The sequence below is a fragment of the Rana temporaria genome, chromosome 6 (assembly GCF_905171775.1).
Source record: "Rana temporaria chromosome 6, aRanTem1.1, whole genome shotgun sequence".
NCBI lineage: Eukaryota > Metazoa > Chordata > Amphibia > Anura > Ranidae > Rana > Rana temporaria.
This window is the reverse complement of record NC_053494.1, coordinates 224,353,900-224,425,988: the sequence shown is the minus strand read 5'-3', so window position 1 is coordinate 224,425,988 and position 72,089 is coordinate 224,353,900. Positions and strand designations below refer to the sequence as shown.

The 72,089-nt window shown below is 50.8% G+C and overlaps 3 protein-coding genes across 16 annotated transcripts in view; all 3 read right to left on the bottom strand.

Annotated features, from left to right (window-relative positions):
* Positions 1 to 5,010, bottom strand: part of GPR39 (G protein-coupled receptor 39) — a 140,595-nt gene extending 135,585 nt beyond the window's left edge. Inside the window, exon 1 of the mRNA XM_040358377.1 lies at positions 4,007 to 5,010. Coding sequence (XP_040214311.1) covers positions 4,007 to 4,856 — 850 coding nt within the window. The 5' untranslated portion in view covers positions 4,857 to 5,010. The remainder of the gene's footprint in view (positions 1 to 4,006) is intronic.
* A 26,823-nt stretch (positions 5,011 to 31,833) lies between these two features.
* LOC120944324 lies at positions 31,834 to 33,727 on the bottom strand. 14 transcript variants are annotated; one of them, XM_040358370.1, is made up of 4 exons: positions 33,348 to 33,716; positions 32,996 to 33,259; positions 32,653 to 32,944; positions 31,834 to 32,614 (listed from the first exon to the last, which is right to left on the bottom strand). In XM_040358370.1, the coding sequence occupies exons 1-4, from the start codon at positions 33,427 to 33,429 to the stop codon at positions 32,245 to 32,247; spliced, it is 1,008 nt and encodes a 335-aa protein (XP_040214304.1). In that variant the 5' UTR covers positions 33,430 to 33,716; the 3' UTR covers positions 31,834 to 32,244. The 14 variants fall into 14 exon arrangements, with proteins under 14 accessions (XP_040214304.1, XP_040214309.1, XP_040214307.1 ...); XM_040358375.1 differs by having other exon boundaries at positions 32,653 to 32,905; positions 33,032 to 33,259; XM_040358373.1 differs by having other exon boundaries at positions 31,834 to 32,501; positions 32,653 to 32,905; positions 33,032 to 33,726.
* A 1,201-nt stretch (positions 33,728 to 34,928) lies between these two features.
* On the bottom strand, positions 34,929 to 64,301 carry SLC35F5 (solute carrier family 35 member F5; the record flags this gene model as incomplete). Its single annotated transcript, XM_040358361.1, is given in 6 exon segments — positions 34,929 to 35,474; positions 35,547 to 35,640; positions 40,382 to 40,536; positions 46,278 to 46,368; positions 62,634 to 62,793; positions 64,197 to 64,301. Coding segments are annotated over 5 exon segments (599 nt in total), but the record flags the coding sequence as incomplete, so codon positions are not given.
* Between the last annotated feature and the right edge of the window lie 7,788 nt (positions 64,302 to 72,089).

The window sequence follows — 72,089 nt, the reverse complement described above, 5'->3', positions numbered from 1 at the left end:
TTGGAGGATTGGAGGTTGGGATTGGAGGTTGTGATCGGAGGATTTGAGGTTGTGATCGGAGGATTGGAGGTTGTGATCGGAGGATCGGAGGTTGTGATCGGAGGATTGGAGGTTGTGATCGGAGGATTTGAGGTTGTGATCGGAGGATTGAAGATTACGATCGGAGGATAGGAGGTTGTGATCGGAGGTTGTGATTGGAGGATTGGAGGTTGTGATCGGAGGATTGGAGGTTGTGATCGGAGGATCGGAGGTTGGGATCGGAGGTTGTGATCGGAGGATTTGAGGTTGTGATCGGAGGATTGAAGATTACGATCGGAGGATAGGAGGTTGTGATCGGAGGATTGAAGATTACGATCGGAGGATAGGAGGTTGTGATCGGAGGATCGGAGGTTGTGATTGGAGGATTGGAGGTTGTGATCGGAGGATTTGAGGTTGTGATCGGAGGATCGGAGGATCGGAGGTTGGGATCGGAGGATTGGAGGTTGTGATCGGAGGATTTGAGGTTGTGATCGGAGGATTGGAGGTTGTGATCGGAGGATCGGAGGTTGGGATCGGAGGTTGTGATCGGAGGATTGGAGGTTGTGATCGGAGGATTTGAGGTTGTGATCGGAGGATTGAAGATTACGATCGGAGGATAGGAGGTTGTGATCGGAGGATCGGAGGTTGTGATTGGAGGATTGGAGGTTGTGATCGGAGGATTTGAGGTTGTGATCGGAGGATTGGAGGTTGTGATCGGAGGATCGGAGGTTGGGATCGGAGGTTGTGATCGGAGGATTGGAGGTTGTGATCGGAGGATTTGAGGTTGTGATCGGAGGATTGAAGATTACGATCGGAGGATAGGAGGTTGTGATCGGAGGATTGAAGATTACGATCGGAGGATAGGAGGTTGTGATCGGAGGATCGGAGGTTGTGATTGGAGGATTGGAGGTTGTGATCGGAGGATTTGAGGTTGTGATCGGAGGATCGGAGGTTGGGATCGGAGGATCGGAGGTTGGGATCGGAGGTTGTGATCGGAGGATTGGAGGTTGTGATCGGAGGATTTGAGGTTGTGATCGGAGGATTGAAGATTACGATCGGAGGATAGGAGGTTGTGATCGGAGGATCGGAGGTTGTGATTGGAGGATTGGAGGTTGTGATCGGAGGATTTGAGGTTGTGATCGGAGGATTGGAGGTTGTGATCGGAGGATCGGAGGTTGGGATCGGAGGTTGTGATCGGAGGATTGGAGGTTGTGATCGGAGGATCGGAGGTTGTGATCGGAGGATTGAAGATTACGATCGGAGGATAGGAGGTTGTGATCGGAGGATCGGAGGTTGTGATTGGAGGATTGGAGGTTGTGATCGGAGGATTTGAGGTTGTGATCGGAGGATTGGAGGTTGTGATCGGAGGATCGGAGGTTGGGATCGGAGGTTGTGATCGGAGGATTGGAGGTTGTGATCGGAGGATTTGAGGTTGTGATCGGAGGATCGGAGGTTGGGATCGGAGGTTGTGATCGGAGGATTGGAGGTTGTGATCGGAGGATTTGAGGTTGTGATCGGAGGATTGAAGATTACGATCGGAGGATCGGAGGTTGTGATCGGAGGATCGGAGGTTGTGATCGGAGGATTGGAGGTTGTGATCGGAGGATCGGAGGTTGTGATCGGAGGATTGGAGGTTGTGATCGGAGGATCGGAGGTTGGGATCGGAGGTTGTGATCGGAGGATTGGAGGTTGTGATCGGAGGATTTGAGGTTGTGATCGGAGGATTGAAGATTACGATCGGAGGATAGGAGGTTGTGATCGGAGGATTGGAGGTTGTGATCGGAGGATTGGAGGTTGTGATCGGAGGATTGGAGGTTGTGATCGGAGGATTGGAGGTTGTGATCGGAGGATCGGAGGTTGGGATCGGAGGTTGTGATCGGAGGATTGGAGGTTGTGATCGGAGGATTGGAGGTTGTGATCGGAGGATCGGAGGATAGGAGGTTGTGATCGGAGGATCGGAGGTTGTGATTGGAGGATTGGAGGTTGTGATCGGAGGATTTGAGGTTGTGATCGGAGGATTGGAGGTTGTGATCGGAGGATCGGAGGTTGGGATCGGAGGTTGTGATCGGAGGATTTGAGGTTGTGATCGGAGGATTGAAGATTACGATCGGAGGATAGGAGGTTGTGATCGGAGGATCGGAGGTTGTGATTGGAGGATTGGAGGTTGTGATCGGAGGATTTGAGGTTGTGATCGGAGGATTGGAGGTTGTGATCGGAGGTTGGGATCGGAGGTTGTGATCGGAGGATTGGAGGTTGTGATCGGAGGATTTGAGGTTGTGATCGGAGGATTGAAGATTACGATCGGAGGATAGGAGGTTGTGATCGGAGGATCGGAGGTTGTGATTGGAGGATTGGAGGTTGTGATCGGAGGATTGGAGGTTGTGATCGGAGGATTGGAGGTTGTGATCGGAGGATCGGAGGTTGGGATCGGAGGTTGTGATCGGAGGATTGGAGGTTGTGATCGGAGGATTTGAGGTTGTGATCGGAGGATTGAAGATTACGATCGGAGGATAGGAGGTTGTGATCGGAGGATCGGAGGTTGTGATTGGAGGATTGGAGGTTGTGATCGGAGGATTTGAGGTTGTGATCGGAGGATTGGAGGTTGTGATCGGAGGATCGGAGGTTGGGATCGGAGGTTGTGATCGGAGGATTTGAGGTTGTGATCGGAGGATTGAAGATTACGATCGGAGGATAGGAGGTTGTGATCGGAGGATCGGAGGTTGTGATTGGAGGATTGGAGGTTGTGATCGGAGGATTTGAGGTTGTGATCGGAGGATTGGAGGTTGTGATCGGAGGATCGGAGGTTGGGATCGGAGGTTGTGATCGGAGGATTGGAGGTTGTGATCGGAGGATTGAAGATTACGATCGGAGGATAGGAGGTTGTGATCGGAGGATCGGAGGTCGGTTACATGGATCGATTGCTCAGTTCCCACAATCTCGGGGTTTCCAATCACATGGTGTTCATTAGAAGTATTTATTACACAAGGAAGGGTCCAGAAACCTCGGACAGCTTGGAGAGCAGCGTGTTATACATTCTCATACATTCATAATATCTGTTCTACCGAGTCCAATAGCTTCTGAGCAATTTATAGACTTTCTAAGGGGAGGCGTTGTGATTGGCTACATTCAGAAGACAAATGGTCATTTAGCTTCTACACGTCACTTCCGGATCCTCGGGGAAGAAATGGCCGACAATGTGATTCGCATGGAGAGAATATGATTGGCTCACATCCTGCGAATCAATTTCTAGTCTATTGAAGAAAGTATATTGCTACACGATTGTCACATACTAACAGAGACAACCAATATACATAGACACATATACACACACAGCACAATCAGAAACACACGCCTCGATAATAAATGCCTATTCCATTTACCGATCACACAGACATCATATTCCCCTCCCCCCAGAAGCAGTGCCCCTCCCCCCCAGAAGCAGTGCCCCTCCCCCCGGATGCAGTGCCCCTCCTCCCGGAAGCAGTGCCCCCCCCTGGAAGCAGTGCCCCTCCCCCGGATGCAGTGCCCCTCCCCCCGGATGCAGTGCCCCTCCCCCCGGAAGCAGTGCCCCCCCCTGGAAGCAGTGCCCCTCCCCCGGATGCAGTGCCCCTCCCCCCGGAAGCATTGCCCCTCCCCCAGAAGCAGTGCCCCCCCCCTGGAAGCAGTGCCCCTCCCCCGGATGCAGTGCCCCTCCCCCCGGAAGCATTGCCCCTCCCCCGGAAGCAGTGCCCCCCCCTGGAAGCAGTGCCCCTCCCCCGGATGCAGTGCCCCTCCCCCCAGAAGCATTGCCCCTCCCCCGGAAGCAGTGCCCCTCCCCCGGAAGCAGTGCCCCCCTCCCCCCGGAAGCAGTGCCCCTCCCCCGGAAGCAGTGTCCCTCCCCCTGGAAGCAGTGCCCCTCCCCCCGGAAGCAGTGCCCCTCCCCCCGGAAGCAGTGCCCCTCCCCCCGGAAGCAGTGCCCCTCCCCCGGTCACCATGACACAAGACTCACCCAGGAAGACGATGGTCTGCTTGCGGGCGGATCCGGCCTCCGGCGAGGCGTTGCTTTTGGTCATCTGATTGGTCCCGGCGGTCCCGGGTGGGCCCTTCACGGTGACGGTCCCTTTCTTGGTCGCTATGAGAATCGCCATCATCTTGCGACACATAAAAGCCACGCCCCCGAGGACCACGATGTAGACAGCGAAGGCGCTGAAGATGCTGGCCTGGAACGCCGCCCACTTGGAGTGAAGGTTGGTGCAAAGCGTGCGATTGGCATTCAGAGACGCGGCGGAGACGTTACATCGGGAGCGCCGGCCCGACACCGGCCTCAGCGGGTATTCTGCGCCCATGGCAAAGATCAGCGGCAACGCCACGCCCACCGCGGTCAGCCAAGCCGCGCCGATCATCAGCTTGACGGCGCGGGTGCCGGAGAAGCGCTTGAAGCGGAAGGGGTGGCAGATGGCCACGTACCTCTCGAAGCTCAGCGTGGCCACGTGGAAGATTGTCGCAAAGCTGCACGCCTCAAACAGGAAGCAATAAACCTTACAGGTGACGTTCCCGGCGGAAGAAAACGGGAACCAGATCACCGAATAAAGTTCCACCGGCATTCCCAGCAGGAGGACCAGCAGATCGGAACACGCCAGGCTGATCATGTGATCGGTGACACCCTTCTGGAGGTAGCCCTTGTCCCTCAGAACCTTGGAGGTCTGGATGGTGACGCTGTTCCCAACGATCCCGGCCAATAGAATCATTCCGTACAAAACGGTCAGAGAGATCTTCACAGTCAGCTGCACCTCGAAATCCTGAACATGCGAGTGATCGATGAGATCGGCACAGTGATCGGCAGCCATGGTATCGGTCATAGGGGGCCCCAGAGACTAGAAGAGGAGGATTGTGACCCACGACGGGGGAAGGGTGCCGTGTAGGGGGCCCCAGAGACTAGAAGAGGAGGATTGTGACCCACGAGTGAGCCCGAGCTGCGCCCTCCTGGACTATGGCAGCGGGCGTTGTCACCGGTTAATCATTTACCAGGCAGATCCATGTGTGGGAGGCACGAGATCGACATCCAGATATTCTGTGAATGGAAAATCTCCCAGCACTCGAGTCACGAAATCTCACCTCAACCCGGGTGGGGGGGCAAATCTCACCTCAACCCGGGTGGGGGGGCAAATCTCACCTCAACCCGGGGGGGGCAAATCTCACCTCAACCCGGGGGGGCAAATCTCACCTCAACCCGGGGGGGGGGGGCGGCAAATCTCACCTCAACCCGGGGGGGGGGGGGGGGCAAATCTCACCTCAACCCGGGGCGGCAAATCTCACCTCAACCCGGGGGGGGGCAAATCTCACCTCAACCCGGGGGGGCAAATCTCACCTCAACCCGGGGGGGGGGGGGGCGGCAAATCTCACCTCAACCCGGGGGGGGGGGCGGCAAATCTCACCTCAACCCCGGGGGGGGGGGCAGCAAATCTCACCTCAACCCGGGGGGGCGGCAAATCTCATCCAATGGAGATCTTTCCGAGGAACTCGCAGGTTTCCCTCCAAAACGACCAAATTCTCCGATCCGCGCTCGTCATAAAACATCTCGCCCATAAAAGCCGCGCCGTCCGACGTCACGCATTTCCAGCGCGCCGAGGATTCAATTGAATTACTGGAATTGTCCAATAATTCTTCCTCTATGTGACCCTCGGAAGGATCCACAGGGCGGCCATCTTGCTTTCCTATCTCCAGCATGCCTTGGGGACGCATCCCTCGCCGAGAACACCGATCCCCGCTTCTCTTATGACGCCGTCCATCCCAACCGGTGACATTTTAATCACCAGCCTGCCGTGTCCCCCCCCCCCCCCCCCCACCGCAGAGCCCACCATGGCGTCCATCATCTCAGTGTTAGCCCTGCAGCTCTCCAACCACCACGCCACCTTCTCTGACCGTCAGCCATAATAGACCAATCATAAAACTGCATTACAGACTTCGGCTCCACGGGGCCCTCGGGGTGATCGGCACTCGGCGACACAGCGCAAATCTTTGTATCGGGAAGACGAGAGCGCCGGGCCTGTGCCAAGGACGGGACAAAAAAACAATATACACCTTTCCGTACAATTACTGATATACCCCCCCGCAATACACACCCCAAAATATACACCTTTCTGTACTCTGCATACAATTACTGATATACCCGGAATATACACCCCGCAATATCCCCCCCCCCCAATATACACCCCGGAATATACACCCAATACCATATCAGTACTGGGGAGGATTTGGGGGACAGCTCTGTATTGGGGGAGATTTAGGGGTACATCTTTGTACTAGGGATGATTTGGGGGTGAGCTTTGTACAGGGGGGGGGGGGGCGATTTGGGGGAGAGCTTTGTACAGGGGGGGGGGGGTATTTTGGGGGAGAGCTCTGTGTTGCAGGAGATTTGGGGGGCTTTTTACTGGGGGAGATTTGGGGAGAGAGCTCTATTAGGGGAGAGCTCTTTATTGAGGGAGAGCTCTGTACTGGGAGAGATTTGAGGGAGAGTTCTGTACTGGGAGAGATTTGGGGGAGAGCTCTGTACTGGGAGAGATTTGGGGAATAGCTCTGTACTGGGAGAGATTTGGGGGAATAGCTCTGTACTGGTGGAGATTTGAGGGAGAGCTCTGTACTGGGAAAGATTTGAGGGAGAGTTCTGTACTGGGAGAGATTTGAGGGAGAGCTCTGTACTGGGAGAGATTTGAGGAATAGCTCTGTACTGGGAGAGATTTGAGGGAGAGCTCTGTACTGGTGGAGATTTGGGGGAGAGTTCTGTACTGGGGGAGATTTGGGGGAGAGCTCTGAACTGGGAGAGATTTGGGGGAGAGCTCTGTACTGGGAGAGATTTGGGGGAGAGCTCTGTACTGGGAGAGATTTGGGGGAGAGCTCTGTACTGGGAGAGATTTGGGGGATAGCTCTGTACTGGGAGAGATTTGGGGGAGAGTTCTGTACTGGGAGAGATTTGGGGGAGAGTTCTGTACTGGGGGAGATTTGGGGGAGAGCTCTGTACTGGGAGAGATTTGGGGGAGAGCTCTGTACTGGGAGAGATTTGAGGGAGAGCTCTGTACTGGGAGAGATTTGAGGGAGAGTTCTGTACTGGGAGAGATTTGGGGGAGAGCTCTGTACTGGGAGAGATTTGAGGGAGAGCTCTGTACTGGGAGAGATTTGGGGGAGAGCTCTGTACTGGGAGAGATTTGGGGGAGAGCTCTGTACTGGGGGAGATTTGGTGGAGAGCTCTGTACTGGGAGAGATTTGATGGAGAGCTCTGTACTGGGAAAGATTTGAGGGAGAGCTCTGTACTGGGAGAGATTTGGGGGAGAGCTCTGTACTGGGAAAGATTTGAGGGAGAGCTCTGTACTGGGAGAGATTTGGGGGAGAGCTCTGTACTGGGGGAGATTTGGGGGAGAGTTCTGTACTGGGGGAGATTTGAGGGAGAGCTCTGTACTGGGAGAGATTTGGGGGAGAGCTCTGAACTGGGAGAGATTTGGGGGAGAGCTCTGTACTGGGAGAGATTTGAGGGAGAGCTCTGTACTGGGAGAGATTTGGGGGAGAGCTCTGTACTGGGAGAGATTTGAGGGAGAGCTCTGTACTGGGAGAGATTTGAGGGAGAGCTCTGTACTGGGAGAGATTTGGGGGAGAGTTCTGTACTGGGGGAGATTTGGGGGAGAGCTCTGTACTGGGAGAGATTTGGGGGAGAGCTCTGTACTGGGGGAGATTTGAGGGAGAGCTCTGTACTGGGAGAGATTTGAGGGAGAGTTCTGTACTGGGAGAGATTTGGGGGAGAGCTCTGTACTGGGAGAGATTTGGGGGAGAGCTCTGTACTGGGAGAGATTTGAGGGAGAGCTCTGTACTGGGAGAGATTTGAGGGAGAGTTCTGTACTGGGAGAGATTTGGGGGAGAGCTCTGTACTGGGAGAGATTTGGGGGAGAGCTCTGTACTGGGAGAGATTTGGGGGAGAGCTCTGTACTGGGAGAGATTTGGGGGAGAGCTCTGTACTGGGGGAGATTTGGTGGAGAGCTCTGTACTGGGAGAGATTTGATGGAGAGCTCTGTACTGGGAAAGATTTGAGGGAGAGCTCTGTACTGGGGGAGATTGGATGGAGAGCTCTGTACTGGGAAAGATTTGAGGGAGAGCTCTGTACTGGGAGAGATTTGGGGGGGAGCTCTGTACTGGGAGAGATTTGGGGAGAGCTCTGTACTGGGGGAGATTTGGGGGAGAGTTCTGTACTGGGGGAGATTTGAGGGAGAGCTCTGTACTGGGAGAGATTTGGGGGAGAGTTCTGTACTGGGGGAGATTTGAGGGAGAGCTCTGTACTGGGAGAGATTTGGGGGGGAGCTCTGTACTGGGAGAGATTTGGGGGAGAGCTCTGTACTGGGGGAGATTTGGGGGAGAGTTCTGTACTGGGAGAGATTTGGGGGAGAGCTCTGTACTGGGAGAGATTTGGGGGAGAGCTCTGTACTGGGAGAGATTTGGGGGAGAGCTCTGTACTGTGGGAACATTTCTTCCAAGACCTGGCCGCAGACATACAAGACTGGGTACGAGATCGCCGTCCCGCTAACTTAAACGAGGCGGCTCGGCTAGCAGATGAGTACGCGGAGACAAGGAAAGTAAGCCAGGGTACTATGCGGCTGGCTCAGAAGGTAGAACCGCGTACTCCAACCGTCACCCCACGCCCAGAGTTTCGGGCTCCAGTCCCACCACGTCCTCAGGGGCCTAGCAACTACCCCCGGGATTCGCCTAGGGTGACGTGCCATCACTGCAGCGACACGGGACATATTGCTCGTTATTGCCCTTTGAGAGCTACAAATAACAACTGGAGACGCACAACACCCAACACAGAGGTCACTCCATCACGTCCCTCTGCGGCCCACTGCCTGGAGACCGAGGGGGGCCCTGAGGAATGTCTGGGAATTTGGTATGAGGCAGACCCAATACAAGCGGCCTCTCCGGATAACCGTCAGCATCACCGTCAGGAGGTACGAGTGAATGGACAAGTAGCACAAGGCTTAAGAGATTCCGGGACTACTATCACTCTGATTCAAAAACATCTGGTAAAGCCAGAGAACGTGTCCACTCGCACAGTTGCCGTCCGGGTCGCAGGGGGTGCTGTATTTCGCGTACCCACCACCCGGGTGCACTTAGACTGGGGAGCCGGGTCAGGAAAGACCACAGTTGGTATCATGGACAACCTACCTGCTGAGGTTGTGCTGGGCAACGACATTGGCTCTCTGACTTCGGCTTATTTACCTACACCTGCTGCTGCTTGTGCCGTGACCACCCGCGTTGCTGGAATCAACCCGCTTGCTGCTGAGAACCGGGTAAGAGATCCGGCACAATATCACAGTCTAAAATGGGAATGTGACAAGTTGGCCAGTGAGAAATCAGAGATGCAACGACACTATGTCATGTATTATGAGATGTCCCGTGGCTTGAACATTGAAATGCACAAACAGGCGGAAATTGTCCAAAGATTAAATGGGATTTGCATCCAGGTGGTGCCGTATCTGTCCCAAGAGCATCAGCAACAGGTTTTGGGAGCCATTGAGAGAGCAAAGCAAGTGACTGTTCCAGAATTGAATTCTATTCTTCACCTTCACCATCAGCTACCGACCTGGTAAGCCAATGGGAAGGCCGACGGACTGTCCAGGCAAACTGAATTTTTACCCTAACAGCAGACCGGACATCCCCAAGTTGACCCGAAAAGGATCAATCCGGGTCTGCCGGAGTGTTCCACAAAAGGGGAGCAGTGTAACGGATTATGGACTATTCTGCCGGGACATTTATAATCATCATGCAGTGAGGCATACCAAGGGTTAATTGTAGAGTGACTTTTGGGCACAGATTGAGCCAGGAGATGGGGTGGCAAGTGAATCATAATCCATGTTTGCAGGATGTCTGGAGATGTCACAAGTTGTTGGCTATTCAATGTGGGGACACATTCTTGTGAAAGGTGATAATTGCATCTACTCCTAGAGATTTCATTGTCCCTTGTGTAAAGGTGTTATGTATGCTAAATACTGTGTATGTGTGGAATGTACTTATCGGAGACAGAACGTCTGTTGGCTAGAGATCATTGTGTTTGAGTCTGGTAATGAAGGAATGTTTAGTAATTAGCTCAAAGAATGTGATTGAAGCCCCCCCACGGTGTGATGTGTGGGTGGGGACAGTTTGATTGTTCATGTGCCTTGAAGACTGTATAAAAATCTTGTGGATGGGATATACCGGCTGTACCTGCATATCGCAACTTGCCAGGGAAAAGGACGTCTCCAACGGCTGATACCCCCTCACTACTGGGGTAGCCGTTACAGCATTGTTAGGATAATGTGATCAGGTTCTATCTGATCTTCTGTGATATATATTCTGTATGAATTTTCAATAAAGGGAGTTCTAGTTTGCATCTAAGCTAGTGTCACCTAGTTTTGGGTGCAATATTAAGCTATAATACCCGGTTTCTGGGTCCACACTGGAGGAAGCTGTATCTTGAAGGAAGCACCCAAGCTGGATGGTTCCGTTACTCCCCCCCCCCCCTCTGTGGAGCCAAAACTCGATTTTCTGAACCCAGGAGCCACTTTTATGGACCAGCCAAACTCCTCAGCTTGTGCCTCCTTGCTGCCTGCTGAACCTGAGTCTATGGCCGGGTCCCTCCAGACCTCCCAGGATTCGGGGTGTCTATATTCTGGAGGGACCCTCACACTTCTGACCATATGGCATGGACCCCTCTGCCCAACCAACACTGTCAGTGGGCCAGATCTGTTGGTCATCTGCAGTGCGAGTCTTGCAACCCCTTCTGATGTATAGTACTGCAGCCCTGTGATACTGCACTTGTCTCTTTGATGTCCCATATTGCTGTTCTGGGTTTCTGCCGATTGACCTTCGCTGGATTGCTGCTTTCCCCTTGTTTCTGGATCACCGTTCTGACCCTGGACTTAATCTTTGCTTTGCCATACTGTCCTTGGTCATGTGCTGGATGGCTGCCGCTAGAGTTCTCTGTACAGCACTGCGGTATGTGTTAGAGCCATGAGTGAGAGAAAAGTTTTTGTTCTCATTCATATTCTCTGAAAAACGGCCAAGAAATCATAAATTCTGCCCCGGGGTATGTAAACTTATGAGCACACCTGTATAAGAGTGCATGCAGGGCGCTGGGGCCAGAAGGGAGATGAAATGATTGGATCTGTAAGACGTGTACCAGGCTCCGCCCCCGTCCGTCGCGACACTCACAGGGAACGGAGCCCGGTACACATCAGGCGGAGGACACAGCGGGGGACATCAAAGGATCCTGCAATGCAATCCCGAGTGTGGCTCGGGGGTTACCGCTAACGATACCGAAGTTTAACCCTGACCTGAAATCACACATGTATGTCGCCAGATATCTCCCTACCCACCCATAACATGGTACGATCCGATTCCGACACCGCGACTCCCTACCCACCCATAACATGGTACGATCCGATTCCGACACCATGACTCCCTACCCACCCATAACATGGTACGATCCGATTCCGACACCGCGACTCCCTACTCACCCATAACACAGTACGATCCGATTCCGACACCACGACTCCCTACTCACCCATAACACAGTACGATCCGATTCCGACACCACGACTCCCTACCCACCCATAACATGGTACGATCCGATTCCGACACCACGACTCCCTACCCACCCATAACATGGTACGATCCGATTCCGACACCGCGACTCCCTACCCACCCATAACATGGTACGATCCGATTCCGACACCGCGACTCCCTACCCACCCATAACATGGTACGATCCGATTCCGACACCGCGACTCCCTACCCACCCATAACATGGTACGATCCAATTCCGACACCATGACTCCCTACTCACCCATAACATGGTACGATCCGATTCCGACACCGCGACTCCCTACCCACCCATAACATGGTACGATCCGATTCTGACACCACGACTCCCTACCCACCCATAACATGGTACAATCCGATTCCGACACCGCGACTCCCTACCCACCCATAACATAGTACAATCTGATTCTGACACCACGACTCCCTACCCACCCATAACATGGTACAATCCGATTCCGACATCATGACTCCCTACCCACCCATTACATGGTACGATCTGATTCCGACACCACGACTCCCTACCCACCCATAACATGGTATGATCTGATTCCGACACCACGACTCCCTACTCACCCATAACATAGTACAATCTGATTCTGACACCACGACTCCCTACTCACCCATAACATGGTACAATCCGATTCCGACACCATGACTCCCTACTCACCCATAACATGGTACAATCTGATTCCGACACCACGACTCCCTACCCACCTATAACATGGTACAATCCGATTCCGACACCATGACTCCCTACTCACCCATAACATGGTACAATCTGATTCCGACACCACGACTCCCTACCCACCCATAACATGGTACAATCTGATTCCGACACCACGACTCCCTACCCACCCATAACATGGTACGATCTGATTCTGACACCACAACTCCCTACTCACCCATAACATGGTACAATCCGATTCCGACACCATGACTCCCTACCCACCCATAACATGGTACGATCCGATTCTGACACCACGACTCCCTACTGTGGTGGAAATTTGAAGATGGATTTAATATGTGTGAAGGACTTTTTGCCTATATGCTTCAGTTTAATTCTCCCTGCCAGTTTAATGTCTGTGTGTGTTAGAGGTAAAAGGTGATTTCATGTGTGACTCATTCCTCTGTGTAACAGACTGTTGAAATGTTAATGTCCCTTCCCCAGCCAGCTCCCTATTTTAAAGGGTAATTGATCTATTGTGTGTGTGAAGAAGACCTTAAGAAATGTGTCTACAGGGTCGGCTCCGAAGTGTCTGCCTATAATCTGTATGGGAGCCCCCACTGTGTGAGGGGGGGCGGAGATTGTCATTGTAACCGTTTTGTAACTACATATAAGCTGTGTGTTGTACCATTAAAGTCTCTCTTCCAGCAGTAAGCTCTGACTCATGTGTGGCTTATTATGGCGATTCCAGGATGGGAAGTTCTTTTATGGGAAGAAGGGAATGCTTGACGGGGATATCATTCTACTACCGTCACAACTGGTTGGCAGCAGCGGGATTTTCCCTTCTACTCTCCTTTACACCCGGATTCCAAGCAGACACTGGAAGAACTACTGGAAGTTCGTGGAAGGATTGCTAGCAACAAAACCAAGTGGGTCATCATAGCAGAATTAATGGAGCTAGACCAGGAGGACGGGATTGCAGCAACGCCAGCAGTACAAGAGATGGAGACACCAGTGATTCAGGAAGAGGAATCACCAGCCAACAAGCTAATGAGAGAGAAGCTAGCTTGGTTCGGTCCAAACCCAACGGCGGATGTGGTGCTGAAAGTGATGGACCTGTTAGCGGAGGAGGCCAAACAAATAAGAGACGCAGAACTACAGAAGGCTAAACAAATAAGATGCAGAACTACAGTTAAAACTAGCAGCAGTCCGACAAGCAACCGCACATTCTCCAAACAGTGAGTACAGCACAGCAGACACAAGGAAGATTCCGTTTAGCGCTTTTAAAGCTTTTGATGAAAAGGACTGTGAAATTGATAACTACCTGGCAGATTTTGAGCGACAATGTAACCTGCACCAAATAGCTAGAAGAGAGTGGGTCGCAACAGGGGCGTACCTAGAACATTTGGCACCCGGGGCGGATCCAATATCTGGCACCCCCCACGGTAAAATGTAAAAACACCCCACTGTGCCCCCTGCATCCTTCAATATCTCTTTGTCACTACTGTGTACCCCCTCTCCACAACTGCACCACGGGACCCCTTTACATTTCACAGCACTCTGGACCCCTTTACATTACACTGCACTTCTGGACCCCTTTACATTACACATCACCCTGCACTTCTGGACCCCTTTACATTACACAGCACCCTGCATCTCTGGACCCCTTACATTACACAGCACCCTGCATCTCTGGACCCCTTTACATTACACAGCACCCTGCATCTCTGGACCCCTTTACATTACACAGCACCCTGCATCTCTGGACCCCTTTACATTACACAGCACCCTGCACCTCTGGACCCCTTTACATTACACAGCACCCTGCATCTCTGGACCCCTTTACATTACACAGCACCCTGCATCTCTGGACCCCTTACATTACACAGCACCCTGCATCTCTGGACCCCTTACATTACACAGCACCCTGCATCTCTGGACCCCTTACATTACACACCACCCTGCACCTCTGGATCCCTTTAGATTACACAGCACCCTGCATCTCTGGACCCCTTACATTACACAGCACCCTACACCTCTGGACCCCTTTACATTACACTGCACTTCTGGACCCCTTTACATTACACAGCACCCTGCATCTCTGGACCCCTTTACAATACACAGCACCCCACATCGCTGGACCCCTTTACAATACACAGCACCCTGCACCTCTGTACCCCTTTATATTACACAGCACCCTGCATCTCTGTACCCCTTTATATTACACAGCACCCTGCATCACTGGACCCCTTTACATTACACAGCACCCTGCATCTCTGGACCCCTTTACATTACACAGCACCCTGCACCACTGGTCCCCTTTACATTACACAGCACCCTGCATCACTGGACCTCTTACATTACACAGCACCCTGCACCTCTGTACCCCTTTACATTACACAGCACCCTGCACCTCTGGACCCCTTTACATTACACAGCACCCTGCATCTCTGGACCCCTTTATATTACACAGCATCCTGCACCTCTGGACCCCTTACATTACACAGCACCCTGCATCTCTGGACCCCTTTACATTACACAGCACCCTCCACCTCTGGCCCCTTTACATTACACAGCACCCTGCACCTCTGGACCCCTTTACATTACACAGCCCCCTGCACCACTGGACCCCTTTACATTACACAGCACCCTGCATCTCTGGCCCCTTTACATTACACAGCACCCTGCATCTCTGGACCCCTTTACATTACACTGCACCCCTTTACATTAGACTGCACCTCTGGACAGTGCAGACGCCTCCCAACAATACAGACCCCCCTACAGAACCCCCTTACAATACAGACCCACCCCTACAATACAGACCCCCCTACAGAACCCCCTTACAATACAGACCCACCCCTACAGTTCAGACCCCCCTACAATACAGAACCCCCCTACAATACAGAACATCCCCACAATACAGAACCCCCCCCTCATATACAGAACCACCCCTCATATACAGAACCACCCCCTATACAGAGAACACCCCCCCACAATACAGAACTCCCCCAGAATACAGAATCCCCCCTCATATACAGAACCACCCCCTACAATACAGAACACCCCTCCACAATACAGAACCCCCTTAGAATACAGAACCCCCCTATACAGATACCACCCCCTACAATACAGAACCCCCCAGAATACAGAACCCCCCCTATACAGATACCACCCCCTACAATACAGAACACCCCCCCACAATACAGAACCCCCCAGAATACAGAACCCCTCTCATATACAGAAACCACCCCCTACAATACAGAACACCCCCCACAATACAGAACCCCCCCAGAATACAGAATCCCCCCTCATATACAGAACCCCCCCCCCCCCAGAATAAAGAACCCCCTATACAGATACCACCCCCCTACAATACATAACACACACCCCCACAATACAGAACCCCCCTATACAGATACCACCCCCCTACAATACAGAACTCCCCCCACAATACAGAACCCCCCAGAATACAGAATACCCCCTATACAGATACCACCCCCTACAATACAGAACACCCCCCCCCCCCACAATACAGAACCCCCCCAGAATACAAAACCCCCCTCATATACAGATACCACCCCCTACAATACAGAACATCCCCCCCCCCACAATACAGAACCCCCCTCATATACAGAACATCCCCCCCCCATTACAATAGTGCACACACCCCCCTTGCCTTCAGACCCATAATGCCGTCAGACAGATGATTATCAGCGCGCCGCGTGTTACACTACACACACAGGCAGCACAGCACAGGGGGAGGCGGCTGCAGCTTCACGCTCCTAGGCTGTGTGACTGTCAGTGTCAGACAGTCACACAGCCGTATCTATCAGAGCCGCGGGCGCTGCGCTGCCACAGAGAAGGGGATAATTGCGGTCCCGGGTATGGGTACGGGCGGCTCGCACAAGTCACACACCCCCCCCCCCGAAAAGCCTTACCTAGACTGCCGCTAGCGCTGCCTCCCTGTTACCACGCTATCATCATGCCGCACGCTACAGTCCTCTTCATTCGCAGAGGGGGGGTGGGGGGTGTCGGCATGACACCCCTCCAGGGTGTGGCACCCGGTGCGGCCCGCCCCCTCCGCCCCATGCTTAGTACGCCTCTGGGTCGCAATATTGTCAGGCAAACTGTCAGGCAAAGCTTTTGAAGTTTTATTTTGGTGTGCTATTAAACCTTTGATGGTATCACACTATTTGCACTTCTTTTTTTTTTCTTTCAGTAAACATTTTATTGAAAGTTTTCATCAATACAGCAATATCCAAAACATAAACATGTCATTCATGTTTCAAATGAAATCTTATCAGGAACTTATGGTATTTAAGTAATCGTAACAGTAAATTATATCATTTACGTTAAATCAATGACAATGGTATCTTATATATGGGTCAAGTCCTAATAACAAGAGTTCAGTTTGTGAGTATTGAAACCCACATTGACAGGTGAGTATGAAACACCGTAGCTCCGAGCTGAGCCTTCGTGACAGGAGCCCACCTCTGCCCTACCCACCCCTTAACGGGGACAATCTGTGGGCAGCGCAGGGCGGGGATAAAAAAAAAAAAAAAAGGGGGGGTGAAGGAGGTACCTAGCTAGTACATCTATGGGAGGATGCACTCTCTAATGTCATGTTCAAATTTTCCTAAGTACCAGATGATACTTGTGTAGGGGGGTTTCTATATTGTGTCCAGCAAGACCATGTTTGTCTGTACTTCTCGTGTGTGTCTTTAGTTTGGTGGATAAGGCGTTCCATCTCCTCTATTTTGTCAGCCCGTACATGCCAGTCTTCAATTGTCGGGATGGTTTTAGACTTCCAGTATAAAGGAATGCATTGAGTGGCTGCATTTATAAGGTGGAATGTTAGTGATTTCCGGTATTGTTGTCTTGGGATGGGTGTGTGATGAAGCAGAAATTGCGCTGGGGTAAGGCTTATAAATAATGTAGTTATTTGCACAATGTGTTCATGTACCTCTTTCCAAAATTGGACTAGTGAAGGACAGTCCCACCAGATGTGCAGAAACGAACCTTCCGCCCCATCACACCTCCAACAAGACGCGGTCACCGTCGGGAAAATTTTGTGGAGTTTTTCTGGTGTTCTGTACCACCTAGTACAAAGCTTATATCGATTCTCTTGTGCTGAGACATTGATAGATCCTTTGTGTGTGTGATCCCAGATATTGTCCCAGTCCTCGTCAGATAAGGACATTAAGAGATCTTTGTCCCAAGCTGAGCGAGTATTTGAGGAAGGAGCTGACTCCGGCATCAATAGTGAGTGTAAAGTGGAGATCAAATGGCGCCTTGGTTCTCCCCCGGTGCATATTTGTTCTAAGGGCGTGAGACCTCTGCACCATTTCCGGTGTGTCTGGGTTGGGCCTAGAAAGTGTTTGATTTGAAGATATTTGAATACGGACATGTTCACTTGAGGGAGTGAAATAGTTAGATCTGGGTAAGCTATTAATTCACCATTATGAAAAAATTGCTGAGCTCGAATGGCCTGGGATTTGGGGTCTATCACAGGATGTTTGTAAGATAAATTCGGAAGAAAATCTGGGTTGTGAGATAAAGGTGTCAACGGACCCGGTGAGGGGGTTAATTTTAGGGAACGACATATCACCTTAAAGTTTTGGAGTGTAGGACCTATTAAAGGGTGGTTCAGACAGTCTGTGGGAATCGAGCGCTGTTCAATCCATGGCAGATGGGTAATCGGGAAGGAAAGGAAAGCGTTTTCCAAAGCAATCCAATCCTTGTTGTCTCTGTGAAGATGCCAATCTACAAGTCTAGTGAGTAGACAAGCTTTGTGGTATAGGGCTAGGTCCGGTATCCCCAGACCCCCCCTATGTTTTGGTTGAATCAATTTAGACCAGCTCAATCTCGGTGCTTGGCCTGCCCAAAGGAAAGTTCTGCAATGTTTTTCGAAGGTTGTAAAGAAGGTTTGAGGGATCATGATCGGAACCGCCTGAAGAAGGTATAGAACCCTCGGGAGGATATTCATTTTGAGAATTGCTGATCTGCCAAACCATGAAAATCTACCCTTGTTCCAATCTGATAGGTCTGATTTGATGGTTGAAAGATTTGGTAGAAAATTTAGTGCAAATAACTTACTTAGATCTTTAGGGATCTTAATGCCCAAATATGTAATGTAATCAGATTCCCATTTGAAGGGGAAATTTTGTTTACATAAGTCAACTACAGGGGTAGGCAGGGAGATGTTCAGAGCTAGCGATTTGTCAAAATTAATTTGCAGATTGGATAGAGTGTTGAAAAGTTTAAAATCAATCAAAAGATTAGGGATTGTGGTTATCGGATCCGAAAGGAACAGCAAGACATCATCTGCGTAAGCTGCTGTCTTGTATTGCTTTCCCCGGATCTCGACACCCTTGATGGCATCATTTGCCCGAAGTTTTCTGAGAAAGGGTTCCATCGTGAGAATGAAAATAAGGGGAGATAAAGGGCAGCCCTGACGGGTTCCATTAGAAATGGAGAAGGCGTCCGATAGGTGGCCATTGACCCTAACCCGGGCAGTGGGGCCAGAGTACAGTAATTGGATCATTTGGATAAGCCGTGGAGGCAAGCCCATTTTGTCTAAGACCGCCAGCATGAAATCCCAGGCCACTCTATCGAACGCCTTCTCAGCATCCAGTGATAAAAAGAAACCATTTGTTTTTTTTGAGGAGGACAGCCAGTAGTGTATGTTGAGAGCTTTGATGGTATTGTCCCTGGCCTCTCTGCCGGGGACAAACCCTACTTGATCGGTTGTGATAAGTTTGGGGAGTAGTGGAAGAATACGGTTGGAAAGTATTTTGGCATACAATTTGACGTCAACGTTTAGTAACGAAATCGGTCTATAGTTGGAGACAAGTGTGGCATCTTTACCTGGCTTGGGAATCAGGGCTATATGGGCCTCTAAGAAATCTTTGGCGCGAGAAGGGGAATCCGGGAGGGTGTTAAAGGAAGACAGGAAATTGGGGATTAATATATCCGAAAAGGCCTTATAGTAGCTAGCTGGCAGACCATCTGGACCGGGACTTTTCCCCGGTTTAAGTTGGGATAATGCTAGAGTGACTTCTTCAGTGGTGATTGGGGAGCCCAGGTCCGCAACTTCATCAGGGACTGAATATGAAGGGCAGAATTCCGACAGGAACTCCACTATCAGGGACTTCCTGTCAGGCCCTGCGATCGGTTGACGTGAATTCTGTATGTTGTATAAGCCCGATAAATATTTTACAAAATGGTCAGCAATTCCATTGTTCGTAACAATAGATTCCCCGGAGGTGTCAGTGACCTTATTAATGGTGTATGATGCTCTTTTTTTTTGCAAAGCCGCTGCCAATAGTTTGCCTGATTTGTTCCCATATTCATAGAAAAGTTTGCTGGTAAGCGTATGTCTGCGGGCAAGCCTTTTCTTAATTTCCCCCAGGAGCTCTTCACGGGCTTTAACTAAGTCGTCGTGTGTTTGGGTAGCCAACGTTCGCTTGTGTATAAGTTCCAGGGTTTTGACCTTATTTGATAATTCTAGAATACGAGCTTTTCGCAACTTGGCTCGTCTGGCCATAATTGAAATGAAATGTCCTCGCACCACGCATTTATGAGCGGCCCAGACCAATGGAGCGGAGGTGTCTTCTGATTTGTTTTCAGAGAAATAGTTTGAGAGCACTTTAGATATATCAGTGGTGTTATTGTTGTCCAATAAAATGGAGTCATCCAGTCTCCAAATGTACGATCTGGGGCGGCTAACGGGTATCGAGAGCAGAATCGTAATCGGGTGATGGTCTGACAGCAACATTGGGTCAATCGTGGCATTAACTAGGGAGGTAAGGTCATTTTGTGTGAGAAAGAAGTGGTCTATTCTTGAGTATTTTTTGTGGAGTGGTGAGAAATACGTAAAATCTTTCACATTAGGGTGAAGGGTTCTCCAAGTGTCGTGTAAGGTCAAGGTGGAAAGTGTGGTTTTGATAGCTTTCAGCGCACTAAATTTTAAACAGGTGGAGCCATTGGATGTGTCAAGATCTGGTTGTAAGGGCACATTAAAATCCCCGCCTAAAATAAGGGTACCCCTTTGGAAAGACGTTAGTTGATAGAGGGTTGATCGGAAGAATGTTACTTGTTTCGTATTGGGAGCGTATATATTGGCTATCGTGTACATCACATTATGTATGGTACCTCGTAGGAATATATATCTTCCCAAAGGGTCTATCTGTGTTTCTAAGACTTGAAAAGGACAATGTCGAGAAAACAAAACCGATACTCCTTTAGACTTCGCTTCGCTATTAGGGGCATGAAATACTAGCGGAAAGTTCTTGTCAGTTAATTTGGGAATTACATCTGTTCGAAAATGCGTCTCTTGGATTAGGGCTATGTGCACTTTTTCTCTTTGTAGCGAGAAGAGTAGGCGTGAAAGTTTCTCGGGAGTATTCAGACCCCTAATGTTTAAGGAGTATAGTTTGATGTGACTTAGAGGTCCCCCCTTCTGTGAATTGGGTGAGGGAGATGATACCGGAGTCATGTCTATAAGGTATTAATCTGAAAAGTGAGAAAAGGGGATTAGGATGTGGGGGGCCGGGAAGTAAATAATATAAGTTTCGTAAAAGGTTGACGAAATAAGGGGCAATATTATTAGAATGGGCCAACAGGCCTGTAATTTCTAGTTACCGATTAAGTGGTGGGGATATTCCACTCACTTTCTATTTACAGAGGGTAATCGGAAAAGTACGGTGGATACCAGACCCCTAGGACCTTAAAAGAGTCCCAGAAGCACCAGAGCACCACCGTAATGGGGTTGACCAGGACCAGCAAAGGCAAGTGAAATATTATTAATTACTCTATAGCTATAAATCCAAAACTACGTTACTTTAACAAGCCAAAAAATATAACCAATTCAGCCATGTCACCCCAGAAATGATTCAGGCTGAGAGGAGACAGGGTGCCTATTAGAGATGCACCAGATGCCAATTATGCCGGTTGAGGTAAAATAAGTATGACCGACTGGTTAAATTAGAATGGTAAGCAATCTTTCAGTGTGAATCTTACATTTCTATTAATTCAAAAAATGTACTACTTCTTACTTTGTAATAAAGCAGATTAAAGGAGAAACTAATCAACTAATTAAACAGATACTATAAATTCACTAATAAAACAATTATTAGTGTTCTCATTTTCTGGGCCTTAACCAATAATGCTTGGTGACTTCCCATAAGGGGAGGGTATTGGTGGCAAGGGTGTACTACCCAAAAAAAAAAAAAAAAAAAAAAAACTCTGTCAGGACCTTTTACCTGCTACCTTAATTAATCATGGATGTCGAAGTCCCTTCAGAGTTCTATAAGGTAGAGGTGTGAACAGAGAGTCTACTATATTCTTGTGTTACACCTGTGAGAACATAGTTGTATTAGGTAGTAGAAATGGGGGAAAAGACTTGTAATCATACTACCCCAAGTATGGAGGTCATCAAGGAGTTATCAAGTAGCCTCGGAATCCAGAAGCCGCAATCAGGGGTATCAGTCTCTGTGTTCATCAAGAGCTAAATCGTGTGGATAAATCAAGGTTGGTCAGGGGGAGTTGGTTAGCCCTGTATCTGGGGCAAGCTGGAGGGGCAGTGTTCTTTGGTCGAGTAGCCTTCTTTGGTGCCTGTAAAGCAATCTCTGAGGTCTGCAGGTTTCTATTGTCGACCACAGGGGGAAGCTTCTTAGGTCATGCATAAAAACACCAATCAGCAATGGAACTTGTTTAGATGATCAAGTAGCCATTTTCTTGACGAACATGGAACAAAGAAGAAACATAGTGCTTCAAACAGAATGTGATGAAACTTTCAAGGATTGATAGGTACATGAACCTATGTCTGGCCATTCACTCGATGTGATCTCTTCTAGCCCTTCTGGCTACCGGTGGGATCATTTGGTCTTGCTCCCTTCCTGCTCCGGGGGAGTTCTGGGGGAGTCTTGAGTTGGAGGGGGATCTTGTCCTGCGAAACCTGGTAGCTTGTGTTTCCATAGGTGTTTAGGGTGGTTTCCCTCTCCTCCCGACCGAACGGCGATAAGGTGCATACCAGTCAGGCACTGAGATTGGGGGCAAGCCAAGTGTATCGCAAAATCTAGGTAGGTCTTCTGGTACTCTCAAAGAGGCATTGCGACCTTGGTTGGTGGCTGACAGACAGAAGGGGAATTTCCATTTATACCTAATATCTCTGGACCGTAGGGCTTCCAATAAAGGTTTAAGATCGCGCCTGTGTTGCAGAGTGATTCCTGACAAATCTTGGTATAATTGGACCGAGGTTTCCCCGCAGTACAATCTCTGTCCCCTGGCTTTGTTCAAAATTTCTTCTTTTAATTTGAAGTCTGACATACAACATATTATATCCCTTGGGGGATCTGTATCTCTACCTTTTGGGCGCAGAGCACGGTGTATTCTCTCAAAGTCAATAAAGGTATGTGGGGGTTTACCTACAATGGAGTTGAATAGGGTTGTAACTTCTCTTTGGATCTGGTCACCCTCAATTATTTCAGGCACTCCTCTCACACGAAGGTTCCGGCGTCTTCCTCTGTTATCTAAATCTTCCAGCTGTCGATTAACTTCCCTCAGCTGGAGGGTATGATCATCTATCTTTCTGGTAGATTTTTGGAGAATAACTTCGTGTTCATCCGTTATCTGTTCAGTGGCTGACACCCTGTCAGAGAGGGAGCGCAGGTCTATACGAAGTTCTGCTATCGCGGCAGCTAGAGTGTCTTTGATATCTGCAGCCACTGCTCTTAAGTCCAGTATATTAATCTGTGGCAAACCGGCACTCCCAGTATCTTCCATACCTCTTAGTGTCTGAGGGGAAATTTCTGGTTCAGGAGCTGTCAACACTATGTCTATAGGTGCTTGCGGGGGTGCTGAAAGTGGGCTATGAGATGAGCCCCGGTGGGTAGATGCCCTGTTCCCTCGGGGATTGCGAGGCGGAGCAGTAGTATTATTCCCTGCTATTCCGGTGTTTTCTCTGGGGGACCGGGAGCGGGAGGTCGAGGAGTGGCGGGAAGAGGTTCCCATACTACCCGGTACCTGAACTAGACTTCTTAGGCAGTTTATGTGCTCTTGTTATATAGAGAATGTGTTGCGTACTTGGGGAGTCTGGTGGAGTAGAAAAAAGGGGGGCAAGAGGTTGCCTCTGAGGGGATCAATATGTCCGCCGACACGGGATATGGGCCGTATTTGCTGCCTTCCTTGCAGATTTTGCAGGGCACAGTATGCCACAGGGGTCTCTCCAGACTACACTGTCCACAATTCAGGAGGTGGTGGGATATTGAGGAGAGAGGGGGGTTATCATTGACCTCTAGGGGCTGCCACAGTGAGGACCAAGATGGCCGCCGATACTTCAGATGGATGAGGTTCGAGTCCTGTCAGGCAACAAATAGGAGGTGCGGGGTGCCTTAGTGGTGTCAACGGGCTGTCTACTCTCTGTTTAAGTAGGTAGAGAGAAGTTCAAGAGCGGGGGAGGTCATAAAACACCGCCAGGAGCCGTCACTGGGGGGACCAAGATGGCCGCCGACACTGGGTGGAGGCCGGATTCGCGGCTCTTCAGGTGAGTTTTGCGGGGTATGAAGTACCTCAGCGGTGTCACCGCGCTGCTTAGTCTCCGGTCCGGCGGGCGGTGGGGTGTTAAGGAGCAGGGGGAGTCCCGTATAGCCACCGAAAGATTTCCCCGGGAGAACCAAGATGGCCGCGACTAGGCCGAAGCCGCGGTCTTTCCTAGTGAGCTTCCCCCGGCTTCAGGACATGTACTCGCGGCGGTCTCGGGCGGCGCTTTTTTTTTTTTAAAACTTGCTTCTCCACAGGCAGGGATGGTCTCTGTAGCTAGTGGGAAGTGTTGTGGTCAAAAACGAGGCGTTTGTCTGTCACAAAAGCTGTTGTGCTTATCTGAGGTGACAGGAGCTAAAGCTTTAGTCGTCCATCTTCCCTGCTGGTCCGGCCACGCCCCCTATTTGCACTTCTTTTGTCTCTCTCTGACATATATGTGGAACTGATTGGATGTCATATTTGGATTACATCTTTATTGACGGGAACAACTACATCTGATAAGGTTTTTTGTGCCAAAACACGAGAGTGTGAGGCATACCTATCCGGTGAGTGTCCATTTGATGGGGGAGGAGTCACTGAGCACTGTCGGGTGTGGTGGAAGTTTTTGGAAAAATTTGAAGATCGCAGGATCCTTATACACATGAACTTTGCTTTGTTTGGCCACGTTCTAAATTATTTTTAAAGACTGTCTCTTGCACTTTCAGTGCGTTCACTTCACGTTTAAGTCAATCACAAGTGTTTATTATTACAGTCACAGTTTAGTGTTTATTTCTTAAACTGGATATATTTTGTTTATTATCACTGTATATCATTACATATGGGTTGTAGTAATGTATTTTATATAGTCAAATATGCACAGTTATTTGATAGCGCTGTTTTAATTTGTTGACACTCCTTAGAGAGTTTCATCATCTTACATTCTTTTTGTTCACTTATTATCTTCTAAACAGCAGCTAGGCATCATCCACTCCTCCATAGGCGCAACAGTGGGCGACTTTTTAGGGCGCATTCTATAGATCACCCATTGTTACTAAAAGCTTCTGATGCTTTCCGGACCGTGCCAGATCAGGATATCCATAGCTACGCCAGGGTTAAAGAAGCGCTCCTGGCTCGTTATGCAGTAACCCCAGAGTCCCACCGACAGAATTTCAGGGACTCACGCAAAACCACGAAAGACTCTTACGCGGAATGGGCATGCCAGTTATCCCTGTCGGCCTCTAACTGGGTTAACAGCAGCCAGGCCACCACCGCAGAGGACATTTTGCAACTAATGCTCCTGGAGCAATTTTACAATCACATCCAGACGGATGTCAAAGATTGGGTGAGAGATCGCAGGCCCATGACTCTACCAGAGGCCGCGAAGTTGGCGGATGAATATGCGGATACTCGCAAGACAAACCAGGTCACACCACAGGTACAACCTCCACGACCAACGGCGCCCTCACACCCACCAGCCGCTAGATACCAACCTCCTAACAGACCGGTGACATCTAGCCCTCGCTATCCACGCCAGGAGGACAACGAACAACGCTGCTTCCGGTGCAAACAGCTGGGTCACTTCAAGCAGAATTGCCCCATGAACGACAACACCAGGTCAAATTGGTCTCAACCTGGGTACCGCCCACCAGCAGCAGCCCATTGTGTAGACTCGGCTTGGGATCCCCAGGAGCTGGGTCAGGAAGAACCATTGGGCACCCCTTACGAAGCCCTCATGGTACAATCTGCTATTACGGACAACAGGGAACACCATTGTCAGCTGGTCATGGGTGACAGCCATGAGCCGGAGGGGCCCTGGAGGGAGCTGGGCAGAAAGAGGCACCATGAGGTGCAACAAAACCAAGCGGGTCATCATAGCAGAATTAATGGACCTAGACCAGGAGAACTTGGTTGCAGCAATGCCAGCGGTACAAGAGATGGAGACACCAGTGATTCAGGAGGAGGAATCGCCAGCCAACAAAGTAATGAGAGAGAAGCTAGCATGGTTCGGTCCAAACCCAACGGCGGATGTGGTGCTGAAAGTGATGGACCTGTTAGCGGAGGAGGCTAAACAAATAAGAGACGCAGAACTACAGGAGGCTAAACAAATAAGAGACGCAGAACTACAGTTAAAACTGGCAGCAGTCCAACAAGCAGCCGCACATTCTCCAAACAGTGAGTACAGCACAGCAGACGCAAGGAAGATTCCGTTTAGCGCTTTTAAAGCTTTTGATGAAAAGGACTGTGAGATTGATAACTACCTGGCAGATTTTGAGAGACAATGTAACCTGCACCGAATAGCTAGAGGAGAGTGGGTTGCAATATTGTCAGGCAAACTGTCAGGCAAAGCTTCTGATGCTTTCCGGACCGTGCCAGATCAGGATATTCATAGCTACGCCAGGGTTAAAGAAGTGCTCCTGGCTCGTTATGCAGTAACCCCAGAGTCCCACCGACAGAAGTTCAGGGACTCACGCAAAACCACAAAAGACTCTTACGCGGAATGGGCATGCCAGTTATCCCTGTCGGCCTCTAATTGAGTTAACAGCAGCCAGGCCACCACCACAGAGGACATTTTGCAACTAATGCTCCTGGAGCAATTTTACAATCACATCCAGACGGATGTCAAAGACTGGGTGAGAGATCGCAGGCCCATGACTCTACCAGAGGCCGCGAAGTTGGCGGATGAATATGCGGATACTTGCAAGACAAACCAGGTCACACCACAGGTACAACCTCCACGACCAACGGCGCCCTCACACCCACCAACCGCTAGATACCAACCTCCTAACAGACCGGTGACATCTAGCCCTCGCTATCCACGCCAGGAGGACAACGAACAACGCTGCTTCCGGTGCAAACAGCTGGGTCACTTCAAGCAGAATTGCCCCATGAATGACAACACCAGGTCAAATTGGTCTCAACCTGGGTACCGCCCACCAGCAGCAGCCCATTGTGTAGACTCGGCTTGGGATCCCCAGGAGCTGGGTCAGGAAGAACCATTGGGCACCCCTTACGAAGCCCTCATGGTACAATCTGTTATTACAGACAACAGGGAACACCATTGTCAGCTGGTCATGGGCGACAGCCATGAGCCGGAGGGGCCCTGGAGGGAGCTGGGCAGAAAGAGGCACCGCCGGCTACCCTCCAAGAAGAAGAGGTCCTGGAAGCCGTATAACAAGCTGACCTTGGAGGAGAAGAAGCGACTGGAGAGGGAGTCGCAGCGGCGTCCCAGATGCGGGCCGAGATGTTCGCCAAGGGCCCACCGGTGGCCCCTTACACCACCACCCAGTTCCTGATGATGAAGGACCACGTGGAGAGCCTGCAGGACATGAGCAAGCAGGAGCTGATCCGTGAGTACATGGAGCTGGAGGAGTGCATAAGCCGCATGGAGGAGGAGAACAACCACCTGAGGTCACAGCAGGCCGACCCCCCAGGCTCCATGAACTGGAGATGGAGCTGGAAAAGCTCAAAGAGGAGAACTGGCGGCTGCGGAGGGAACAGAGGGTGGCTGACCCTATGGGGCACTGATCCCCCCCCCCCCCGGACTCTGAGCACCAGTGCTACAGCATTTCAACAAATATCCATTTTTCTTTTTATGAATCTCCTGTGATTGTCACTTCAGAGCCATAACCTGCCCCCTCCCATAGCGGGACACCTAGACGGCGGCGCACAGACCCATTCGCCGTTTTCACACTGACTTCTGGTGACTCTGCAGATCGCACAAAGACTTGGGGACTGACCGGCGTGTGATCTGACGACCCGGTGGCATACCTGAGTCGGAAGCTGTTGCCAAGGGAGGTCAGTTACGCCACCATTGAAAAAGAGTGTTTGGCCTTGGTATGGGCACTCAAAAAGCTCACACCTTACCTTTATGGCCGGGCTTTCACTCTCATCCCCGATCACTACCCCTTGGTGTGGCTTAACCGGGTTTCAGGGGACAACGCCCGTTTGCTACGCTGGAGCTTGGCCTTACAGCCCTATGACTTTACGATTCATTATCGCCCAGGCAAGCAAAACGGGAATGCCGATGGATTGTCACACCAAACGGAGTTAACCTCGGACTAAAAGCTCTGAACCCGTCAACCCTACTGGACCAGGAAAGGTCCAACCGAGTTGCCGGAGCAGGGAGAAAAAGGGGGGCCATTGTGAAGGACTTTTTGCCTATATGCTTCAGTTTAATTCTCCCTGCTAGTAATGCTGTGTGTGTTAGAGGTAAAAGGTGATTTCATGTGTGACTCATATCTCTGTGTAACAGACTGTTAAAATGTTAATGTCCCTTCCCCAGCCAGCTCCCTATTTTAAAGGGTAATTGATCTATTGTGTGTGTGAAGAAGACCTTAAGAAATGTGCCTACAGGGTCGGCTCCGAAGTGTCTGCCTATAATCTGTATGGGAGCCCCCACTGTGTGAGCGGGGGCGGATATTGTCATTGTAACTACATATAAGCTAGGTGTTGTACCATTAAAGTCTCTTGTTCCAGCACTAAGCTTGGCTCATGTGTGGATTATTATGGCGATTCCAGGATGGGATGTTCTTTTATGGGAAGAAGGGAATGCTTGACGGGGATATCATTCTACTATCGTCACAATATGTATTGTCATAATGGCACCCAGTCTTAGTACTGCCACAACCCGCTCTAAATAGAGCTGGCTGGGGCAGTCTGAGGCTGGTTGAATCTCGACTGGTAGTAGAAAATATCTTGAGGTTGGAATGTGATGTTTGCGGCGTGGGCGTATGTCCGCTAACGAGGGGCCCTCTGTGCATTTAGCACAGACGATCGTTGAGGAGGGGATGCGCTCACTCCGCAAGCACACGAGTGGTTATGGACAGATGTGCGCTCTTATCTGGGTCTTGTCTGATCAGCAGGGCTTGCGATTCGTGGCGTACGCCTGTAGATAGCTTCCATTCCACCTTAATAAGGGTATAATCTGGATATGCATTATTCTATGGAATTCAGGATTCTATCAGCGATTAATATGAGAGCTTATGGACGTTTCTGGAGTCGGGGGGGGGGGGCACTCCCTGCCCGGACACGCCCACAAGACTTTAGCCAGCATTGTGTGTATTTCTATTCATTGTATTGTATTGTGGTGTTGTATTATTTTGTTATTGTTATATTACTGTATTGAATCCCTGTTGGAGGGGTTTCCATATATGGGCATCTGCTGGGTGGAGCTGACACCCTGTGAGCTCACTTCCTATGGAGGCGGTCACATGTTGTGACATCACTTCCTACTGAGTCTTTAATAAAACTGCCTGTGAGGGCGTCGGCAAACCAGTGATGACTGGGACGGTGACTTGAGAACAAGCTGGTGTGAGGTCTCTTGACTTGTATGAATGGGCAGAGAATGAATGGTGAGTAAATTTATTTAGCTTAAATATGGATTATTTCATTAAGACGGATAAGCCCAGTTTTGCCATGTCACTACCCACCCATAACACAGTACAATCCGATTCCGACACCACGACTCCCTACTCACCCATAACATGGTATGATCTGATTCCGACACCACGACTCCCTACTCACCCATAACATGGTACGATCTGATTCCGACACCACGACTCCCTACTCACCCATAACATGGTACGATCCGATTCTGACACCACGACTCCCTACTCACCCATAACATGGTACAATCCGATTCCGACACCACGACTCCCTACTCACCCATAACATGGTACGATCTGATTCCGACACCACGACTCCCTACTCACCCATAACATGGTACGATCTGATTCCGACACCACGACTCCCTACTCACCCATAACATGGTATGATCTGATTCTGACACCACGACTCCCTACCCACCCATTACATGGTACGATCTGATTCCGACACCACGACTCCCTACCCACCCATAACACAGTACAATCCGATTCCGACACCACGACTCCCTACCCACCCATAACACAGTACAATCCGATTCCGACACCACGACTCCCTACCCACCCATAACACAGTACAATCCGATTCCGACACCACGACTCCCTACCCACCCATAACACAGTACAATCCGATTCCGACACCACGACTCCCTACCCACCCATAACATGGTACAATCCGATTCCGACACCACGACTCCCTACCCACCCATAACACAGTACAATCCGATTCCGACACCATGACTCCCTACCCACCCATAACACAGTACAATCCGATTCCGACACCATGACTCCCTACCCACCAATAACACAGTACAATCCGATTCCGACACCACGACTCCCTACCCACCCATAACACAGTACAATCCGATTCCGACACCACGACTCCCTACTCACCCATAACATGGTACAATCTGATTCCGACACCACGACTCCCTACTCACCCATAACACAGTACAATCCGATTCCAACACCACGACTCCCTACCCACCCATAACATGGTACAATCTGATTCCGACACCACGACTCCCTACCCACCCATAACATGGTACGATCCGATTCCGACACCACGACTCCCTACCCACCCATAACATGGTACAATCTGATTCCGACACCACGACTCCCTACCCACCCATAACATGGTACGATCTGATTCCGACACCACGACTCCCTACTCACCCATAACACAGTACAATCCGATTCCGACACCACGACTCCCTACCCACCCATAACATGGTACGATCTGATTCCGACACCACGACTCCCTACTCACCCATAACATGGTACGATCCGATTCCGACACCACGACTCCCTACTCACCCATAACATGGTACGATCTGATTCCGACACCACGACTCCCTACTCACCCATAACATGGTACAATCTGATTCCGACACCACGACTCCCTACCCACCCATAACATGGTACAATCCGATTCCGACACCACAACTCCCTACTCACCCATAACACAGTACAATCCGATTCCGACACCATGACTCCCTACTCACCCATAACACAGTACAATCCGATTCCGACACCACGACTCCCTACCCACCCATAACATGGTATGATCTGATTCCGACACCACGACTCCCTACCCACCCATAACATGGTACAATCCGATTCCGACACCACAACTCCCTACTCACCCATAACACAGTACAATCCGATTCCGACACCATGACTCCCTACTCACCCATAACATGGTACAATCTGATTCCGACACCACAACTCCCTACCCACCCATAACATGGTACAATCTGATTCCGACACCACGACTCCCTACTCACCCATAACACAGTACAATCCGATTCCAACACCACGACTCCCTACCCACCCATAACATGGTACAATCTGATTCCGACACCACGACTCCCTACCCACCCATAACATGGTACGATCCGATTCCGACACCACGACTCCCTACCCACCCATAACATGGTACAATCTGATTCCGACACCACGACTCCCTACCCACCCATAACATGGTACGATCTGATTCCGACACCACGACTCCCTACTCACCCATAACACAGTACAATCCGATTCCGACACCACGACTCCCTACCCACCCATAACATGGTACGATCTGATTCCGACACCACGACTCCCTACTCACCCATAACATGGTACGATCCGATTCCGACACCACGACTCCCTACTCACCCATAACATGGTACGATCTGATTCCGACACCACGACTCCCTACTCACCCATAACATGGTACAATCTGATTCCGACACCACGACTCCCTACCCACCCATAACATGGTACAATCCGATTCCGACACCACAACTCCCTACTCACCCATAACACAGTACAATCCGATTCCGACACCATGACTCCCTACTCACCCATAACACAGTACAATCCGATTCCGACACCACGACTCCCTACCCACCCATAACATGGTATGATCTGATTCCGACACCACGACTCCCTACCCACCCATAACATGGTACAATCCGATTCCGACACCACAACTCCCTACTCACCCATAACATGGTACAATCTGATTCCGACACCACGACTCACGCCCCAGAAGAGGAGACAGACTCCACCCATAACACAGATGGTGTGTACCCCCAGGACGGAGACCTCTCCCTCTGCCCATGGCACTCCACAGGAACCGACTCACACATGAATGAGGAGGCCTCGTAATCTTCACAAACCATCAGATTTATTTGATACAACAAATTTTTACATAAAACACAAAATCATCCTGAGATTAGAAGGCACCTGGCCAGTGCTGAGAGTCATCCGAGACGCAATGCTGTCCGGAAGGTTTGTAGTGTTTGTAGGTCCATATTAAGCAGCCAGAAACATCCTTCAGGTGTGGGCGGAGCCGAGCGCGGTCACCGGTCAGCTTGTCCAATACAAGTGTTCAGAACTCCCGTCATCGGTACAGAGAATGAAGTCGATCCCGCCAGAGAAGGCCACACAGACTTTGCATTGGGAATAATGGGATCTTGTAACTGTAAAATCCATAGAAATTCTGAGACTATTGGGTTATACTGCCATCTGCAGGAGGACACAGGGAAACAACGGACCAGCCCACTTTAACTCCTCCTACTCCCAGCATGCCATAGGTTTGTGGAAAAGCAGGACCATGATCATAGACACAGAGGTGGGACTTGTGAAGTACAAGAGATGGATCCGATCCAGGAAATCAATGAGTGTCGGGATGCCCAGGCCCCCCATAAACAACAGAGATGGGGGTTGTCTGAAGGACCTTTCACCCCAGGATGGCATAAGAGGCCCGACCATTCCAACTGAAGACCAGGGTGGTGGCTTTCCAAATGTCAGAAGCCGAAGAGCCCCCAAATGTGAGAAGCCGAAGAGCCCCCAAATGTGAGAAGCCGAAGCCTGATGCCAAAGAGCCCCCAAATGTGAGAAGCCGAAGAGCCCCCAAATGTGAGAAGCCAAAGAGCCCCCAAATGTGAGAAGCTGAAGCCCGATGCCAAAGAGCCCCCAAATGTGAGAAGCCGAAGAGCCCCCAAATGTGAGAAGCCGAAGCCCGATGCCAAAGAGCCCCCAAAACGTGAGAAGCCAAAGAGCCCCCAAATGTGAGAAGCCGAAGAGCCCCCAAATGTAAGAAGCCGAAGCCCGATGCCAAAGAGCCCCCAAATGTGAGAAGCCGAAGCCCGATGCCAAAGAGCCCCCAAATGTGAGAAGCCGAAGAGCCCCCAAATGTGAGAAGCCGAAGCCCGATGCCAAAGAGCCCCCAAATGTGAGAAGCCGAAGAGCCCCCAAATGTGAGAAGCCGAAGTCCGATGCCAAAGAGCCCCCAAATGTGGGAAGCTGAAGCCCGATGCCAAAGAGCCCCCAAATGTGAGAAGCCGAAGAGCCCCCAAATGTGAGAAGCCGAAGCCCGATGCCAAAGAGCCCCCAAATGTGGGAAGCTGAAGCCCGATGCCAAAGAGCCCCCAAATGTGAGAAGCTGTAGCCCGATGCCAAAGAGCCCCCAAATGTGAGAAGCCGAACCCCGATGCCAAAGAGCCCCCAAATGTGAGAAGCTGTAGCCCGATGCCAAAGAGCCCCCAAATGTGAGAAGCCGAAGCCCGATGCCAAAGAGCCCCCAAATGTGAGAAGCCGAAGAGCCCCCAAATGTGAGAAGCCGAAGCCCGATGCCAAAGAGCCCCCAAATGTGAGAAGCCGAAGAGCCCCCAAATGTGAGAAGCCGAAGCCCGATGCCAAAGAGCCCCCAAATGTGGGAAGCTGAAGCCCGATGCCAAAGAGCCCCCACAGAGTCATCGGCGTGCGCCTTGACAGGAAAGGCGAGCTGCGAGGGGCTCATACCAGGCGCGCTGCGAGTGGGAGGGGCTCATACCGGGCACGCTGCGAGCGGGAGGGGGGGGATGTACTGAGCTAGTCCACAATTTTTTTGTTTGCAAAATTTCCTGTTGGTGGCAGTATAACCCAAGTCTCTGAATTGCTGTGTCCCTTAATGAAGGAAATTGTCTGCAGTGGCCTCGTTATTTCCCAGAGGAGACGATCTTTATTCCCTTATTAGTGCGGCCCCCTCCCCCCTCCTGACATGATTCTTATTAGTGCGGCCCCCTCCCCCCCTCCTGACATGATTCTTATTAGTGCGGCCCCCTCCCCCCCTCCTGACATGATTCTTATTAGTGCGGCCCCCTCCCCCTCCCCCCAAAAGGATTCTTATTAGTGCGGCCCCCTCCCCCCCTCCTAAAAGGATTCTTATTAGTGCGGCCCCCTCCCCCCATTATTCTTATTAGTGCGGCCCCCTCCCCCCATTATTCTTATTAGTGCGGCCCCCTCCCCCCTCCTGACATGATTCTTATTAGTGCGGCCCCCTCCTGACATGATTCTTATTAGTGCGGCCCCCCCCCCCCCTCCTGACATGATTCTTATTAGTGCGGCCCCCTCCCCCCCCCTCCTGACATGATTCTTATTAGTGCGGCCCCCTCCCCCCCTCCTGACATGATTCTTATTAGTGCGGCCCCCTCCCCCCCTCCTGACATGATTCTTATTAGTGCGGCCCCCTCCCCCCCTCCTGACATGATTCTTATTAGTGCGGCCCCCTCCCCCCCTCCTGACATGATTCTTATTAGTGCGGCCCCCTCCCCCCCTCCTGACATGATTCTTATTAGTGCGGCCCCCCCCCCCCCTCCTGACATGATTCTTATTAGTGCGGCCCCCTCCCCCCCTCCTGACATGATTCTTATTAGTGCGGCCCCCTCCCCCCCCCCCCAAAAGGATTCTTATTAGTGCGGCCCCCTCCCCCCCTCCTAAAAGGATTCTTATTAGTGCGGCCCCCTCCCCCCATTATTCTTATTAGTGCGGCCCCCTCCCCCCTCCTGACATGATTCTTATTAGTGCGGCCCCCTCCCCCCCTCCTGACATGATTCTTATTAGTGCGGCCCCCTCCCCCCCTCCTGACATGATTCTTATTAGTGCGGCCCCCTCCCCCCCTCCTGACATGATTATTAGTGCGGCCCCCTCCCCCTCCCCCCAAAAGAATTCTTATTAGTGCGGCCCCCCCCCCCCCTCCTAAAAGGATTCTTATTAGTGCGGCCCCCTCCCCCCATTATTCTTATTAGTGCGGCCCCCCCCCCCCTCCTGACATGATTCTTATTAGTGCGGCCCCCTCCCCCCCTCCTGACATGATTCCTATTAGTGCGGCCCCCTCCCCCCCTCCTGACATGATTCCTATTAGTGCGGCCCCCTCCCCCCATTATTCTTATTAGCGCGGCCTTCATCCCGCCGTCCTGACAACACAGGAATAATACACGGGCCCAGAATTGCTTTATGGTGATTGAAACGCGTCAGGTGAAGATTGTTTAGTGCAAATGAGTCGGTCTCTCTGGAACGATGCGGCGGAGAGGTGACTGCCGGCCAAACCGCCAACAAGATCGGAATTTGATTAGCAGTTCCACATTAACCGTTTGCAGCGAGAAAACGCCGAGGAGGGAAATTCTTCCTCCCAATTATGTCCGACCAATCACAGAGCAGCATGGCGAGGGGGAGGGGCTGCGAGCAGGAAACTTCTCCACACTGCCCACGCCTCCAATCAGAGCGGTGGCATGATGCACGGACAATCATGATTGGTCAGAACACAGGAGGCGGGACATTCTGGCTCAGTACGGAGGAGGTCCGATTCGGACAGATTTCGGTAGATCCTCCTCCAAAGTGGGCGTGGTCAGCTCGATACTCCGGCATACAGCGGGATGTGATGTGTCTCCGGATTCCCAGGTTCAGCGATGGGCTCATTAAGGCAGGTGGAGGGTGGGGGGTGCAGGAACGTCCCCCGAAGATTGTCACTCCGCCAGGAAAAGCTACAGGAAAGCAGAGACATCATCATATCACCATGACAACACTAAGCCACGCCTCCAGCTGACAACACTCACCTTCCTCTATGAGGAGCCGCCGCCGGGGTCATCCTCGGGGCCAATGGGGTGCAGCGGGATGAGACTCTGAGTCTGTTCCGGGTCTTCCGATGTCCTGAGATACAAAACACCCATCAAGCCACGGGAAGAGGCGCCACCGGGCTGATACACCTACCTACCCCCCCACACCGACCTACCTACCCCCCACACCCACCTACCCGCTCTGAGTCTGTTCCGGGTCTTCCGATGTCCTGAGATACAAAACACCCATCAAGCCACGGGAAGAGGCGCCACCGGGCTGATACACCTACCTACCCCCCCACACCGACCTACCTACCCCCCACACCCACCTACCCGCTCTGAGTCTGTTCCGGGTCTTCCGATGTCCTGAGATACAAAACACCCATCAAGCCACGGGAAGAGGCGCCACCGGGCTGATACACCTACCTACCCCCCCACACCGACCTACCTACCCCCCCCCCCACACCTACCTACCCCCCCCCCCACACCTACCTACCCGCTCTGAGTCTGTTCCGGGTCTTCCGATGTCCTGAGATACAAAACACCCATCAAGCCACGGGAAGAGGCGCCACCGGGCTGATACACCTACCTACCCCCCCCACACCGACCTACCTACCCCCCCCACACCCACACCCACCTACCCCCCCCACACACACACACCCACCTACCCGCTCTGAGTCTGTTCCGGGTCTTCCGATGTCCTGAGATACAAAACACCCATCAAGCCACGGGAAGAGGCGCCACCGGGCTGATACACCTACCTACCCCACACCGACCTACCTACCCCCACACCCACCTACCCGCTCTGAGTCTGTTCCGGGTCTTCCGATGTCCTGAGATACAAAACACCCATCAAGCCACGGGAAGAGGCGCCACCGGGCTGATACACCTACCTACCCCCCCACACCGACCTACCTACCCCCCACACCCACACCCACCTACCCGCTCTGAGTCTGTTCCGGGTCTTCCGATGTCCTGAGATACAAAACACCCATCAAGCCACGGGAAGAGGCGCCACCGGGCTGATACACCTACCTCCCCCCCCACACCGACCTACCTACCCCCACACCCACCTACCCGCTCTGAGTCTGTTCCGGGTCTTCCGATGTCCTGAGATACAAAACACCCATCAAGCCACGGGAAGAGGCGCCACCGGGCTGATACACCTACCTACCCCCCCACACCCACCTACCCGCTCTGAGTCTGTTCCGGGTCTTCCGATGTCCTGAGATACAAAACACCCATCAAGCCACGGGAAGAGGCGCCACCGGGCTGATACACCTACCTACCCCCCCACACCGACCTACCTACCCCCCCCCCACACCTACCTACCCCCCCCCACACCTACCTACCTGCTCTGAGTCTGTTCCGGGTCTTCCGATGTCCTGAGATACAAAACACCCATCAAGCCACGGGAAGAGGCGCCACCGGGCTGATACACCTACCTACCCCCCCCCACACCCACCTACCTACCCCCCCCCCCCCCACCTACCCGCTCTGAGTCTGTTCCGGGTCTTCCGATGTCCTGAGATACAAAACACCCATCAAGCCACAGGAAGAGGCGCCACCGGGCTGATACACCTACCTACCCCCCACCGACCTACCTACCCCCCCCCCACACCTACCTACCCCCCCCCCCCACACCTACCTACCCCCCCCCCCACACACACCTACCATCCTCCCCTCCACACACACCTACTCCACACACACACACACCTACCTACCCGCTCTGAGTCTGTTCCGGGTCTTCCGATGTCCTGAGATACAAAACACCCATCAAGCCACAGGAAGAGGCGCCACCGGGCTGATACACCTACCTACCCCCCCACACCGACCTACCTACCCCCACACCCACCTACCCGCTCTGAGTCTGTTCCGGGTCTTCCGATGTCCTGAGATACAAAACACCCATCAAGCCACGGGAAGAGGCGCCACCGGGCTGATACACCTACCTCCCCCCCACACCGACCTACCTACCCCCCCCACACCCACACCCACCTACCCGCTCTAAGTCTGTTCCGGGTCTTCCGATGTCCTGAGATACAAAACACCCATCAAGCCACGGGAAGAGGCGCCACCGGGCTGATACACCTACCTACCCCCCCACACCGACCTACCTACCCCCCCCACACCCACACCCACCTACCCCCCCACACACACACACCCACCTACCCGCTCTGAGTCTGTTCCGGGTCTTCCGATGTCCTGAGATACAAAACACCCATCAAGCCACGGGAAGAGGCGCCACCGGGCTGATACACCTACCTACCCCCCCACACCGACCTACCTACCCCCACACCCACCTACCCGCTCTGAGTCTGTTCCGGGTCTTCCGATGTCCTGAGATACAAAACACCCATCAAGCCACGGGAAGAGGCGCCACCGGGCTGATACACCTACCTACCCCCCCACACCGACCTACCTACCCCCCCACACCCACACCCACCTACCCGCTCTAAGTCTGTTCCGGGTCTTCCGATGTCCTGAGATACAAAACACCCATCAAGCCACGGGAAGAGGCGCCACCGGTCTGATACACCTACCTACCCCCCCACACCGACCTACCTACCCCCCCCACACCCACCTACCCCCCCCACACACACACACCCACCTACCCGCTCTGAGTCTGTTCCGGGTCTTCCGATGTCCTGAGATACAAAACACCCATCAAGCCACGGGAAGAGGCGCCACCGGTCTGATACACCTACCTACCCCCCCACACCGACCTACCTACCCCCCACACCCACCTACCCGCTCTGAGTCTGTTCCGGGTCTTCCGATGTCCTGAGATACAAAACACCCATCAAGCCACGGGAAGAGGCGCCACCGGGCTGATACACCTACCTCCCCCCCCACACCGACCTACCTACCCCCCCCCCACACCTACCTACCCCCCCCCCACACCTACCTACCTGCTCTGAGTCTGTTCCGGGTCTTCCGATGTCCTGAGATACAAAACACCCATCAAGCCACGGGAAGAGGCGCCACCGGGCTGATACACCTACCTACCCCCCCACACCGACCTACCTACCCCCCACACCCACCTACCCGCTCTGAGTCTGTTCCGGGTCTTCCGATGTCCTGAGATACAAAACACCCATCAAGCCACGGGAAGAGGCGCCACCGGGCTGATACACCTCCCTCCCCCCCCACACCGACCTACCTACCCCCCCCCACACCTACCTACCCCCCCCCCCACACCTACCTACCTGCTCTGAGTCTGTTCCGGGTCTTCCGATGTCCTGAGATACAAAACACCCATCAAGCCACGGGAAGAGGCGCCACCGGGCTGATACACCTACCTACCCCCCCCCCACACCCACCTACCTACCCCCCCCCCCCACCTACCCGCTCTGAGTCTGTTCCGGGTCTTCCGATGTCCTGAGATACAAAACACCCATCAAGCCAGGGGAAGAGGCGCCACCGGGCTGATACACCTACCTACCCCCCACCGACCTACCTACCCCCCCCCCACACCTACCTACCCCCCCCCCCACACCTACCTACCCCCCCCCCCCCACACACACCTACCATCCTCCCCTCCACACACACCTACTCCACACACACACACACCTACCTACCCGCTCTGAGTCTGTTCCGGGTCTTCCGATGTCCTGAGATACAAAACACCCATCAAGCCACAGGAAGAGGCGCCACCGGGCTGATACACCTACCTACCCCCCCCCACACCGACCTACCTACCCCCACACCCACCTACCCGCTCTGAGTCTGTTCCGGGTCTTCCGATGTCCTGAGATACAAAACACCCATCAAGCCAGGGGAAGAGGCGCCACCGGGCTGATACACCTACCTACCCCCCACCGACCTACCTACCCCCCCCCCACACCTACCTACCCCCCCCCCCCCACACCTACCTACCCCCCCCCCCCACACACACCTACCATCCTCCCCTCCACACACACCTACTCCACACACACACACACCTACCTACCCGCTCTGAGTCTGTTCCGGGTCTTCCGATGTCCTGAGATACAAAACACCCATCAAGCCACGGGAAGAGGCGCCACCGGGCTGATACACCTACCTACCCCACACACACACACACCTACCACCCCCCCTCCACACACACCTACCCCCCCCCCCCCACACCCACCTACCCGCTCTGAGTCTGTTCCGGGTCTTCCGATGTCCTGAGATACAAAACACCCATCAAGCCACAGGAAGAGGCGCCACCGGGCTGATACACCTACCTACCCCCCACACACACACCCACCTACCACCCCCCCTCCACACACACCTCCCCCCCCCCCCACACACACACCCACCTACCCGCTCTGAGTCTGTTCCGGGTCTTCCGATGTCCTGAGATACAAAACACTCATCAAGCCACAGGAAGAGGCGCCACCGGGCTGATACACCTACCTATCCCACACACACACACCCACCTACCACCCCCCCTCCACACACACCCCCCCCCCCCCCACACACACACCCACCTACCCGCTCTGAGTCTGTTCCGGGTCTTCCGATGTCCTGAGATACAAAACACTCATCAAGCCACAGGAAGAGGCGCCACCGGGCTGATACACCTACCTATCCCACACACACACCTACCCCCCCCCCCACACACCCACCCCCCCACACACACACACACACCCACCCCCCCCCCACACACACACACACCTACCCCCCCACACACACACCTACCCCCCCACACACCTACCCCCCCCCCCACACACCTACCCCCCCACACACACACACACACCTACCCCCCCACACACACACACCTACCCCCCCCCACACACACACACACACACACACCTACCCCCACACACACACACACCTACCCCCCCCACACACACACACACACCTACCTTGCTGGCCGATGCTTCCGGCATACAAAGGCGAAGATCCTCCGCAAGCCGACCATGACTGGATCCCAGTTGTTATAATGGCAGAGCAACGTCACAATAAAGAAGGAGATGAAGATGGGGAAAGCACCGGCAAAGAACACCCACGAGAAGCTCACCTGCAACAAGACAGACCACGGCTGAAATACCCCGACCAGGGCTGAAATACCCCAACCAGGGCCCGACCACGGCTGAAATACCCCAACCAGGGCCCGACCACGGCTGAAATACCCCAACCAGGGCTGAAATACCCCAACCAGGGCCCCGACCACGGCTGAAATACCCCAACCAGGGCCCCGACCACGGCTGAAATACCCCAACCAGGGCCCCGACCACGGCTGAAATACCCCAACCAGGGCCCCGACCACGGCTGAAATACCCCAACCAGGGCCCCGACCACGGCTGAAATACCCCAACCAGGGCCCCGACCACGGCTGAAATACCCCAACCAGGGCCCCGACCACGGCTGAAATACCCCAACCAGGGCCCCGACCACGGCTGAAATACCCCAACCAGGGCCCCGACCACGGCTGAAATACCCCAACCAGGGCCCCGACCACGGCTGAAATACCCCAACCAGGGCCCCGACCACGGCTGAAATACCCCAACCAGGGCCCCGACCACGGCTGAAATACCCCAACCAGGGCCCCGACCACGGCTGAAATACCCCAGTCAGGGCCCGACCACGGCTGAAATACCCCAACCAGGGCCAAACATTTCAGGGGGTGTAAACTTTTTATCAGGGCCATTTGGGTGATTTATGTTATCATTTAAAAAGGATCCAAAAAAACGGCTTCATGTGGGAAGGCCGTCCACAAGGTTTAGGGGTGTGTCTATGGGAAGGTCGTCCACAAGGTTTAGGGGTGTGTCTATGGGAAGGTCGTCCACAAGGTTTAGGGGTGTGTCTATGGGAAGTCGTCCACAAGCTTTAGGGGTGTGTCTATGGGAAGGCCGTCCACAAGGTTTAGGGGTGTGTCTATGGGAAGGTCGTCCACAAGCTTTAGGGGTGTGTCTATGGGAAGGTCGTCCACAAGGTTTAGGGGTGTGTCTATGGGAAGGTCGTCCACAAGGTTTAGGGGTGTGTCTATGGGAAGGCTGTCCACAAGGTTTAGGGGTGTGTCTATGGGAAGGCTGTCCACAAGCTTTAGGGGTGTGTCTATGGGAAGGTCGTCCACAAGCTTTAGGGGTGTGTCTATGGGAAGGTCGTCCACAAGGTTTAGGGGTGTGTCTATGGGAAGGTCGTCCACAAGCTTTAGGGGTGTGTCTATGGGAAGGTCGTCCACAAGCTTTAGGGGTGTGTCTATGGGAAGGTCGTCCACAAGGTTTAGGGGTGTGTCTATGGGAAGTCGTCCACAAGCATTAGGGGTGTGTCTATGGGAAGGTCGTCCACAAGGTTTAGGGGTGTGTCTATGGGAAGTCGTCCACAAGCTTTAGGGGTGTGTCTATGGGAAGGTCGTCCACAAGGTTTAGGGGTGTGTCTATGGGAAGGTCGTCCACAAGCTTTAGGGGTGTGTCTATGGGAAGGTCGTCCACAAGCTTTAGGGGTGTGTCTATGGGAAGGTCGTCCACAAGCTTTAGGGGTGTGTCTATGGGAAGGTCGTCCACAAGGTTTAGGGGTGTGTCTATGGGAAGGTCGTCCACAAGCTTTAGGGGTGTGTCTATGGGAAGGTCGTCCACAAGGTTTAGGGGTGTGTCTATGGGAAGTCGTCCACAAGCTTTAGGGGTGTGTCTATGGGAAGGTCGTCCACAAGCTTTAGGGGTGTGTCTATGGGAAGGCCGTCCACAAGGTTTAGGGGTGTGTCTATGGGAAGGTCGTCCACAAGCTTTAGGGGTGTGTCTATGGGAAGGTCGTCCACAAGGTTTAGGGGTGTGTCTATGGGAAGGTCGTCCACAAGCTTTAGGGGTGTGTCTATGGGAAGGTCGTCCACAAGCTTTAGGGGTGTGTCTATGGGAAGGTCGTCCACAAGGTTTAGGGGTGTGTCTATGGGAAGTCGTCCACAAGCTTTAGGGGTGTGTCTATGGGAAGGTCGTCCACAAGGTTTAGGGGTGTGTCTATGGGAAGTCGTCCACAAGCTTTAGGGGTGTGTCTATGGGAAGGTCGTCCACAAGGTTTAGGGGTGTGTCTATGGGAAGGTCGTCCACAAGCTTTAGGGGTGTGTCTATGGGAAGGTCGTCCACAAGCTTTAGGGGTGTGTCTATGGGAAGGTCGTCCACAAGCTTTAGGGGTGTGTCTATGGGAAGGTCGTCCACAAGGTTTAGGGGTGTGTCTATGGGAAGGTCGTCCACAAGCTTTAGGGGTGTGTCTATGGGAAGGTCGTCCACAAGGTTTAGGGGTGTGTCTATGGGAAGTCGTCCACAAGCTTTAGGGGTGTGTCTATGGGAAGGTCGTCCACAAGGTTTAGGGGTGTGTCTATGGGAAGTCGTCCACAAGCTTTAGGGGTGTGTCTATGGGAAGGTCGTCCACAAGGTTTAGGGGTGTGTCTATGGGAAGGTCGTCCACAAGCTTTAGGGGTGTGTCTATGGGAAGGTCGTCCACAAGCTTTAGGGGTGTGTCTATGGGAAGGTCGTCCACAAGGTTTAGGGGTGTGTCTATGGGAAGGTCGTCCACAAGGTTTAGGGGTGTGTCTATGGGAAGGTCGTCCACAAGGTTTAGGGGTGTGTCTATGGGAAGGTCGTCCACAAGGTTTAGGGGTGTGTCTATGGGAAGGTCGTCCACAAGCTTTAGGGGTGTGTCTATGGGAAGGTCGTCCACAAGGTTTAGGGGTGTGTCTATGGGAAGGTCGTCCACAAGCTTTAGGGGTGTGTCTATGGGAAGGTCGTCCACAAGGTTTAGGGGTGTGTCTATGGGAAGGTCGTCCACAAGCTTTAGGGGTGTGTCTATGGGAAGGTCGTCCACAAGCTTTAGGGGTGTGTCTATGGGAAGGTCGTCCACAAGGTTTAGGGGTGTGTCTATGGGAAGTCGTCCACAAGCTTTAGGGGTGTGTCTATGGGAAGGTCGTCCACAAGGTTTAGGGGTGTGTCTATGGGAAGTCGTCCACAAGCTTTAGGGGTGTGTCTATGGGAAGGTCGTCCACAAGGTTTAGGGGTGTGTCTATGGGAAGGTCGTCCACAAGCTTTAGGGGTGTGTCTATGGGAAGGTCGTCCACAAGCTTTAGGGGTGTGTCTATGGGAAGGTCGTCCACAAGCTTTAGGGGTGTGTCTATGGGAAGGTCGTCCACAAGGTTTAGGGGTGTGTCTATGGGAAGGTCGTCCACAAGCTTTAGGGGTGTGTCTATGGGAAGGTCGTCCACAAGGTTTAGGGGTGTGTCTATGGGAAGTCGTCCACAAGCTTTAGGGGTGTGTCTATGGGAAGGTCGTCCACAAGCTTTAGGGGTGTGTCTATGGGAAGGCCGTCCACAAGGTTTAGGGGTGTGTCTATGGGAAGGTCGTCCACAAGCTTTAGGGGTGTGTCTATGGGAAGGTCGTCCACAAGGTTTAGGGGTGTGTCTATGGGAAGGTCGTCCACAAGCTTTAGGGGTGTGTCTATGGGAAGGTCGTCCACAAGCTTTAGGGGTGTGTCTATGGGAAGGTCGTCCACAAGGTTTAGGGGTGTGTCTATGGGAAGTCGTCCACAAGCTTTAGGGGTGTGTCTATGGGAAGGTCGTCCACAAGGTTTAGGGGTGTGTCTATGGGAAGTCGTCCACAAGCTTTAGGGGTGTGTCTATGGGAAGGTCGTCCACAAGCTTTAGGGGTGTGTCTATGGGAAGGTCGTCCACAAGCTTTAGGGGTGTGTCTATGGGAAGGTCGTCCACAAGCTTTAGGGGTGTGTCTATGGGAAGGTCGTCCACAAGCTTTAGGGGTGTGTCTATGGGAAGGTCGTCCACAAGCTTTAGGGGTGTGTCTATGGGAAGGTCGTCCACAAGGTTTAGGGGTGTGTCTATGGGAAGGTCGTCCACAAGCTTTAGGGGTGTGTCTATGGGAAGGTCGTCCACAAGGTTTAGGGGTGTGTCTATGGGAAGTCGTCCACAAGCTTTAGGGGTGTGTCTATGGGAAGGTCGTCCACAAGCTTTAGGGGTGTGTCTATGGGAAGGCCGTCCACAAGGTTTAGGGGTGTGTCTATGGGAAGGTCGTCCACAAGGTTTAGGGGTGTGTCTATGGGAAGGTCGTCCACAAGGTTTAGGGGTGTGTCTATGGGAAGGTCGTCCACAAGCTTTAGGGGTGTGTCTATGGGAAGGTCGTCCACAAGGTTTAGGGGTGTGTCTATGGGAAGGTCGTCCACAAGGTTTAGGGGTGTGTCTATGGGAAGTCGTCCACAAGCTTTAGGGGTGTGTCTATGGGAAGGCCGTCCACAAGCTTTAGGGGTGTGTCTATGGGAAGGCTGTCCACAAGCTTTAGGGGTGTGTCTATGGGAAGGTCGTCCACAAGGTTTAGGGGTGTGTCTATGGGAAGGTCGTCCACAAGCTTTAGGGGTGTGTCTATGGGAAGGTCGTCCACAAGCTTTAGGGGTGTGTCTATGGGAAGGCCGTCCACAAGGTTTAGGGGCGTGTCTATGGGAAGGCCGTCCACAAGGTTTAGGGGTGTGTCTATGGGAAGGCCGTCCACAAGCTTTAGGGGTGTGTCTATGGGAAGGCCGTCCACAAGCTTTAGGGGTGTGTCTATGGGAAGGTCGTCCACAAGCTTTAGGGGTGTGTCTATGGGAAGGCCGTCCACAAGGTATAGGGGTGTGTCTATGGGAAGGCCGTCCACAAGGTTTAGGGGTGTGTCTATGGGAAGGTCGTCCACAAGCTTTAGGGGTGTGTCTATGGGAAGGTCGTCCACAAGCTTTAGGGGTGTGTCTATGGGAAGGCCGTCCACAAGGTTTAGGGGCGTGTCTATGGGAAGGCCGTCCACAAGGTTTAGGGGTGTGTCTATGGGAAGGCCGTCCACAAGCTTTAGGGGTGTGTCTATGGGAAGGCCGTCCACAAGCTTTAGGGGTGTGTCTATGGGAAGGTCGTCCACAAGGTTTAGGGGTGTGTCTATGGGAAGGTCGTCCACAAGGTTTAGGGGTGTGTCTATGGGAAGTCGTCCACAAGCTTTAGGGGTGTGTCTATGGGAAGGTCGTCCACAAGCTTTAGGGGTGTGTCTATGGGAAGGTCGTCCACAAGCTTTAGGGGTGTGTCTATGGGAAGGCCGTCCACAAGGTTTAGGGGTGTGTCTATGGGAATGTTTGACCGTTCTTCCAGAAGCCCATTTGTGAGGTCAGGAGCTGATGTTGGACGAGAAGGCCTGGCTCACAGTCTCCTCTCTAATTCATCCCAAAGGTGTTCTATGGGGTTGAGGTCAGGACTCTGTGCAGCTGCAATGGGGCGGAGCCAACTCAATATTGAACCCCCCAGACTAAGACTGGGGGGTCATTAAAGGTCATGTGTGTGTATAGGGGGGTCCCAATACTGTTGGTAATATAGTGTATATATAGAGGAGGGGAAGTGTGTATAGGGGGGTGTCCCAATACTTTTGGTGAGAGATTATATAGAGGAGGGGGAGGGGACGTGTGTATAGGGGGGGGGGGTCCCAATACCTTTGGTGAGAGATTACACACACACACAGGAGATTTGGGGGGGCGTCCCAATACCTTTGGTGAGAGATTACACACACACACACACACACAGGAGATTTGGGGGGGGCGTCCCAATACTTTTGGTGAGATCACACACACACACACAGGAGATTTGGGGGGGGTCCCAATACTTTTGGTGAGATCACACACACACACACAGGAGATTTGGGGGGGGTCCCAATACTTTTGGTGAGATCACACACACACACAGGAGATTTGGGGGGGCATCCCAATACTTTTGGTGAGATCACACACACACACAGGAGATTTGGGGGGGGGGCGTACCTTCTGCATGCAGATATCAGCGATGATGGAGAGGGGGATGGTAAGACTCAGAGCCAGGGTGCCGATCAGAGACGATGTCAGGAAGCAGCCCCTATAATACACAGAGAGCCCCCCGTTATTCCCATGACACTGATTGGGGTCCCCCCATACGGCCGCACACACAGGAGACGCTCAGGACACAGATGTGGGTGTTTGTCGCCATCTGGTGGATAAAAGGCAGAACAGCAAATCATCTAAAAATAAATTTTCTGGATTTTCCGAGTCCCTGGAAAACCGACCAACACTGCCGGGGGGGGGGGGGGGGAGCCAACCGAACCCTCAAATCCACAAAGAAAGGCTTTACTACCGGAGGGAACAAATCACCAAACCAGGGGAGCCCCCCGAAGAACTGGGGCGAGTCTCTAGAAGGAACACAGGAGACAGGAGACCCGTCCACGGCAAGATCACAGGATGGAGAAGAGACCATCAGGAGAAAGTAATCCCAATATAATTAAGCCCGTGGGACACGGAGAGGTGGGGGGACGGCTCAGAGTCTCGGTGGCTCGCAGTCCAGGCACCTGGCAGACTTCATTGTCGGGATGACGCGGTGCCTGGACTGAAATCCGTGATATCAGCAGAGAGCAGACTTCAGCCCGCTGTCTGCTGAAAACAGGTCACAGGAGTGCAAAACAAACTTCTGTCCATAGCGGTCCAGCCAAACGAGCTTCCGCCGTACTTCTCCTTTAAGAGCCGATATTCTACAGCCATGAGGAAAAAGCCGGAGAGAGCTGGCGTGGAGGACTTTGGCCCAGTAGACGTGGCCTGTAGGGTGGAGGGCTATGGCCCAGTAGACGTGGCCTGTAGGGTGGAGGGCTATGGCCCAGTAGACGTGGCCTGTAGGGTGGAGGGCTATGGCCCAGTAGACGTGGCCTGTAGGGTGGAGGGCTATGGCCCAGTAGACGTGGCCTGTAGGGTGGAGGGCTATGGCCCAGTAGACGTGGCCTGTAGGGTGGAGGGCTTTGGCCCAGTAGATGTGGCCTGTAGAGTGGAGGGCTTTGGGCCAGAAGGCGTGGCCTGTAGGGTGGAGGGCTTTGGGACAGAAGACGTGGCCTGTAGGGTGGAGGGCTTTGGGCCAGTAGACGTGGCCTGTAGGGTGGAGGGCTTTGGCCCAGTAGACGTGGCCTGTAGGGTGGAGGGCTTTGGCCCAGTAGACGTGGCCTGTAGGGTGGAGGGCTTTGGCCCAGTAGATGTGGCCTGTAGGGTGGAGGGCTTTGGCCCAGTAGATGTGGCCTGTAGGGTGGAGGGCTTTGGGCCAGAAGGCATGGCTTGTAGGGTGGAGGGCTTTGGGCCAGAAGGCGTGGCTTGTAGGGTGGAGGGCTTTGGGCCAGTAGACGTGGCCTGTAGGGTGGAGGGCTTTGGCCCAGTAGACATGGCCTGTAGGGTGGAGGGCTTTGGCCCAGTAGATGTGGCCTGTAGGGTGGAGGGCTTTGGCCCAGTAGATGTGGCCTGTAGGGTGGAGGGCTTTGGGCCAGAAGGCATGGCTTGTAGGGTGGAGGGCTTTGGGCCAGAAGGCGTGGCTTGTAGGGTGGAGGGTTTTGGGCCAGAAGGAGTGGCCTGTAGGGTGGAGGGCTTTGGGCCAGTAGACGTGGCCTGTAGGGTGGAGGGCTTTGGGCCAGAAGGCGTGGCCTGTAGGGTGGAGGGCTTTGGGCCAGAAGCCGTGGCCTGTAGGGTGGAGGGCTTTGGGCCAGAAGACGTGGCTTGTAGGGTGGAGGGCTTTGGGCCAGTAGACGTGGTCTGTAGGGTGGAGGGCTTTGGCCCAGTAGATGTGGCCTGTAGGGTGGAGGGCTTTGGCCCAGTAGATGTGGCCTGTAGGGTGGAGGGCTTTGGCCCAGTAGATGTGGCCTGTAGGGTGGAGGGCTTTGGGCCAGAAGGCATGGCTTGTAGGGTGGAGGGCTTTGGGCCAGAAGGCGTGGCTTGTAGGGTGGAGGGTTTTGGGCCAGAAGGAGTGGCCTGTAGGGTGGAGGGCTTTGGGCCAGTAGACGTGGCCTGTAGGGTGGAGGGCTTTGGGCCAGAAGGCGTGGCCTGTAGGGTGGAGGGCTTTGGGCCAGAAGCCGTGGCCTGTAGGGTGGAGGGCTTTGGGCCAGAAGACGTGGCCTGTAGGGTGGAGGGCTTTGGGCCAGTAGACGTGGTCTGTAGGGTGGAGGGCTTTGGCCCAGTAGATGTGGCCTGTAGGGTGGAGGGCTTTGGCCCAGTAGATGTGGTCTGTAGGGTGGAGAGCTTTGGCCCAGTAGATGTGGCCTGTAGGGTGGAGGGCTTTGGGCCAGAAGGCGTGGCTTGTAGGGTGGAGGGTTTTGGGCCAGAAGGAGTGGCCTGTAGGGTGGAGGGCTTTGGGCCAGTAGACGTGGTCTGTAGGGTGGAGGGCTTTGGGCCAGAAGGCGTGGCCTGTAGGGTGGAGGGCTTTGGGCCAGAAGGCGTGGCCTGTAGGGTGGAGGGCTTTGGGCCAGAAGGCGTGGCCTGTAGGGTGGAGGGCTTTGGGCCAGAAGGCGTGGCCTGTAGGGTGGAGGGCTTTGGGCCAGAAGGCGTGGCCTGTAGGGTGGAGGGCTTTGGGCCAGAAGGCGTGGCCTGTAGGGTGGAGGGCTTTGGGCCAGAAGGCGTGGCCTGTAGGGTGGAGGGCTTTGGGCCAGAAGGCGTGGCTTGTAGGGTGGAGGGCTTTGGGCCAGAAGGCGTGGCCTGTAGGGTGGAGGGCTTTGGGCCAGAAGGCATGGCCTGTAGGGTGGAGGGCTTTGGGCCAGAAGGCGTGGCTTGTAGGGTGGAGGGCTTTGGGCCAGAAGGCGTGGCCTGTAGGGTGGAGGGTGTGACGGTAGTAGAATGATATCCCCTGTCAAACGTTCCCTTCTTCCCATAAAGAAAATCACCCAATATCCCACGAGGAGGAATATTCCTGGAATCACCCAATAAGCCACACATGAGCCAAGCTTACTGCTGGAACAAGACACTCTTTAATGGCAGCTTGCTGCTGGTATATATGCAGTTTACAAGCTGAATCCTCAATCACAGAACAATGAACTCTCCACCCCCTTTCCACACACAGTGGGGGCTCTCATACAGATTATAGGCAGACACTTCGGCGCCGACTCTGAAGACACATTTCTTTAGATAATGACATCAGTGAAGGTAATTACTAGTTGTAACAGAATACATTATCTAGACAGCTTGGCCCCGCATATAGAAGAGGTAATTACCACAATGAAGCAATCAGAATACTTAACATGAGCCCCTTATCTAATCACAGTAAACACAGGTTTCCTTCACACACACACACACACACACAATAGATCAATTACCCTTTCAAATAGGGAGCTGGCTGAGGAAGGGACATTAACATTTCAACAGAGGAATGAGTCACACCTGAAATCACCTGTTACCTCTAACACACACACAATTACTAGCAGGGAGAATTACACTGAAGCATATCCTTCACAGAGGGCTTTGGGCCAGAAGGTGTGGCCTGTAGGGTGGAGGGCTGTGGGCCAGTAGATGTGGCCTGTAGGGTGGAGGGCTTTGGGCCAGTAGACGTGGCCTGTAGGGTGGGGGGCTTTGGGCCAGTAGACGTGGCCTGTAGGGTGGGGGGCTTTGGGCCAGAAGGCGTGGCCTAGTAGAAGTGGCCTGTAGGGTGGAGGGCTTTGGGCCAGAAGGCGTGGCCTGTAGGGTGGAGGGTTTTGGGCCAGTAGATGTGGCCTGTAGGGTGGAGGGCTTTGGGCCAGAAGGCGTGGCCTGTAGGGTGGAGGGCTTTGGGCCAGAAGGCGTGGCCTGTAAGGTGGAGGGCTTTGGGCCAGAAGGTGTGGCCTGTAAGGTGGAGGACTTTGGCACAGTAGACGTTGTGAAGGACTTTTATGCAATTGCCTATATGCTTCAGTTTAATTCTCTCCCTGCTATTTTAATGTCTGTGTGTTATGTGTAGAAGGTGATTTCATGTGGACTCATCCCTCTGCATAACAGACTGTTGAAATGCTAATGTCCCATCCCCAGCCAGCTCTCTATTCTAAAGGGTAATTGATCTATTGTGTGTGTGAAGAAGACCTGTGTTTACCCTTAAGAGATGTGTATTGTATCGTCAGGCTAAATGATTAGATAATTGACTCATGTTAATTATTCTGATTGCTTTGTTGTAGTAATTAACTTCACTGATGTCATTATCTAAAGAAATGTGTCTTGTCAGGGTCGGCACCAGAGTGTCTACCTATAATCTGTATGGGAGCCCAGTGTGTGAAAGGGGGTGGAGATTTCATTGTTCTTTGATTGATGATTAGCTTGTAAAACTGTATATAACTAGCAGAATGCTGCCATTAAAGAGTGTCTTGTTCCAGCATTAAGCTTTGGCTCATGTGTGGATTATTCAGCGATTCCAGGGATTCCTACTCGTGGAATATTGGGTGATTTTCTTTTATGGGAAGAAGGGAATGCTTGACGGGGATATCATTCTAATACCGTCACAACTGGTTGGCAGCAGCGGGATTTTCCCTTCTACTCTCCTTTACACCCGGATTCCAAGCAGACACTGGGAACAGTGAATAGAAGGCTGGTACACCCGGCTTTAAAGAAATACACTGAAAGAACTACTGGAAGTTCGTGGAAGGATTGCTAGCAACAAAACCAAGCAGGTCATCATAGCAGAATTAATGGAGCAAGACCAGGAGAACTTGGTTGCAGCAACGCCAGCAGTACAAGAGATGGAGACACCAGTGATTCAGGAAGAGGAATCGCCAGCCAACAAAGTAATGAGAGAGAAGCTAGCATGGTTCGATCCGAACCCAACGGCGGATGTGGTGCTGAAAGTGATGGACCTGTTAGTGAAGGAGGCTAAACAAATAAGAGACGCAGAACTACAGAAGGCTAAAGAAATAAGAGACGCAGAACTACAGGAGGCTAAACAAATAAGAGACGCAGAACTACAGGAGGATAAACAAATAAGAGACGCAGAACTACAGAAAGATAAACAAATAAGAGACGCAGAACTACAGGAGGCTAAACAAATAAGAGACGCAGAGCTACAGGAGGATAAACAAATAAGAGACGCAGAGCTACAGGAGGCTAAACAAATAAGAGACGCAGAACTACAGGAGGATAAACAAATAAGAGACGCAGAACTACAGGAGGATAAACAAATAAGAGACGCAGAACTACAGGAGGATAAACAAAAAGGAGACGCAGAACTACAGGAGGCTAAACAAATAAGAGACGCAGAACTACAGGAGGATAAACAAATAAGAGACGCAGAACTACAGGAGGATAAACAAATAAGAGACGCAGAACTACAGGAGGATAAACAAAAAGGAGACGCAGAACTACAGGAGGCTAAACAAATAAGAGACGCAGAACTACAGAAGGATAAACAAATAAGAGACGCAGAACTACAGGAGGCCACAGACTCAGAACAACTATGCACCATGACGTGCGCGCGCACGTAAGGACGTGAGGACGCGTCACGCGTCACGCTCTCGGGTGAGGAGGAAGAGCTATGGGAGAGTCGGGAGGAAGGACGGACTGAAGCAGGAGAGGTGGCGACGTCCCCCCGGGTACACTTAGATGCCACAGAGCGGTCCGGTCGGCACTCCGGGGGAACGGCCGGGATCGTGAAATTCCGTCGCACCGAGAGCAGGGATCTGCGGCCTGCCACCCTGAGCCGTAGCCCGCCGCTGCATTAGGAGACAAAGCTGCAGACCGAGAGGGACAGCGGATGCTCAGGGAGGACGGCACCAGCTGACTTCACCCCCCCCAGCTAACCTGCACACCAGACCAGGGACATGAGTATAATGAGCCAGCAGCATTAAGCTGAGCTCCGGGAAAAACGCCAGCACCTTCCCTAACGGACCCAGGAGACATGAGGTATACTCTATGATTTTTTTGAACTGTGACCAAATATGTCTTAGGAAGAATTGGAGATATGGAGATTTGAAGGGACTGTAATCATCGGATCTCTGGAAACTTTTATGCCTAAGAGGAGATACTCAGGCTGGCTGTGGGGGAAAATTAACGGTGTTTTACTTGCTGCATGTTTCCCTATTTTTTTATTTTTTTTCTATGAGAAGTTGTGCCTAAATAGGGATAAGACACGGTTGTTAATTTCACTGGGGTCATTCAACCTGTAAGTTGGAGGGGGGCAGAGAAAAATCCTCCATTTGTTAACAGGAGGATTAAAATAGGGAGGGAACTGGGACTTATAACCGATAACAGACGCCTGCACTAAACATAAAGACAGATAAAACCATAGCTGTAAAAAGGTAGAACAGGCAAACCTGCAAACTTATATCAACATATTCTGTGCCTATTGCCCCGTATCATATATCACATCTTCATACTATATCACTTTAAAGTGGGAGACATCTTTTAGCATACCTCAGGTTGCCGTTGACTGAAGGACTTTCATAAATATCCCTCTCCCAGAGAGACCTAGGAGTCCCCCCCCTTGGAGCGAGACCGGGAGTCCATATTTTTTTTTTCTTTCCCTTTTTTCCTTTCTTCCTTTAAAAAAAAAAAAAAAAACCCAATCCGAAAGAAGGGGGTAAAGGGAAGAAGGATGTAAAATCTCTTCTTGTCCCTCTTGTTAAAAACCCCTATAGTGAACGTTGAATAGGGGTGCACGTGCAAAACTTACTCTCCTAGCTGAGGTGACTACCATTTCCCCTAGAAATTAGACCGGGGGACACCCTAATTCCACTATTCAATCATATGAAACAGAGGATTGGCCCTATGAGAAGGGGGGAGATGAAGGATTAAGTTCTAAAATAAAGGAAACGGCAAAAGGGGAAATAAATCTGGAAAATTGCTGGGAAACCCTGCTCAGGACTATAAGATCACTAGATACCCTGTATAAAAGGGGATAAACACATTGAAAGGGGGAAGGAAGAGGAGAGAAAGAGAAGAGGGGAGAAAGGAAAGAGGGGAAAAAAACTACACTACAAAACTTCCAGGAGGGATTGTACCCAGTATCTCATATGGGCTACCTCCATTCACATTAAGACCGCTGTTTTCCTGCGGGAAACTAAAAGGTCAAGCTGGGGAAGAGAATCAGAAGGAAAAAAATCGACATGAGCAGAATGACAAGCAGATCCACAAAAGGGGGACCCCCCACCACCCCAAGTAACATAACAGCAACAAGCTCAATAAGACCGTTCATGACTAGAGGAGAAAGCCCACGAGCTCTTGGAGCCCAGGGGGTAACAAAACAACAACAACAAGTAAACAAAGCGAAAAAGACTGAAAATAAGAAAGCCCAGAGCGAAACTTCAAGAGAAACATCCCTGGAACTAAGAGATGAAGGGTCCTCAGGAGGAGGACTGGAGGACAGCGAGAGGGAGGAACAAAGGTCAGACGCTCGGCCTCTCTCAAGGGGAGAAATGGCAGAGATGCTGCAAAAAATGGAAAACACGATAATGGGCGAAATACAGAATCTGCGGACCGACCTCGGCCATATGCTCTCCAGACTGGAATCATCAGAGGAACAAGTAGAGAAACAAGAGCAAGATTTAAACTTATTAAAAGATCAGATCACACAGATACAGCTACAACAGAGGCATACGCTCTATAAATTGGAAGACCAGGAGAACAGAAACCGGAGACAAAACCTGAGGATAAGGTTATTACCAGAGAAGAAAGGAGAGGACCTCAGGAAAATATCACAGACGATATTTAATTTACTATTGGGAAGACCGGCAGATAACCCAATTATGATTGAAAGGGTACACAGAGTTGGAAATCCGAAAAGAACGTCCCCAGAGCGAACCAGAGATGTTATAATAAGGTTCCGATACTATGAAGACAGGGAAGAAATCTGGAGGAAGCTGAGGGGACATCCCCCATTAGTTTTTGAAGGGGTGAATCTTCAGATCTTCACCGACGTGGCCCCTGAAACTTTGGCAAGAAGATGGCTGTTAAAACCGCTCCTGAAACAGATGATGGATCTGAATATCAAATACACTTGGGGGTTCCCCGCCTGTTTAATTGGGACAAGAGAGGGAAGATCGGCAATACTGAGATTCCCCGAGGATTTAAACGAGTTCTGTAGGAAACTGGACATTCGGGTGCCCGATCTCCCGGGCTGGAGTTGAGGGGAGAAGTGGAGTGAGAGAGGGGGCTCTATTTAGAGACCCCCTCCCACTCTGTCCCTTTCTTTTCCAGCCTGGTCGGTCTTTAGATACAATATATATTCTTTTTTTTTGTTTTCAGACCCTTTCCGTTTATTCCGGATGGTTCCCTTGGTCGGCTTTGTTCCTTTCTTTTTGATTTCTTTTTGATTTTTTCTTTCTTTCTTTTCCTTTCTCCCCCTTTTTCCTTCGGGACCCGAGAGGGTTCCCGGGGGATAGGGGGGAGATAGGTGTAACCGACCCTCCACCCCCTCTATCCAAAAGATAGGGGAGAGGGAGGAAAATCCCAAAAAAAACCTCACCCAAAGTGTTCTGAACCAAGACATGGTAGTTGGTTCAGGGGCCTTTAATAGGCCAAATGGGGAAGTGGGAGGAGGGGAGGGGGGAGGGGAGAAGGGGGGGGAAAGGTTAGAGGGGGGAGAGGGGGGAGGGAAGGTCGATACCCCGTCTCACCCAGACAACCAGAAGAGAGCGTAACTAATAGAAAGGAAAATTGTAGACCCAGCCTTTGGGACGATGGAAGGAAATATTATAAATCACGAAGATGCCAGTAATTAAATGCCTCTCATATAATGTAAAGGGTCTAAATAGCCCTTCTAAGAGACATAAGGTGTTAAAGGAATTAAAATACTATAGGACAGATATCGCTTTCCTACAAGAAACCCATCTTACACTAGGATCAAATACAAGGATATACTCACCTGACTTCCCTACTTGGTTTTATGGGGACACCATCTCCAAGAGGGCCAGAGGAGTAGCAATCGGGTTAGCTAAAGGAACTAGATTTGTACTAACAGATAGACTAACAGATCCGGAAGGGAGATTCCTCTTTCTGAGAGGGAAGTTGGAGGAGGAAGAGTATACCCTTGCAAACGTGTATGCGCCTAACACTTCCCCGTTGAAATACTTTTTGGGAATATTGGGGAAATTAAAAGATTATAGTAGGGGAAAGATAATACTAGGAGGAGACCTAAATTTCGGCATGGATCCGAAAGTCGATAAGTCACATCAAACATCAGAAACGCAGGGTACACAATTAAGAAAAGTTAAAGAAAGTTTACATAGAAGTCAGTTAGTAGACACATGGAGGATCTTCAACCCAAACCAGCGAGACTACACTTTTTTTTCTCAGGTACATGGCAGCTACTCTCGAATCGACCACATCTTGGTTGACCATAGAATACTGGAGGAGGTGGTCGAGACGAGAATAGAGCCCATGACGATCTCTGACCACGCGCCCATTAGTATATCAATAAACATTGTATGCAATCAAAGGCCCTACCAAAACTGGAGATTAAATGAAGATCTATTGATCGAAGAGAAAAGTATAACTAGGGTTAAAAAAGAACTAGAAGAATATTTTAAGATAAATGAGACAGAGGAAATCTCGGCAGCAACCCTATGGGACGCCCACAAGGCAGTGATTAGAGGGGTCTTGATCTCGGAAGGAGCAAGGAGAAAAAAGGAAGCGATCAGTAAAAAAGTAAAACTAATAGACGAGATTTTCAACTTAGAGCAAAAGCATAAGAAAGATGGAAAGCAACAAGATCTATACTTGGCCCTAGTCAATAAACGAAACGAACTTAAAGATCTCATAGATCAAGAAACAAAAAAGGAATTCAACTTAATAGCAAGGGAGAGATACAGGTGGGGAAATAAAACAAGTAAACATCTGGCACGGATGGTGAAAAAAAAAAAAATCAAGGAACTATATCGACAAAATTAAAAACGATAAAGGGGAGGTATTACATACAACAAAAGATATCGCCGAAACATTCAGACTATACTACGAAAAACTATACTCAGTAAAACAAAAGAACTGGCAGAAAGGAGAGAAAGAAAATAAGATCGCAACTTTTTTAAAAGAGGCAAGACTTTCAAAAATTAGTCAACTAGAGGCCGAGGAGATAGATAGACCAATCACAGAAAATGAAATCAAAATAGCATTAACAAGCTCAGCCTCAGGCAAAAGCCCAGGCCCAGATGGCTTTACAGTAATGTATTACAAAAAATGTAAGGAGATATTATTACCAAGGATATGCCAGTACTTTAATGGCTTGGGGAAAAAATACAAACTAAGTAAGGAGGCCTCCGAGGCAACCATCACTGTCATCCCAAAAGAAGGTAAGGACATCGGGAGCTGCTCGGGCTACCGACCGATATCCTTGCTTAACACTGACATAAAATTGTTTGCAAGGGTATTGGCCGGGAGAGTTAGGCAGGTAATGACTAAACTGGTACACCCAGATCAGACGGGTTTTGTTCAAGGGCGAGAGGGGAGAGACAATGGAGTAAGAACACTTCTGATAATCCGGAGATTGAGAGCAATGGGATCCCCAGGCCTACTCCTGTCGATAGACGCAGAGAAAGCGTTCGACAGGGTAGACTGGGGATTTATGCTTGCTACCCTAAAGGATATGGGGTTTGGCCAGGGGATGATGAACTGGGTGGATACCCTATATCAGTCCCCTATGGCCAAAATAAAAATAAATGGTAGTCTTTCGCAAACATTCCAAATGAGAAATGGAACGAGGCAGGGGTGCCCCCTGTCACCATTGCTGTTCGTGATATCAATGGAACCATTCCTAGCCAAGATCCGTAATTGCCAAAAAATAAAAAGGGATCAAAATAGGAGAAGAGGAACATAAGCTCGCAGCTTTTGCGGACGATGTCCTCTTCTATTTAACAGAACCCAAAACATCAATCCCTAATTTATTAAACTTATGCAATGAATATGGGGAATTTTCAAACTTGAAATTAAATATCACTAAAACAGAGATCATGAGTATAAACATAAGAAAGATAGAAGAAAAACTCCTGAAAGAGAATTATCGCTTTGCTTGGGTAAGGGAACTTAAATATCTGGGGATTCTGTTAGCTAAATCAATCAAAAAAACTTATGCGATAAACTTTATCCCACTGTTAAACGAAATTAAGAAAGAAACAAAAAGGGTGGAAAACAGAGCAATATCGTGGATAGGACGAATCAATTACTGCAAAATGGTTATCATGCCCAAGATCTTATACAAATTTCAGATGATCCCTATAGCTCTACCAGGAAGGCTGCTCTCAGCCCTTAATAAACTAATTATGAATTATATATGGAAAAACAGGAAACATAGGATATCACTCCAGACATTAAGACAACCAAAAAAGAAGGGAGGGCTTGCTGTTCCAGATGTTAGGAGATATCACGAGGCGGTTATGTTAACAAGAGTGGTGGAGTGGGCCAGAGTCAACACAGAAAAAAGGTGGGTAAGCTTAGAAAACGAATTAACACAGGTAAGGTTGGATAAGATTATATGGAACCCCCCCCCCAATTTAGGACACTGGATATTAATGCACATGAGATAACAAAAAATGCACTCAAAATATGGGACACAGTCTATAAAAAAATTGTGAAGGAATATAATTCACCCCTCATAGCACTGAAGAATAACGATTACTTTGCACCGGGTAAGACACAAGTAGGGGGTCACTGGATTAAAAAAGACACGGCACAACTAAGGGATATAATGAACGGGGATCACATTAAAACACTGCAGGAGTTAAAACTTAATAAAAATTTAATGGAAATCAATGAATGGAGGTACCAGCAGCTAAACCACTTCATTCAAGATCTCCCACACCCATTGAGATCAGAGGATCAGTTGTCGGAACTGGAAAAAATTTGTACGACAGAAAGAACCAAAGGAACCATTTCTATACTAAACAAGATTCTACTGAAGATAGGAGAGCGGAGTTTACCTCCATTCATTGAAAAGTGGGAAAGGGAATTGGGCTCACAGCGAGATAAGGCTACAATAGAGAAAATGTTGACTCTGACACACTCTTCCGCGGTAGATAGCCGCACGGCGGAAATGTGCTTCAAATGTATCGCCGGGTGGTACATGACACCGGACAAATTAAAAAGATTTAATGAAGAGCAGACAGGGGATTGCTGGAGGGGTTGCGGATCACCAGGAAATATGGCTCACCTTTGGTGGGAATGCCCAAAGATAAAAAAGTACTGGGAAAATATATTGGGTTGTGTGGAAGAGATCACAATGAAAAAGATAAAGATGGACCCATGGGTTGTCCTATTCCATGGGGGAGAAGAAGGCATAAAAAGGTATAGGGAAACACTTACACCGCATCTCTTAAACGCCGCCAAGAGATTAATCCCAAGGAGGTGGCAAGATACAGAGTGCCCCCAAACCTGGGAATGGATTGATGCGGTCGAAGAAACATACAAAATGGAAGAATTGAAAGAGGGCTTAGAGGGTAATAACATATTACAAAGCACAAAATGGGAAAATTGGAGGACCTTTAAGAGATCATGGAGTTACGCAGAAAAGTTAAGGGAAGAAACCTAAAAGATTCCCTAGAAGAAAATTAGAAAGAACTAGAGGTTTCAGAGTACGTCTAGGGTGAGACGGGGGGGGGGGAGGGGAGGGGAAGGGGGGTAAAAATTTGGAAGGATATACTTTTGATGTCTCCCTCTCTCTGTTACTCTCTAAGCAGATAGAGTAAACATACCCGTATATACACTCATATAAAAAAAAAAAAAAAAAAAAAAGACTCACATATAGAAAAGCGACACTAATGATGCGAAACCAAATTAGAGATGCAATGGGCTGGCACGCAGAACATGAGCATTAAATATGCACTCTATGAGGTAGAGTCTGAAGTGAAAAGAAAGAAAAAAAAAAAAAAGAACTACAGGAGGCTAAACAAATAAGAGACGCAAAACTACAGAAGGATAAACAAATAAGAGACACAGAACTACAGGAGGATAAACAAATAAGAGACGCAGAACTACAGAAGGATAAACAAATAAGAGACGCAGAACTACAGGAGGATAAACATATAAGAGACGCAGAACTACAGAAGGATAAACAAATAAGAGACGAAGAACTACAGAAGGCTAAACAAATAAGAGACGCAGAGCTACAGGAGGATAAACAAATAAGAGACGCAGAACTACAGGAGGATAAACAAATAAGAGACACAGAACTACAGGAGGCTAAAGAAATAAGAGACGCAGAACTACAGAAGGATAAACAAATAAGAGACGCAGAACTACAGGAGGATAAATAAATAAGAGACGCAGAACTACAGGAGGATAAACAAATAAGAGACACAGAACTACAGGAGGATAAACAAATAAGAGACGCAGAACTACAGAAGGATAAACAAATAAGAGACGCAGAACTACAGGAGGATAAACATATAAGAGACGCAGAACTACAGGAGGATAAACAAATAAGAGACGAAGAACTACAGAAGGCTAAACAAATAAGAGACGCAGAGCTACAGGAGGATAAACAAATAAGAGACGCAGAACTACAGAAGGATAAACAAATAAGAGACGCAGAACTACAGGAGGCTAAACAAATAAGAGACGCAGAACTACAGAAGGATAAACAAATAAGAGACGCAGAACTACAGGAAGCTAAACAAATAAGAGAGACGCAGAACTACAGAAGGATAAACAAATAAGAGACGCAGAGCTACAGAAGGATAAACAAATAAGAGACGCAGAACTACAGGAGGATAAACAAATAAGAGACGCAGAGCTACAGAAGGCTAAAGAAATAAGAGACGCGGAGCTACAGAAGGATAAACAAATAAGGGACGCAGAACTACAGGAGGATAAACAAATAAGAGACGCAGAACTACAGTTAAAACTGGCAGCAGTCCAACAAGCAGCCGCACCTTCTCCGAACAGTGAGTACAGCACAGCAGACACAAGGAAGATTCCGTTTAGCGCTTTTAAAGCTTTTGATGAAAAGGACTGTGAAATTGATAACTACTTGGCGGATTTTGAGCGACAATGTAACCTGCACCGAATAGCTAGAGGAGAGTGGGTTGCAATATTGTCAGGCAAACTGTCAGGCAAAGCTTCTGATGCTTTCCGGACTGTGCCAGATCAGGATATCCATAGCTACGCCAGGGTTAAAGAAGTGCTCCTGGCTCGTTATGCAGTAACCCCAGAGTCCCACCGACAGAAGTTCAGGGACTCACGCAAAACCACGGAAGACTCTTACGCGGAATGGGCATGCCAGTTATCCCTGTCGGCCTCTAACTGGGTTAACAGCAGCCAGGCCACCACCGCAGAGGACATTTTGCAACTAATGCTCCTGGAGCAATTTTACAATCACATCCAGACGGATGTCAAAGACTGGGTGAGAGATCGCAGGCCCATGACTCTACCAGAGGCCGCAAAGTTGGCGGATGAATATGCGGATACTCGCAAGACGAACCAGGTCACACCACAGGTACAACCTCCACGACCAACGGCGCCCTCACACCCACCAGCCGCTAGATACCAACCTCCTAACAGACCGGTGACATCTAGCCCTCGCTATCCACGCCAGGAGGACAACGAACAACGCTGCTTCCGGTGCAAACAGCTGGGTCACTTCAAGCAGATTTGCCCCATGAACGACAACACCAGGTCAAATTGGTCTCAACCTGGGTACCGCCCACCAGCAGCAGCCCATTGTGTAGACTCGGCTTGGGATCCCCAGGAGCTGGGTCAGGAAGAACCATTGGGCACCCCTTACGAAGTCCTCACGGTACAATCTGTTATTACGGACAACAGGGAACACCATTGTCAGCTAGTCATGGGCGACAGCCATGAGCCGGAGGGGCCCTGGAGGGAGCTGGGCAGAAAGAGGCACCGCCGGCCACCCTCCAAGAAGAAGAGGTCCTGGAAGCCGTATAACAAGCTGACCTGGGAGGAGAAGAAGCGACTGGAGGAGAGGGAGTCGCAGCGGGCGTCCCAGATGCGGGCCGAGATGTTCGCCAAGGGCCCACCGGTGGCCCCTTACACCACCACCCAGTTCCTGATGATGAAGTACCATGTGGAGAGCCTGCAGGACATGAGCAAGCAAGAGCTGATCCGTGAGTACATAGAGCTGGAGGAGTGCATAGGCCGCATGGAGGAGGAGAACAACCGCCTGAGGTCACAGCAGGCCGACCCCCCCAGGCTCCATGAACTGGAGATGGAGCTGGAGAAGCTCAAAGAGGAGAACCGGCGGCTGCGGAGGGAGCAGGGGGTGGCTGACCCTATGGGGCACTGATTCCCCCCCCCCCCGGACTCTGAGCACCAGTGCTACAGCATTTCAACAAATATCAATTTTTCTTTTTATGAATCTCCTGTGATTGTCACTTCAGAGCCATAACCTGCCCCTCCCATAGCGGGACACCTAGACGGCGGCGCACAGACCCATTCGCCGTCTTCACACTGACTTCTGGTGACTCTGCAGATCGCACAAAGACTTGGGGACTGACCGGCGTGTGATCTGACGACCCGGTGCCACACCTTACCTTTATGGCCGGGCTTTCACTCTCATCCCCGATCACAACCCCTTGGTGTGGCTTAACCGGGTTTCAGGGGACAACGCCCGTTTGCTACGCTGGAGCTTGGCCTTACAGCCCTATGACTTTGCGATTCATTATCGCCCAGGCAAGCAAAACGGGAATGCCGATGGATTGTCACGCCAAACGGAGTTAACCTCGGACTAAAAGCTCTGAACCCGTCAACCCTACTGGACCAGGGAAGGTCCAACCGAGTTGCCGGAGCAGGGAGAAAAAGGGGGGCCATTGTGAAGGATGCTTCAGTGTAATTCTCCCTGCTAGTAATGTTGTGTGTGTGTTACAGGATTTCAGGTGTGACTCACTCCTCGGCTAACAGGCTGTTGATATGGTAATGACCCTTCCTCAGCCAGTCCTATTTCAAAGTCTATTGTGTGTGTGTGAAGAAGCCCTGTGGTTACTGTTTACTGTGCTTAGAAGTGGCTCATGTTAATTATTCTGATTGCTTAATTGTGGTAATTATCTCTTCTATATGCGGGGCCAGGCTGTCTAGATAATGTATTCTGTACAACTAGTAATTACCTTCACTGATGTCATTATCTAAAGAAATGTGTTTTCAGGGTCGGCTCCGAAATGTCTGCCCATGATCTGTATGGAAGCCCCAGTGTGAGGAGGGGGCGGAGATTTGTCATTGTAACAGTTTTGGAAATTACACCACGTGTGTTATACCATTAAAGTCTGTCTTGTTCCAGCAGTAAGCTCTGACTCATGTGTGGCTTATTGGGTGATTCCAGGAATATTCCTCCTCGTGGAATATGGGGTGATTTTCTTTATGGGGAGAAGGGAAGACTTTGACGGGGATATCATACCAATACCGTCACAGTCACCAATTAGAAGTCTTATAAAGGAAGTGCCGATCGGCGATACTTACCAGAGCCAAAGGAACTCGGAGAGCACGGTGCCCACAAGGCCATTGATCACCAGATAAATCCACACCAGATTATTAGGAAATTCAAAGGCTTCGATCTTCGTGTAATGGAGCAAGAAAAAGCCGGGCCACAGCAGGAGGAGATTAAAGAGTCCAACAAATCCTGCAACACCAAAAGGACAAAGATCATCAGAACCGGAGGAGAAGCCCGACACACACAGAGAGGATGGGAGGAGAAGCCCGACACACAGAGAGACTGGGAGGAGAAGCCCGACACACAGAGAGACTGGGAGGAGAAGCCCGACACACAGAGACTGGGAGGAGAAGCCCGACACACACAGAGAAACTGGGAGGAGAAGCCCGACACACACAGAGAGGATGGGAGGAGAAGCCCGACACACACAGAGAGGATGGGAGGAGAAGCCCGACACACACAGAGAGGATGGGAGGAGAAGCCAGACACACAGAGACTGGGAGGAGAAGCCCGACACACAGAGAGACAGGGAGGAGAAGCCCGACACACACAGAGAAACTGGGAGGAGAAGCCCGACACACACAGAGAGGATGGGAGGAGAAGCCCCACACACAGAGAGACTGGGAGGAGAAGCCCGACACACACAGAGACTGGGAGGAGAAGCCCGACACACAGAGAGAAACTGGGAGGAGAAGCCCGACACACACAGAGAGGATGGGAGGAGAAGCCAGACACACAGAGACTGGGAGGAGAAGCCCGACACACAGAGAGACAGGGAGGAGAAGCCCGACACACACAGAGAAACTGGGAGGAGAAGCCCGACACACACAGAGAGGATGGGAGGAGAAGCCCGACACACACAGAGAAACTGGGAGGAGAAGCCCGACACACAGACTGGGAAGAGAAGCCCGACACACAGACTGGGAAGAGAAGCCCGACATACAGAGAGACTGGGAGGAGAAGCCCAACACACACAGAGACTGGGAGGAGAAGCCCGACACACACAGAGAGACTGGGAGGAGAAGCCCGACACACAGACTGGGAAGAGAAGCCCGACACACAGACTGGGAAGAGAAGCCCGACATACAGAGAGACTGGGAGGAGAAGCCCAACACACACAGAGACTGGGAGGAGAAGCCCGACACACACAGAGACTGGGAGGAGAAGCCCGACACACACAGAGACTGGGAGGAGAAGCCCGACACACACAGAGACTGGGAGGAGAAGCCCGACACACACACACAGAGACTGGGAGGAGAAGCCCGACACACACAGAGACTGGGAGGAGAAGCCCGACACACACACACACAGAGACTGGGAGGAGAAGCCCGACACACACACAGAGACTGGGAGGAGAAGCCCGACACACACACAGAGACTGGGAGGAGAAGCCCGACACACAGAGAGACTGGGAGGAGAAGCCCGACACACACACAGAGACTGGGAGGAGAAGCCCGACACACACACAGAGACTGGAGGAACAACAACCAATAGGATTTGCCCTTTTCCCACCTAACACAAATATGATTGATTGTTGTGAAACAGACTTAATGTCCAATTCTTTCAAAGACAAAACTTTATACGTCACTTACCAAAAAACATGGGAATGTCCAACTTATCCTCGCGATCGACGTTCCTCTTTATCATAACGATGTAAACGGCGTAGAGCAGAGCGCCGAGCAACGACCACAGGGAGCCTGATAGGAGGAGAGACCGAGTACTATACACAGAGATCTGATAGGAGGAGGAGAGACCGAGTACTATACACAGAGATCTGATAGGAGGAGAGAGACCGAGTACTATACACAGAGATCTGATAGGAGGAGAGACCGAGTACTATACACAGAGATCTGATAGGAGGAGAGACCGAGTACTATACACAGAGATCTGATAGGAGGAGAGAGACCGAGTACTATACACAGAGATCTGATAGGAGGAGGAGAGACCGAGTACTATACACAGAGATCTGATAGGAGGAGAGAGACCGAGTACTATACACAGAGATCTGATAGGAGGAGAGACCGAGTACTATACACAGAGATCTGATAGGAGGAGAGACCGAGTACTATACACAGAGATCTGATAGGAGGAGGAGAGACCGAGTACTATACACAGAGATCTGATAGGAGGAGAGAGACCGAGTACTATACACAGAGATCTGATAGGAGGAGAGAGACCGAGTACTATACACAGAGATCTGATAGGAGGAGAGACCGAGTACTATACACAGAGATCTGATAGGAGGAGAGAGACCGAGTACTATACACAGAGATCTGATAGGAGGAGAGACCGAGTACTATACACAGAGATCTGATAGGAGGAGAGACCGAGTACTATACACAGAGATCTGATAGGAGGAGAGACCGAGTACTATACACAGAGATCTGATAGGAGGAGAGAGACCGAGTACTATACACAGAGATCTGATAGGAGGAGAGACAGAGTACTATACACAGAGATCTGATAGGAGGAGGAGAGACCGAGTACTATACACAGAGATCTGATAGGAGGAGAGAGACCGAGTACTATACACAGAGATCTGATAGGAAGAGAGAGACCGAGTACTATATACAGAGATCTGATAGGAGGAGACACCGAGTACTATACACAGAGATCTGATAGGAGGAGAGAGACCGAGTACTATACACAGAGATCTGATAGGAGGAGGAGAGACCGAGTACTATACACAGAGATCTGATAGGAGGAGAGAGACCGAGTACTATACACAGAGATCTGATAGGAGGGGGAGAGACCGAATACTATACACAGAGATCTGATAGGAAGAGAGAGACCGAGTACTATATACAGAGATCTGATAGGAGGAGACACCGAGTACTATACACAGAGATCTGATAGGAGGAGAGAGACCGAGTACTATACACAGAGATCTGATAGGAGGAGACACCGAGTACTATACACAGAGATCTGATAGGAGGAGAGAGACCGAGTACTATACACAGAGATCTGATAGGAGGAGGAGAGACCGAGTACTATACACAGAGATGTGATAGGAGGAGAGAGACCGAGTACTATACACAGAGATCTGATAGGAGGAGAGAGACCGAGTACTATACACAGAGATCTGATAGGAGGAGAGAGACCGAGTACTATACACAGAGATCTGATAGGAGGAGAGACCGAGTACTATACACAGAGATCTGATAGGAGGAGAGACCGAGTACTATACACAGAGATCTGATAGGAGGAGAGAGACCGAGTACTATACACAGAGATCTGATAGGAGGAGAGAGACCGAGTACTATACACAGAGATCTGATAGGAGGAGAGAGACCGAGTACTATACACAGAGATCTGATAGGAGGAGGAGAGACCGAGTACTATACACAGAGATCTGATAGGAGGAGAGAGACCGAGTACTATACACAGAGATCTGATAGGAGGAGAGAGACCGAGTACTATACACAGAGATCTGATAGGAGGAGAGAGACCGAGTACTATACACAGAGATCTGATAGGAGGAGAGACCGAGTACTATACACAGAGATCTGATAGGAGGAGAGACCGAGTACTATACACAGAGATCTGATAGGAGGAGAGACCGAGTACTATACACAGAGATCTGATAGGAGGAGAGACCGAGTACTATACACAGAGATCTGATAGGAGGAGAGACCGAGTACTATACACAGAGATCTGATAGGAGGAGAGACACCGAGTACTATACACAGAGATCTGATAGGAGGAGAGAGACCGAGTACTATACACAGGGATCTGATAGGAGGAGAGACCGAGTACTATACACAGAGATCTGATAGGAGGAGAGACCGAGTACTATACACAGAGATCTGATAGGAGGAGAGACCGAGTACTATACACAGAGATCTGATAGGAGGAGAGACCGAGTACTATACACAGAGATCTGATAGGAGGAGAAACCGAGTACTATACACAGAGATCTAATAGGAGGAGAGAGACCGAGTACTATACACAGAGATCTGATAGGAGGAGGAGAGACCGAGTACTATACACAGAGATCTGATAGGAGGAGAGAGACCGAGTACTATACACAGAGATCTGATAGGAGGAGAGACCGAGTACTATACACAGGGATCTGATAGGAGGAGAGAGACCGAGTACTATACACAGGGATCTGATAGGAGGAGAGACCGAGTACTATACACAGAGATCTGATAGGAGGAGGAGAGACCGAGTACTATACACAGAGATCTGATAGGAGGAGGAGAGACAGAGTACTATACACAGAGATCTGATAGGAGGAGAGACCGAGTACTATACACAGAGATCTGATAGGAGGAGGAGAGACAGAGTACTATACACAGAGATCTGATAGGAGGAGAGACCGAGTACTATACACAGGGATCTGATAGGAGGAGAGACCGAGTACTATACACAGAGATCTGATAGGAGGAGAGAGACCGAGTACTATACACAGAGATCTGATAGGAGGAGAGAGACCGAGTACTATACACAGAGATCTGATAGGAGGAGAGAGACCGAGTACTATACACAGAGATCTGATAGGAGGAGACACCGAGTACTATACACAGAGATCTGATAGGAGGAGAGAGACCGAGTACTATACACAGAGATCTGATAGGAGGAGAGATAGACCGAGTACTATACACAGAGATCTGATAGGAGGAGACACCGAGTACTATACACAGAGATCTGATAGGAGGAGAGAGACCGAGTACTATACACAGAGATCTGATAGGAGGAGAGACCGAGTACTATACACAGAGATCTGATAGGAGGAGAGAGAGACCGAGTACTATACACAGAGATCTGATAGGAGGAGAGAGAGACCGAGTACTATACACAGAGATCTGATAGGAGGAGAGACCGAGTACTATACACAGAGATCTGATAGGAGGAGAGACCGAGTACTATACACAGAGATCTGATAGGAGGAGGAGAGACCGAGTACTATACACAGAGATCTGATAGGAGGAGAGACCGAGTACTATACACAGAGATCTGATAGGAGGAGAGAGACCGAGTACTATACACAGAGATCTGATAGGAGGAGGAGAGACCGAGTACTATACACAGAGATCTGATAGGAGGAGAGACCGAGTACTATACACAGAGATCTGATAGGAGGAGAGAGACCGAGTACTATACACAGAGATCTGATAGGAGGAGAGAGACCGAGTACTATACACAGAGATCTGATAGGAGGAGGAGAGACCGAGTACTATACACAGAGATCTGATAGGAGGAGAGAGACCGAGTACTATACACAGAGATCTGATAGGAGGAGAGAGACCGAGTACTATACACAGAGATCTGATAGGAGGAGAGAGAGACCGAGTACTATACACAGAGATCTGATAGGAGGAGAGAGACCGAGTACTATACACAGAGATCTGATAGGAGGAGAGAGAGACCGAGTACTATACACAGAGATCTGATAGGAGGAGAGAGACCGAGTACTATACACAGAGATCTGATAGGAGGAGAGACCGAGTACTATACACAGAGATCTGATAGGAGGAGAGAGACCGAATACTATACACAGAGATCTGATAGGAGGAGAGACCGAGTACTATACACAGAGATCTGATAGGAGGAGGAGAGACAGAGTACTATACACAGAGATCTGATAGGAGGAGAGACCGAGTACTATACACAGAGATCTGATAGGAGGAGGAGAGACAGAGTACTATACACAGAGATCTGATAGGAGGAGAGACCGAGTACTATACACAGGGATCTGATAGGAGGAGAGACCGAGTACTATACACAGAGATCTGATAGGAGGAGAGAGACCGAGTACTATACACAGAGATCTGATAGGAGGAGAGAGACCGAGTACTATACACAGAGATCTGATAGGAGGAGAGAGACCGAGTACTATACACAGAGATCTGATAGGAGGAGACACCGAGTACTATACACAGAGATCTGATAGGAGGAGAGACCGAGTACTATACACAGAGATCTGATAGGAGGAGAGAGAGACCGAGTACTATACACAGAGATCTGATAGGAGGAGAGACCGAGTACTATACACAGAGATCTGATAGGAGGAGAGACCGAGTACTATACACAGAGATCTGATAGGAGGAGAGACCGAGTACTATACACAGAGATCTGATAGGAGGAGAGACCGAGTACTATACACAGAGATCTGATAGGAGGAGAGAGACCGAGTACTATACACAGAGATCTGATAGGAGGAGAGAGACCGAGTACTATACACAGAGATCTGATAGGAGGAGAGACCGAGTACTATACACAGAGATCTGATAGGAGGAGAGACCGAGTACTATACACAGAGACCTGATGGGAGGAGAGAGACCGAGTACTATACACAGAGATCTGATAGGAGGAGAGAGACCGAGTACTATACACAGAGATCTGATAGGAGGAGGAGAGACCGAGTACTATACACAGAGATCTGATAGGAGGAGGAGAGACCGAGTACTATACACAGAGATCTGATAGGAGGAGGAGAGACCGAGTACTATACACAGAGATCTGATAGGAGGAGAGACCGAGTACTATACACAGAGATCTGATAGGAGGAGACACCGAGTACTATACACAGAGATCTGATAGGAGGAGAGAGAGACCGAGTACTATACACAGAGATCTGATAGGAGGAGGAGAGACCGAGTACTATACACAGAGATCTGATAGGAGGAGACACCGAGTACTATACACAGAGATCTGATAGGAGGAGAGAGACCGAGTACTATACACAGAGATCTGATAGGAGGAGAGACCGAGTACTATACACAGAGATCTGATAGGAGGAGAGACCGAGTACTATACACAGAGATCTGATAGGAAGAGAGAGACCAAGAGTACTATACACAGAGATCTGATAGGAGGAGAGACCGAGTACTATACACAGAGATCTGATAGGAGGAGAGAGACCGAGTACTATACACAGAGATCTGATAGGAGGAGGAGAGACCGAGTACTATACACAGAGATCTGATAGGAGGAGAGACCGAGTACTATACACAGAGATCTGATAGGAGGAGACACCGAGTACTATACACAGAGATCTGATAGGAGGAGAGAGACCGAGTACTATACACAGAGATCTGATAGGAAGAGAGAGACCAAGTACTATACACAGAGATCTGATAGGAGGAGAGACCGAGTACTATACACAGAGATCTGATAGGAGGAGAGAGACCGAGTACTATACACAGAGATCTGATAGGAGGAGAGACCGAGTACTATACACAGAGATCTGATAGGAGGAGGAGAGACCGAGTACTATACACAGAGATCTGATAGGAGGAGAGACCGAATACTATACACAGAGATCTGATAGGAGGAGGAGAGACCGAGTACTATACACAGAGATCTGATAGGAGGAGAGACCGAGTACTATACACAGAGATCTGATAGGAGGAGAGAGACCGAGTACTATACACAGAGATCTGATAGGAGGAGAGAGACCGAGTACTATACACAGAGATCTGATAGGAGGAGAGACCGAGTACTATACACAGAGATCTGATAGGAGGAGAGACCGAGTACTATACACAGAGATCTGATAGGAGGAGAGAGACCGAGTACTATACACAGAGATCTGATAGGAGGAGGAGAGAGCGAGTACTATACACAGAGATCTGATAGGAGGAGAGAGACCGAGTACTATACACAGAGATCTGATAGGAGGAGAGAGACCGAGTACTATACACAGAGATCTGATAGGAGGAGAGACCGAGTACTATACACAGAGATCTGATAGGAGGAGAGAGACCGAGTACTATACACAGAGATCTGATAGGAGGAGAGACCAAGTACTATACACAGAGATCTGATAGGAGGAGGAGAGACCGAGTACTATACACAGAGATCTGATAGGAGGAGAGACCGAATACTATACACAGAGATCTGATAGGAGGAGAGAGACCGAGTACTATACACAGAGATCTGATAGGAGGAGAGACCGAGTACTATACACAGAGATCTGATAGGAGGAGAGAGACCGAGTACTATACACAGAGATCTGATAGGAGGAGAGACCGAGTACTATACACAGAGATCTGATAGGAGGAGGAGAGACCGAGTACTATACACAGAGATCTGATAGGAGGAGAGACCGAGTACTATACACAGAGATCTGATAGGAGGAGAGAGACCGAGTACTATACACAGAGATCTGATAGGAGGAGAGACCGAGTACTATACACAGAGATCTGATAGGAGGAGAGACTGAGTACTATACACAGAGATCTGATAGGAGGAGAGACCGAGTACTATACACAGAGATCTGATAGGAGGAGAGACCGAGTACTATACACAGAGATCTGATAGGAGGAGAGAGACCGAGTACTATACACAGAGATCTGATAGGAGGAGAGAGACCGAGTACTATACACATAGATCTGATAGGAGGAGAGACCGAGTACTATACACAGAGATCTGATAGGAGGAGAGACCGAGTACTATACACAGAGATCTGATAGGAGGAGAGAGACCGAGTACTATACACAGAGATCTGATAGGAGGAGAGAGACCGAGTACTATACACAGAGATCTGATAGGAGGAGAGAGACCGAGTACTATACACAGAGATCTGATAGGAGGAGGAGAGACCGAGTACTATACACAGAGATCTGATAGGAGGAGAGAGAGACCGAGTACTATACACAGAGATCTGATAGGAGGAGAGAGACCGAGTAATATACACAGAGATCTGATAGGAGGAGAGACCGAGTACTATACACAGAGATCTGATAGGAGGAGAGACCGAGTACTATACACAGAGATCTGATAGGAGGAGAGACCGAGTACTATACACAGAGATCTGATAGGAGGAGAGACCGAGTACTATACACAGAGATCTGATAGGAGGAGAGAGACCGAGTACTATACACAGAGATCTGATAGGAGGAGAGACCGAGTACTATACACAGAGATCTGATAGGAGGAGAGAGACCGAGTACAATACACAGAGATCTGATAGGAGGAGAGAGACCGAGTACTATACACAGAGATCTGATAGGAGGAGAGAGACCGAGTACTATACACAGAGATCTGATAGGAGGAGAGAGACCGAGTACTATACACAGAGATCTGATAGGAGGAGGAGAGACCGAGTACTATACACAGAGATCTGATAGGAGGAGAGACCGAGTACTATACACAGAGATCTGATAGGAGGAGAGAGACCGAGTACTATACACAGAGATCTGATAGGAGGAGAGAGACCGAGTACTATACACAGAGATCTGATAGGAGGAGAGAGACCGAGTACTATACACAGAGATCTGATAGGAGGAGGAGAGACCGAGTACTATACACAGAGATCTGATAGGAGGAGAGAGACCGAGTACTATACACAGAGATCTGATAGGAGGAGAGACCGAGTACTATACACAGAGATCTGATAGGAGGAGGAGAGACCGAGTACTATACACAGAGATCTGATAGGAGGAGAGACCGAGTACTATACACAGAGATCTGATAGGAGGAGAGACCGAGTACTATACACAGAGATCTGATAGGAGGAGAGAGACCGAGTACTATAT

Coding starts and splice junctions, on each gene's coding strand:
- LOC120944324 (XM_040358362.1), bottom strand. CDS start 33,472: ATGAGCCCCTCGCAGCTCGCCTTTCCTGTCAAGGCGCACGCCGATGAC. Junction 33,260..33,347: donor ATCGGGCTTCGGCTTCTCAC/ATTTGGGGGCTC, acceptor TCGGCTTCTCAC/ATTTGGGGGCTCTTTGGCAT.